The sequence below is a fragment of the Callospermophilus lateralis genome, unplaced genomic scaffold, assembly GCF_048772815.1.
Source record: "Callospermophilus lateralis isolate mCalLat2 unplaced genomic scaffold, mCalLat2.hap1 Scaffold_65, whole genome shotgun sequence".
NCBI classification, from domain to species: domain Eukaryota; kingdom Metazoa; phylum Chordata; class Mammalia; order Rodentia; family Sciuridae; genus Callospermophilus; species Callospermophilus lateralis.
The window spans coordinates 3,824,648-3,896,736 of record NW_027514826.1 but is presented as its reverse complement, the minus strand read 5'-3'; the positions used below and the strand labels follow the sequence as shown (position 1 = coordinate 3,896,736).

The window sequence follows — 72,089 nt, the reverse complement described above, 5'->3', positions numbered from 1 at the left end:
ACTTCCCATGAAGAAGATAACTCTGAGAAAGTGGAATTATCTCTGTTTTTGAAATGCAACTCTGATGTTCAGTTGACGATTCACTGAACATTTTATCTACATTTGATTGAACTGAATTTGTGTTAAGAAGAAGCAAGGAAGAAGCCAGGAGGGAAATCTGAACTCTATTTTGTTCTCTAAATTCTGAGTGACTGGATAAGACATAGGATGATTGAGAGAAAAAAATTTATTACCCAGGTTCATCGTGGCTCCTGTACCTTCCCCAAGAAACTTGTAAATGGGACTCATTTCTGTTTATTTTTTCTAGGCTCTCATGAACTATCTACCATGGTTAGCCTTCTGTAATAAGTCAGTCATTAAAGTGGGGCAGGTGGCATTCCAAGGCATGTCAGATGATCCTCTAGGGTCAAGGAAGAATATATTGGAATTTTTATTTCCTTTTCTTTTTGCTTAACCAAAAATAAATTAGCCACTATTAACCTTCAGTGCTGGCACTTCCCCTCAAACCTGTTTGCTGGAAGGCTTGCCACAACTGTCATTCCCTTTGGGCAAACAGTGCCTAGGGCAGTTTTATGGCACTAATCAAATGCATTTGCCAGTTCTATTAACTACTTTTACCTAAATTCTCCCTCAAAAAATAGATTTTGAAAAAAATCTTGCAAATAACTATAGTGAAAGTTAATACAAATAATTAAAACACAAGCAAAAGATAAAAAAGTTGTTAAGTTGACCCTTCTCCTCTTGGTATAAAGTACGTGTAAGCCATGTTGTGTGATAAAATTAATGACAGTTTGGTTAATTCTGATAAGATGTTATTCCAATAAGTTAGAAATGATCAGGATGACTATTTATTCTCATTATTGCTGACACTCCCTGCCCTAAGTATATACCCTTGAGATTTTAGATAATGATAGTAGCATACGTGTAGTATTCGCCAAATAACAAGACATTATTTAAGCTCTTCTATCACGTCTTCTTTTTCTTTCTCAGGTAGTGCCTCTAATCTTTCCAATTTTGTCTTCTAATTTTTCCCTTGTAGCCAGATTTCATTGCTTACTGTCATACAACAAATAACATCAGTGTCCCTCCCCCTACTTTCAGCTTTAAAAGTCTTAAAATCACTTAGAATCAAATTCACACTCTTACCTGTGACCTGTGAGGTCTGGGATCTGTTCCTACCTTCAGCCTCATCTCCTGCTGACCTTCCTTTCTGTTACCACTTTGTGGTCACCCTGTCTTCCTCTCCATTTATAAGACATCAAGTTTTTTCTGCATCAAGATAGTTTCACCTAATAGATAGGGCAGAGGGGTGGTGGGGGTGGGGAAAAGGTTGGGGACAGAGAGTTAGAAAGGATGGTGGAAGGTGATGGACATCATCATCCAAAGTACATATATGAAGCCACAAATTGGTGTGAAGTGAATATACTTTATATACAGCAAGATATATGAAAAATTGTGCTCTATATGTGCAAAATAAATTGAAATGCATTCCGTGGTCATATATAAAAAATCAATGAAAAAAATATTTCACTCCTGAGAATAGCTGTCATTTATTCTCCTTGAGTGTTTTTTGGAGTGTGTGTGTATGTGTGTGTGTGTGTGTGTGTGTGTGTGTGTGTGTGTGTGTGTGTTTTATATATCCTGAAGTCAGTGCTAAGTGAAACACTTTCACTTTAGATGTTATAACGTATGGTACCAAGACCACTGCTTCCATCCATAGAAACCTCACCAATGAGTCACATTTCTGTATTTCATGAGTTTTATGTTATTCTTACACTAAAGTAACTGGGCTATTTGGTATTTTCTGTTGTTATTATACAATTTAATTAACATACTAGATCAGTTGCCTAAAGTCTCTGCCAACTTTATAGGGCAGAGGAAAATACTCTTAGCCAATGGCTTTGGGTAGCCAATAAGGATGGACTGCAGTTCTAAGTGAAATGGAAAAAAAATATATATTACAAGTCAGTATTAGCATGCCAGATATAGGAAGTGTGATGATTTCTCAATAAGTACTTTCATATATTAGCTTAGGTTTATAATTATTCATAGTTGTTCTTCAAGTGACATTGCCTTTACCATTCTTTGGTCTTTAAAGTTTTTTCTGATAGCAAAAAACTCTGCAATTTTTCCAAAAAGTGTAGTATTGCTTTTGATTTACCATTTTCCCCAGAGGTGAAGCAGGCAGCTCCTGATGCTCCTACTTGGCTCTTGCTACCATGATAGTCCCTAATTATAGGTCAGGAGATCTATGGGGGAATTACGCCATTTCAAAGTATACTTAATTCATTTATGCCTGCAGAAATCAAGGGAACAACCGCAAAATGGGTCTGTGAGCCTACAAAACCCATAGTGACACAAATCTAGATCCACCATTGAGTGTCTTTCTGTAAACCCCCATTCTGTTCATTCAGCCATTGAGTCCCTGGAGTTGGTTCTAATTCAGAGATACCCTCTGAAGGCCTAGACAGCTCTTGTTCATAAAACAACCTTCTTAAGGGCTACAGTTTACTCGGGGAAATAATTGGGAAGTATTTGCAACATATCCCTGAGGTCATGCCTTAAGAGTCTTTCTCCACTTGTTTTCTGACAATCTCCTTGTTTTAGGGGCTCAGGATCCATGAATTGACTTAGGCTTAGTATCTGGCTGTGGAATCAGACCAGCACTGCATTCAGATTTTAATGCCTTTTTCATCATACATAGTGATTTTAGATATGTTAACCAAATACTTAATTGGTAGCCCATCTAATTTATTCATAGAAATACAGGAATTAGCCTGGTGTGGTTGTGCATGCCTGTATTCCCAGCAGCTTGAGAGGCTAAGGCAGGAGGATCATGAATTCAAAGCCAGCCTCAGCAAATTCACAAGGTCCTAAGCAACTCAGTGAGACCTTGTCTCTAAATAAAATATAAAAAGAAAGAAAAGGGCTGGGAATGTGGCTGAATGGTTAAGTGCCCCTGGGTTCAATTCCTGGTACTAAATAAATAAATAAACAAACAAATAAATAAATAAAATTAGAAAGTAAATAAATAAATACAGGAATAAGGCACAGATTTCTGAACGCCAGGGCACCTTGAGTGCCCCTGCACATGTGTGTCATGGTCATTGGGCAAACCTAAGCCTTACAGAGGGGTCTCTGCCACTTTGTGCTCTCATTCTTCCTACTGACATAAGGACATTCAAGTCAATGGGAACATCTCTCAGGGTCATCTCAAGGCATTGTAGGACAGTGATGCTGAGCTCTTCAGGGTGCTGGGACAGTCACCCATACATTTCTTTTTGGTTCACGGTGGATTAAATTTAGGGGTTAGCTAAGCATGCTGCACATGAGTGGTCCAGTTTCCTTTGTTATTACACAGGAAAGTTTCCATCTAAACTCTTTGTTGAAGGCCACCACTGGATTCAGGCTTCAACAATTCAAGCTATTAGAATCACTCCTAGCACTGTCGAATAAGTCCCAAGTCCTGGAGTAGTACACCCAATCAATCTCTCTGTTCGCCTGTCTCTCTCTAAATATCTTCATTTTTCTTATTCAAACTTATGTAGAGAAATATATTCTACAATTATTTTTAAGTTAATATAATATGTAAGATTTAGGAAAGATATTAATATAAATAATATGTTTTATAGATATATGAATAGATAGAGAGATATATGTCATGCTTGAGTATATATATAAAATAATATAATATATACATATTTACTATTATATATCTATATGGCTAAATATAGATGTGTGTGTGTGTATATATATATATATATATATATATATATATATATATATATATATATATAGTGATGACTGAAGTAAATTAGCAAGAACATCACTCCCTGGTGGGTAATTAGATATGCAGAATCTTGTCCTAGAGTAAACCTGACCTATTGACGACCCCATAGCAGAGGGTAGGGGATGACTGTGAGAGCTGATACCCTGGGGGAGGGGCCACGCAGAGGCAGCTTTAGTTGTGTAAGGACAGGGTCACTCCCAGAGACTTAGTACAGGAGGGGCAGCAGATAGACACCCCGACCTCTCTCCTCTGTCTTACAGTCTTTAGGTGACACTGTTTCTGGCTGAAACCAAAAGGGAGGCTGATTGATGCCCCCATGTGGATCAACTTCCTAGGTCACAGAGTGAGACAGAAAAGGTTGGAGAATGTTCTAGAAAGGGAGAACACAAATGGGCAATAATAAGTAATCCAGTTTAAAAAAAATCAGTTAATGTTCAACACCCTGAGTTTAAATTTCAGAGGCTCAGGAATTATAATTCTCAGAGATGATACTGTGATTAGTGAAACATGACATTTTGGGATTTAAGAATTGTAAAGCTGCTCTCTGATGAGAAAGAATGTTATTCCTTCAGCTCCATCATGAAGGTAGGAAGCTGTTCCCACAGCACTGAACTATCCAATTTACCCTCCTCCTCTTGATGTACTGGGGAAACATTAAACCAGGCATTTCCCCTCATTTCCACTTCCGACATACTCACTGGTATGGAGAAGTAAAGATAAAAGCTTTGAAGGAATTTCCATCTCCATGATTTGTTTCTTTTTTCTCTCTCTTCATACTCCTGAATGTGTCCAGTGTTCCTTCTTAATCCAACTATGATTAAGAAATGTAAACTTGGTGACTGACAGTGTGGATCTATCTGTGCACTGTAATGTTCATAAACACTCCTGCATGATGCTATTGAAGTATTGCAGGCCCCCTTCCCTATCTGTTCTGTAACCCCAGGCAGACCTCTGCTGACACTTCATCTATATGAGGGCTTGAGTGCAGGGCCTGCCAGAGCTCAGGCTACCTGGGCATGAAATACACATTGCTATAATAAGCAATATGCTGAGATTCAGTATTTCTTCAGCCTAAACAGGGATGTCAATCCCCTAAAAACAGAGGCTTATATTGACATAATTGTGGCCTGCAAGACTTCAATATTATATTATATGTTGGGCTGAGAGTGCAGCTCAGTGGTAGAAAGCTCACCTACACATGTGAGGCTTTGGGTTTGTTTCCCAATACCACAAAACAAAATCAGAACACAAAAAAGCATTACATTCTAAAATAAATATTTGGGGAAAATATAGAAATCTGTAGGGAAACAAAAATCCACAATTACACTATTAGACATTCACTATGAACATTTTTGTATGTATTATTCAATAGTGATTTTCCTCAATGTACCTATATTTACATTTCCACCTATATATATCTGTATGTTACTAAATTTATAAATCTTACCTACATTAATATATATATATAATATAAAATTGATATCAATTTGGAAATCTTTTTCTCATAAAATTATCTATATATTTTAGAGGGGGTTTTGTTTGTGTTGATTGGTTGGTTGGTTGGTTGGTTTTCTTTTGTGGTAGTGCTGAGGATCAAACTCAAGGCCCTGTACATGACAGATAAGTGCTCTATCACTGTGCTGAACTTCCAGTACTATATGTTTTAAATAATCTTCTAAAGTGTGATGTTTAATGATTTTGTGATTTTGCATTATTATATTTTTCTAAATAATTCTCTTTTAAAAATTGTAAACCACACTCTAAGAAGCCCATTACTTATTTATATCTTGAAGTAATTTATAAAAATATAATTACTGAGCTAAAATGGTTATAAGGATTACTTTCTTAAGTTTTCTTTTTTTCAATTAATCATTAACTAACTAATTTTCTATTTTAAGAAAAATTTAAAAAGTACTCTATCAGGGGCTGGAGTTGTGGCTCAGTGGTAGAGCACTTGCCTGGCATGTGTGAGGCCCTCGGTTTGATCCTCGGCACTACATATAAGTAAGTAAATTAATTAAATTAAATATCCATTGAGAACTAAAAAAAATTTAAAAGTACTCTATCAAAACTTGTAATTTTATTCTATGTATTTAGAATACCTAGAACTGCTATTGAGAAGTGTAATTATTGGGTTAAAAGGACTGCATGGGTAATTCATTTTTAAAATCCTGTGTATTATATGTAAAGGAAGCACTCTCAATTGTTTTGTCTGCATTCATAGCAGATACTTTGGTATGCACTGGTTATGAAAAGTGTCAGAATATTTGAAAACTTGACAGATTATTCTGGGCAGAACATTTTCTTTCTTGACAGAATGCTTGCTCCTAGCCCTATCTCTGCTTCACTGGGCAGGAGTGCCTGTTCTGTTTGACTTCATCCATTTTGAAGTTTCAAATGGTCACAACCTATAAGACAGAGTGACAAAAGGCCATCAATCAATGTAAATCGGTGCTCAGCCCATGGGTCTGGGCCTGGGTTGGGAGATGGTCAGTGGCGGTTCTTTGGATGTAAATCTGCCTCTCATATTGTTGTGGCTAATGCAAAGGCAGGTCACAGAGCATGATGAGGATTCTAATATTAAGTGCATTTTAAAAACTTGAAATGCATGTATATAAATTGAGTTTTGAGCAGATTCTATTTTCTCCCAGCAATACTATTCATTAGTTACCAGATGGATATCATTTTTGAAAGTATTGATTTTCAATGGCCATAGAAACATCTTTGTGTGTCTGCCGAGCTTGGTTATTAATTTTGTTGTTATTCTTTTGAAAATTATCACTTGTGAGCAGCTGAAGTTTGAGCTGGGAATCAGGATTAAAATCAATGCAAAAAAAATGTTTCTAGCATGACCTTAAAATTGGGAATATTGTAAGAATCTGAATAGCTTTTTATCCTGAATGAGTATAAATACATACATGCACACAAAATCTTTATTACATGTAATACTGCCACTGTTTCTGGGGACAATATCTTTAGTGTGAAATAAGAGAAGGGATGCACGGACATGTAAGAGCATTATAGGCTTTCCTAGAATTCTTTTCCAAGCTGTCTGAGAGGACGGGGGACTTTGTGACAAAGACTGAAGTCCTTTTGTGAAGAGGTAGCTTTGCGATAGTGGTTCCCACTCCTCCTTCTTATCCTCCTCTCCCACCCCCTCCTTTTTCCTCTTTCTGTTTCTACCTCCCTTCTCTCTTACTTTTTCTTCTATTCCTTTCTTTCCTTTTTTCTTCTATAACATCTTTAAATATTTTATTGCCCAGAGTAATGCATGTTAATTTTAAAAAAAAACTTAGAAAATATAAACAATCATGAAAATGAAAATGATCAGAATCACTTGTAATTCTGTTTCACAGAATGAATGCTCAATATTTGGAGTGGAAAATAGAGAGAGAGAGAGAGAGAGAGAGAGAGAGAGAGAGAGAGAGAGAGAGTGTTAAAGCATGCACACACACACACACACACAGGTATACATGTATAATTAACTAAGATGGCCAGTGTTAAATTATTTTGATTAATAAGAATAATCAGGTTATTTTGATTAGTAAATGGCTTTTAAGATATAATCAATTAAAAAGTGCTCCTTAAAAAAAAATAAGTTAGGCATAGGAAGATAAGTACTGCATCACTTATGTATTTGTAGAGACTAAAATAAATTAATATTATGAAAATTAAATACAATTGTGATTACTAGAGACTAGAATAGGCAGGAGAGAGAGGAGTTGGAGGGAAGACAGATAATGGATTCCAAAATAACAAAAAGCTGGAATAAATTCTAGTGTTCTTCAGCATAGTGGAGTGGCCACAGTTCATAACAACTTATTCTATGTTTTATAAAGAATTAGAAGAGAGGAATTCAAGGGCTCCAAACAAAGGAAAAGGCAAATTCTTAAGGAGATGGAGATGCTAATTGCCATGATTTGACCATTATACGTTGTATATATGTATTGAATTATCACACTGTACTCCATAAAAATGTACCATTATCGTATATCAATTAAAAATGAATTTTAAAAAGCTGATGCAATTTCTGAGAATATGTTTCCATAGAGTGACATAGACTGTCTCCTCTGTTTCTAGTGTCATTCTGAATACGATTTGAGGAGGAGGACAGGTAGTCTTTGAAGCTTCTCCTTCAGAGGAAGGCGTGTGTCTCTTTGAACTCCCTCCTCCATGTCCCCCAGCTCTGCAGCAGTGGGTGCAGCCAGCATGGCACTGGGAAAAGGCTCCAAAAGACCCTTGAGGAATTGGGTCGAGGTTGAGGATGTTTAAAATGTGTTCAAGAGAAAGATTTCTCTAGAGATTTCGCCTGGAACCATTTAAAATATTCTCAGTGGTAGAGGCAGGCTCTAAGTCTTGCCACACTTCAAAGTAGGATTGATGAGCAAGGAGAACGCTCCACGAATCACCAGCTTCCCTACAGGAGATGTTCATCTCTACCTATGTCCCCCTCCCTCTCCACTGGGCCCGCTCAGATGTCTGGGCCCGGGCTATCATGCTCTGTGTGCTGTCCAATGCTGATCAACACAAAGAGGCAGGGAAGGAAGGCTGTTGTGTGCAAAAAGTCACCAGACGTTGAAAGACAGAAGCTCTGATTACGCTCTTACTATGGATCCACTAAATTTTTGTTGAATTGTTCATATGAGCTGGAAAGGGACTCCTGTGCCATGAAAAACAGTGAGATTACTTTCGAAGCTATTATGATATTTTCTCAGTAGATGGCGATGTTTTGAACGAAGAGGCTTTGGGTGAGCTCATTTAGAAACGTGAAATTGAATAAGGTTTCTTTAAATAAAAAGAATCCCATTGTCACAACGTACAAAACTTTGACACAAAGAAGTGTGTAGTAATAAGAGCATGTTCCCTAGTTCCCAAATCAGCACTATCCTATAAAAATATAACAGGAGCCATGTTGCACTTTTAAAGTTTTTGGAAACAACATTGAGACAATGTTGACGTAAATAAAATAGGTGAAATTCATTTCAGCAAAGTATTTAATTTCATTAAATATACAAAATTTAAGGTTTCAACATGTAATCAATATCAAAATTACCAGGGAAATATTTTACATTCAGATAACCTGTATTTAAGTCTTCAATAGCCAGTAATTGATAGCTACCATGCTACATCAACTGATATGTTTTCCTTCTTTTATTTCTTCATAAAAGGGTAAATTTTCAGAACCACTGATTTGAACAGGGATCATGTTTTTATTTTTTAGAGTATTTTGTGTTGAATTTGATCCTTGCCAAAGTAGTGTCTGGCTAAGCAAAGACGTGTGTGTGTGTGTGTGTGTGTGTGTGTGTGTGTGTGTGTGTGTGTCAACACAAGTTTTGGTCCTCCATAGAAAAATCAATGCACATATCAGTATCCAGGAAGAATGTCAGAGAGTTTTTTGTTATCTACTAAAGCAGTGAATCTCTCCTATGTACCAGGAACTGTTCTAACAAATAAAGCTTATCTTTGCATTTCTAAACAAGACCTGTATTAAATAAATGTTGATAGAGACTCCCTATGACTTGGAACTTCTCTACCCATTTCTCACCATTCAGTCCATTAATGAACTTTTATGGGGTTCCTCACACTTACTGAAGGTGCACAATGTAGTAATAAAGCGGCTACCCCAAAGATCCCAGGTTAGTGGGGGAGTGGACCTAGCTGACAACTACATAAAATAGCATGAATTCTGCTAATTCATACTTAAGGGGCCATGAGAGTAAAGAAGAGGCACACTCATTCAGACTGCGGCTGCTCATGATGGAGGGGAGGGACTGAGGGGTTTTCTTTAAAGGTTTGCTGTCTGAGCTGGGTCATGAAGGAATGAACAGGGTTAGAAGAGTTGGGAGATCGCATCTTCAGTGGTAGGGTTGGGGGAGGGGTGAAGATGCATCCAGCAGGGGCCAGAGGCATGAGACAAGGCAGCAAGTTTGAAGAACTGCAGGTAACTGAGGCTTTCTGTTAGGTAGGAATGAAGGGTTCAGTGTTTCAAGAGGTGAACAATGCTCAGATTATTAGAACCTTTATGTTTCAAGCTATTGAGCTCAATCTTGAAAATCAAAAGAAGAATTAAAGGATCCTTATCAGGAGAATGATGTGGTTGGATTTCTGTTTTGGGAAACTCATTTTAGCTTCAGTATGGAGAATGGATTTGAGGGCTGTAAGACGAGGCAGAAAAACTCAGTTTTGAAGTTTTTTCAATGACTGTGAGAGGAACAGGAAGAGAGTGACCTGCAACAGAGGCCAGAGCTATAAATTAGCATTGGGTTTGAAAGAGATTTGGGAAGAGGATTAATAGGAATGGGTGTGCAGTTGTGAGGGAAAAAGACATAGACATCAGGAGAGATCAGACTTTTAGACCTGGATGGTTTTAGAACTGTGGAAGTTTGATACAAAATTATGAATTCACAATTGCCTGGTTGCTTCTCAGGGCCTTAGAAGTCCCAAATTTGGGGGACAGGCCTTGGAACATAAGCTTCCAAATTAAACTGAATTTTTCCTGCTCCCAGATTTATTTGGACGACAGAGATGCAATAGGGAAGGAGAGGATCTGTGGGGGAAGATGATTCTAATTTGAACTATTTTTGAGAGGCAGATGGTGCATTTACATGGTGATGCTGGACACTGACACAGAGCTCATGATGGCTGTGGATTGCAGAGGTTTCTGGAAGTCAGAACTTGAATGAAGTCACAGGAATCGATGGCACCATCCTGTGTAGAAGATAAGGTGTGCCCTGTCTCTGGGAAAGACCAACATTCTGCAGTGGGAAGAAAATTGTCTGAGAGGGAGTGAGCAGGAAGCCCTTGGGGAGTCAAGTAAAACAAGGTACCAGGAATGAGTTTCCAGGACTGCTCAGAGATACAGTTTGCAGATCTGTCACTGTTCATGACAGACAACCCACACGCTCTAGTGGTCCCAAGAGTGCTGAAGATTTAATTTGCAAGTACCTTGAGAGATGAAAAGTCTCTCCACTCCATATTGTATTACTAGTGACTGATGGTTCTTCACTTTAGAAGGTGTTCTTTCTCTGATTTGCCACGAACCACAACCTCAGGAAAGGGCTGAGTATTATTCTCTTCTCTATTGATTCTTCCAAATTGGCATTTTGTTCACTCCTTTGTAACACATCTCATTTGGACATGCAACCTTCTACCTCTTTCTTTCTAGGTACCATTTCCATACTCTTGGTCAGTGTCCTCATTCATAAATAATGTTAGCACCTTCCTTAGGGTAACCAGCCTGAATACCTGGACAACCTTTGTACTATTCCCATACTGTTACTTCTTTCTGCTCGTGACCTCACTTCTTCTCTGCAGCTGACATTAAACCCTATCTTTTTGTATCTGCGGCTCCTTAATTTTCTAATAGAAAATCCAGAAATTGATCAGACACATGGAGTCTAAGCTCATTTTTTAAGTCTAATCTGCATAGCATGTCTCTTACTTCTCTATCTAATTGGTCTGTACACTTAGTCACTCTCTGTGACACTGTCTTATTCTCCTCTCAATTCCCACATCATTAAAGTTGGGTAAGTAACTCCTTCATTGCTTAGAGAGAACTTGTGTCTTCTCTGAAGGCCTCATTTCCCATAGGAAAATAACTCTGTGCAGTGCCCAGAAGGCAATTCATGTGAAGATACACACAGGAACCAAACAAGAAATGAATAGTAGCAGTGGAGAATGGGCTTAAATGGAAAGCTATATCCTATCCATATTCATTCAAATTTGAACCTTTTAAAAAGACCATTTTGATCAAACAAAACTACTATGAATCCTACTTCTAGTCTTTGTATCCTCAGCATCTGCAAATAAAAATGTAAATCAGGTAAATATTATTAAGCACTTGGAACATTGTCTGGTAAGGCTATACAGGGGTTGGAGGCACATAAAAAATCTGGTACACAGATTTCACTTAAAAGTTTGGAAAATATGCTCTTGGCCCCTGGCCCTCTGATTTAAGGAACCGACATTATATCAGAATATCTGGAAACATAGTAACTAGAATCATAGTGATCAGGATCCAATATCCAGCCCAACTTCCTCCATGTTACAGATGAAGAAACAAGTCCAGAGAAGTTTGGCCACTACTGCACAAGGGTTCACTGCCCCCCACACATAAAAGCCAACACCACGGTACCAAAGTCTTTGCAAAAAGAGTTTTATTGAAGGTCAATGGACAAAGAGACTGGAGGAGTTCTCAAATCTGTCTTTCCATAGGCTGATAGTAAAGAAATGTAAGTAGTTTGGAGAAGGGGAGCCAGGATTGATTGGTTGTGACCAGGAGTCTTGGTGGAATAGTATGTAGCTGGTATGCAGATCCAGGTGGAACTTGTGAATAATTCTGGTCTTTTTGCAGCTGTTGACAGAAACCCTCACCTATAATCTAGGTCCATAAGGTCGTCTTATCACTCCTGAGATTCCACTTTTTGGAGATTTTTGGTTCTACCAGACTCTCATAATCATTTTAGGTCAGGTCCTAGAGTTTTGCCCCTGTATCTTAGGAAAAAGTTTGGATGGTTTTTTATGAAAGTTGCCATTCTGTGGCCCGATTTTACTACCAATCACACCTTGTCTTGGCCCCTCAAGAAACAGCTAGTACTCTAGATGTTAGGTCTAAAGCTGCTAGAGGTAGCTAGCTATTCATCCAGCACTTATTTAAAGAGAATATAATTCTGATGACTCTGCTGTACGTCTACCATTAAGGATTTTATTCTTTTGGAAATGCTCTAGGATATGGCTGAGGCAGGTATCAACCAAGAAGAGGCTGAGACAGAATTCTTAAATCCAAGATGTCATGATGCTGCTGCCCTTGTAGCATGAGTGATGTTGATAAGCAAAGACAACAAGAATTATCAAACCTGCTCATTCAGAAATGGTCCCCCACCCCGGAACCCACCTATGCTCCTGTCACTAATGAAGCTGGTCACAGGTAGCCAAGCCAGCATGCATTGGCTGTGGGTGAAATAAACTGTTTTCAGTGAGGCTGTAACTTACTGGCTGTCTATGTTGCTGCACCCAGAAGGAAGCATAAAGTGGCTGTGTTTGGAACATGGGAAATTATAGAGGGGTGCTCATTGAGAGGCAGTAGAGGTAGCAGGAGGCCAAAGCTACCCCACTACTGACTTTTCTGTATGGGATATTGTTGGGTCCCAGCCCCTAGTATAACCAGAGAGGGGTTGAATGAGCACTTATTGTCTTTGGGTGTCAAAAAGTAATGCTTATTTCATGTTTTCATATTTATATTTAATATTTATACTTAAGAACTCCTTGAGAAATATGAACACTTTTCCCATTATTCTTTCATAGCTCTCTTCTTTACTCATCTAAAGATAATTGTATTGTTGATGATAGAATGACAACTTCTCTTTCTGGATAGAGAACTAGAATATTCTATATATTTTTTGTTACCGTCTGTTAACAAAGCCAATGGCTTCTTGAAAAATAAAATGACCTCCTCTATGTCTCCTAAATTTCCCATCTTATTCTCTTTAAATCTAGGGCATAAATAAAAGGATTAAGGATTTGTAAGAAATAAAAAAAAGTTATTCCTGCTTCCCTTTCCAATTAAAAAAAAATCAAATAACTTCCTTAAAACCCTAAAAGCTAGAAACCAGTCATGGTTTCTTTTAGCCAATGTAGGTTGCACATTTAATCTACCAGGGTGTTGAATTATTGATGCTATATTTCTTTTTTCTTAATTTTGTAATACTTCTTGTAAACTTGGCTTCACCCTGGGCTTTCATCCTGATTTCACATTTTTATTTTAGCCCATGACAAGTATTAATAATTTAAAGTCTGGAGTTACATCTTATCAATCTCCTTTGGAGAGTTTGCAAGGCAAAATTGATTGAAATAAAATTCTGTGTTCAGGATGTTTACTATGGAAAGACACAGCTGCACTGTTTGATAAGTAAGGCCATAGTAATATGTTAACCAGCATGCACATATGTTAAGGTAGAGATTCAGCACAGGTTTGTTTTATTTTTTATTTTTTTAATAACTCATTAGGTTTAGTAAAGTTGTTGAAATAAAATGGCCAAAGTAATTCATAAGAAGGCATGGTGCTTGGAGACTTCAGGCCAGGATAAACACCCTCTCTAATTTAAACAAAATTGACTTAAGATGGAACTGTATGCATGGTCATCTCAAGAGCTGGGAATGGCTGACAGGGGTAATTGAACATTAGTTGTTTTTTTTTTTAACGGCTAGAGTAGGTGACAGGTAGTGGAAATGAGAAATTGGAAGTTTGATTTTTTTTCCTTCAGTTTAGTAGACTTCAGGAAAAATATATATATTTTTTTAATTTTGGAAAGGGAATTGAGATTTCTAAATTTGATGTGGCTCAATCTGATAGTTCTGTAAGAAAAAAATTAAATTATTAACATTTCTTATTTTAAATTTATAGATGCCAAAGATTTACAAATAATTATTTTCTCCTTTTCAGCATCTACTCAAATGGCCCCCATGCAGTTCTGAAAATAAATAAAAGACTCATAAGTTTCTGTGGTTGCATTATAGTGAAAAATGTGCCTACTGGAAGATTCTAGTGCTAGAAAGCTACGCTTCCAGAAGTAGGAGGTTTGCTCTGTGTGGGAAACTTGGTAGGCTTACTCAATGAATCCGACTCAGTTAGAACTGATCACTCTGCAGTAATAGTCTTTGTCTTTCTGTCCTTAAAGTGGAACCAAGTACAAGGCTCAAAACAGGGAAGAAAGCACCCTTCTATTCATTATGCTTATTATCTGTGATCAGTCACATGGCGTTTATATGGGTTTCAGCCAGGAAAAGCCCCCAGTGTTGTGAACCACAGCATTTTGATAAGAGATTCTCACCAAGTGAGAGGAAGGATCTCATTAGGGACCATGTGAGGTAAAGTGCCTATGTGTCTGCCCACTTCATGTTCCAGGACCACTGAGCCATGCCAGGAGCTGCATACATTAAGTCATTTGTTAGATGCACAAATAAATACTAGAAGCTTCCAATTCCACACAATGACTTGATCTAAATCTAATATCACAGCAGTTTCTCCCTTTACAATAGGAGTATCATCTCCAGTTCAGTCTCTTAGATTCCACAGGACTTCTAATTGCTTGCTTTTCTCCCGGTTTCACTAGCTTCATCCTCTTCAAATGCCACCTCTAACCCCGATACAGTATCATATCTTTATTTTGGAATGGTTATACCAGCTTGTGTTTTATATTCCCTCGGCTCTTATTCTCTGCCTCCAATTCAAGATCTTTTCCTCTTATCTGGAATGGTAAAGCCTCAGATTTTATTTGGTTCTAGTAGTCTCCACTCCCCATCTGTCTCTGAAATTTACAAATCTTATTGGTCTTAGAGGCTTCAGACCTTGAGATGTTAGAACTGGAAGATGCCTTTGAAATGTTCCTATTAAATCTCTCCAGTTTTCAGAAGGAAAAACTAAGGACTAAAGTCACCCAGAATGCCGCAGTCTCTGGCTGGGCACAAATCACGAGCCTCCACACAGCTTGTAGATTCAAACAGCAATTCTTTATTCCCGAACTCACACCAGCCGTCTACAAACACGTTCTGGGGGAATCCACGTTCTATGCCAAAATCCACACTCTGCCCAAATCCACTACTCTGCCCAAATCCACCACTCTGCCCAAATCCCCTCCACATGGGCTTCTGTCTCCCAAAATATACTGTCTGACCCTAAGAACTCAAGAGGAACTCAGCAGCAGGATACGCCCTATTCTAAAGGGGGAACACCCTAATCTCCTATTATGCTAAACTGCCCTATTCTAAAGGAGGAACACCCTAATCTCCTATTATGCTAAACCGCCCTGGTCCTTGAGCAAGGTCACCTTTCAGAAGTCCTTCCACTAGACAGCATGGAAGTAAGCTGGCAAGGAGATTGTCATACCTACTTGGCTGATGGCTCCCAGCACCAGAAGGCCAAGAACAGGAGGAAAAGAAATTCTCTGCTTCTCAGGCACTGCCTTGAGAGTCTGTGGAAGAACTGTGTCAGCAGGGGCATCTTCAGCACCAGCATCTGCAGGTCAGAATGGAAGGAGAAAGAGATGGGAAGGCCCTGAAAGAAAAGAAAAACACATAAATACACAACTATCCATCAGATTGCTGGTGTTTCTCGTTTGCACATGGGGTGATGCTGTGATAGTGATGGCAAGGTACCAGGTAACAGCCATCTGCAATACTATTTAGAATCAGCTTCCAAGTAAATTTGGGTCACCGTTCCATATGGCATACTATCTAAACCCTTATTTTTATCCTTCCTACGTTAATCATCTTTGTGTGATTGTAACAAAACACCTGAGATGATCAACTTATAAGAATGAAAGATTTATTCTACTTCACAGTTTTGGAGACTTAGTTGGTCCATTGAGATTAGGCCTGTACACATCATGGCAGGAGTGAATGGTAAAAGAAACCACCCACCTCATGGTACCCAAAGGGAGAGAAGGTCCCCACCACCCTTACAAGGGCATTTCCTCGATGACAGGACTCGATTCCATTAGGCCCCACATCCTAAAGTTTTTTCCACCTTCTGAAGTACCACAGACTGGGGACCAAGTCTTTAACACATGGATTTTGGGGCGGGGGGAGATATTCAAGACCCAAACTACTGCACTTCCTGTTTTTAATTTAAAAGAAAAGTTTTAACAGAAGTTATCACTTCCACTGAGTGATACTACAAGTATTTTGGAACACACCAAAAAGATTTCTGAAACTAGAAGATTTACACTTTGCTCCTTTATGGATTTGGAGTCAATGGAACACTTGAGATGAAGAAATGGCTGTGCAATTGTGCTCCTGAGATTTTCTAGGCATTAAAAAATAAACTGACCAAAAATAAAGTACCTAAAATTGAGTGTACTTTTAACACCTTAGTCCTGAAAGATTCTACCAGTCAATAATTCTGTTTCCCTAAAACTTTATATTCTGATATTTGTCTTAATCAAAAAGCATCTTTAAAATTTTATTGGTTCTTTTTTAGGTATACACAACAATAAAATGCATTTTGATGTAATATGTAGGCATGAAATATATCTTATTCTAGTTAGGACCCCATTCTTGTGGATGTACATGCTGGTGGGATTCACTGTGATATTTTAATATATGTACATAGGACAAATATGTCAGATTCATTCCATAGTCTTTCATTTTTCTATATTTCCTCCCTTTCCTTCATTTCCTATTGTCCAATCTACTGAAATTATATTTTCTCCCACTCCCATTCTTATTGTAGTATAGGTTCCATGTATCAGAGAAAACATTCCACCTTTGTCTTTTGGGGACTGGCTTAGTTCATTTAGCATGATGGTGTTCAGACTCATTCCTTCACTGCCAAATGTCGGAAGTCATTCTTCTTTATCCATTTATCAGTTGAAGGGGACTTACGTTGGTTCCATAGTTTAGCTATTATAAATTGAGCAGCTATAAACATTGATTTTAAGTCCTTTGGATATATACTGAAGAGAGGAATAACTGGGTCAAATTGTTGTTCCATTCCTAATTTTCTAAGGAATTCCATACTGCTTTCCTGAGTTGTTGCACCAATTTTCAGTCCCACCAACAATGTATGAGTGTAACTTTTCCTCCACATCCTCACCAGCATTTATTGTTACTTGTATTCTTGATAATTGTCATTCTGACTGGAGTGAGATAAAATGTCAGTGTAGTTTTAATTTTCATTTCTTTAATTGCTAGAGATGTTGAACATTTTCAAAAAGCATTTTTAAACAGGTTTCCATGTTTTGTTTTTCCAACCTAGGTATTCAGTGTGTGTTTAAATCTGTTTGTTAAGATCTTTCTTAGGAGTTTAATTCTGCTTTTATGAGAAGAAATCATAAATATTTTGCATAAATTGAGATACACTATGTAATGCACCATGCATTTTTAAAGCTCAGTCTGGACCCTTGTTTCCATTCATTTTCAGGTCTCATATGTCAGATGGTTTCATTTCTCTGGTATTGAGCAGATGTTGACACTCAAAGAAAAAGTACTGTGTATGTGGAATAATTATCCTCTGGATACCTTAAAGTACTTTAACTGGATATAAGAATCTGGCCCTCAGAGCTCAAAAGAACATACACTGGTCTTGCCATAAATTTAAAACTTTACAGAATAAAAAGTGTTAACATTTTTACTTAATAAGAGGATTTTTAGTACTCATCCCTATGAGGTTCCTGGTATCTGATGTACTTTAGAATATGTCGGACATTCTTCTTCATCTAAGGCAGACAAATGTCTTTAACCTTAAAGACAAATGAAGCTCTATCCACATCCATGTTTCACTCAATGGCATTGGATATTTTTGTCTTCAGTTAAGAAACAAATGCACATTTAAAAGAAGAAGTAGCCTAGACAAAGTAACGCTCACTGAGGTTAGATGAGCAAGTTCAAGATTCTTCTCTGCTACTTACCATCAATGTCATCTTGAAGAAGTCACAGTGTTTGTCATAGTTCAAGCTTGTTCACTATTCTCCAGAATATGTTGCTGAATTGAAAATAGGGTGGATTGTTTGATGTATATATTGAAAGAGTTCTGGAAAATAACCTACTAAGGTTATCTGAGTACTATAATCCTTCTGTTCAACAGTGAAAGCTTTAAATATAATATCCTGGGAGTTGCTTTAAACTGCTAAGTTTTTCTTTACTTGTTTTGTAGTAACAGAAGACTAATACAGTGTTCATGAAAGTTTATGTCCTAAGAATTGGGTTAAAATGTAATTGGCAGTAGGATGTACTCATTAAATGAAATTTGGATTGAATGTGAGTTGCAATTTTGCTTTTAAACCCATGGCCCTAGTTCTGCTTATTTTAAAAAAAATCAGGATTGTAGGTTTAAGCTCTAGAAAAATTGTGTAATACTAGAAAAGTTTACACTATATGCTAGGAATGGGTTCTTGTCTGTTAAAATAATTTCAAGTGACAAATGAAGACATTTTTAATGACTCTTAGAGGGTAAGAGAAGTCCAAAATAATTTCTGATCCTGTGTCAAGGCAAAGTCCTTCAGAATTTGAGTATAGTTAGACATAAAAATATGCATGAATAATTATTAAAAGCAAAGTTTGGGGTATACATGGTGGCTTTATCTGGTACTGTTGAAATCCACTGGATTGAGGTATGATGAATAAAGCAAATTATGGTGGGGAATCAAAACTACAGTGGTAGTTGATACTGAATGTTGTTCTGTTCCAGGCTTTGCTATTTTATCACATGCTGCTCTTATTTCTGAAAACATATTACTTCATCATTACTCAAAAAGTTGCTCTCCTCTCCATGAAAGTGCCATTATGCTGACTATTTTGATGTCATATATTAAATTTATAGTGCAAAGTTTAAATATGAATTTGGAGTACAAATAAGATGAATAATTTATACCCAAAGAACAAAGAAGTGTTCTTTGATAATTGTGGTTTCTGAGTATTCAAGTCTTTGATGAAATTTGACTTAGAATTTGTCAAATCTGCACATACATAAGCATAGATTGAATTTTAATTCAGTTTTGATATGCTTTTTAATATCAAAGTTGTAGCATTATAATTGGATTATAACAAACTCAATTTATATGTTGCCAAAGTAGTTGATTCTAGAATTCTAGTTATGATTATTACCATTATAATTACTCTTGAAAGACCTGGCAATCACTAAATATTAAAAGTGCTAATAAGGGAAATTAAATTCCAGAAAGCTTAAGCCTACATTTTGAATGAAATATGTCTTTCATGCCTTGTGATCACCTCACACTTGTAAATTCCATGTGTTTTCGTATTTCTTTTCATCCTCCACAATTCCAATTGTTAATCCTTTTAAAAAATGCTTCCTGGAGCTTTTCTGAGGCAGACATGTTTGTGGGTGCTGTGGAGCTACATTTTGTCAGCTTCTGTTCCTAATTCACCCCTGTTCCCTCCTGCCCAGGAGCAAGTGGTTCAGGAAGCCACACTACAGCAATGGCTTTGAAAGATACTGGAAAGACACCCATAAAACCAGAGGTGGTGGTTCTCCAAAATAGAATCACTCTTGCCAGCATGAAATCCCCAGAGAAGGTGTGGCTGACTTGATCATAGGTATGGATGCCTATAAAGACCTTGATAATTACTACAAGAAACGTTCCTTGTGTAAAAGATTCTAACACCTGATATCATTTCCAAATGGGATTTGGGCTCCTGGACTTGCAAAATCTTTTTAGGGTTGTTGAACAGATCACTACCATTAGCACTGAGCTGGGTGGAGGTTAAAGCCAACATTGCAGATGCCAAAGACAACTATTTTAATGAATTAATTATCTGTTGTTTAAAGCAAAAAGGAAATGCTTCATTCATTATGCAAATCATTGACACTCTCTCTGTCTCTGTATCTCTGCACACACACCGAAATACATTTATTTCTTAACCATTTGGGGATGATTTATATATCTGTGTCCCTCCCCCCAAGTACTTTGAGGTGCATTTTCTAAGAAAAAAATATCATCTTATTTTAAAGTAGTGCAGTTATCAACTTCAGTAAATTTTACACTAACGCCTTTTATCTAACCTGCCACTTCTATTCCAATTTCATCAGTTGATCCATTAACATCCTTGAAAAGCATTTACTGTCCTGTACAGGTTCCAGTCTGGAATTGGGTATTGCACTGAGTACCTTTGACTTTCTTTATTCTGAAACATTTCCACTGACATTCTTTGCTTTTGCATTAACATTTTTGAAGAATACCAAACCATCACCTGTCATCTTTATAAAAAATAGTATTATTATTCTTATCTTGGGTTTCTCTGATGTTTCTTTGGGATGGGATACAACTTTTGCATTGTCATTTTGTATCTTTAGAGTATCATGCCTGGAATCACATGGCATCTATGCATCCACTTCTAGATAACATTGATTTGGCTAGGCCACAGTGCCTGGTTATTCAATCAAATGCTAATCTAGGTCTTACTTTGAAGATATTCTATGAATGTTATCAAAATCTGTAAACTTTTGATTTTTAAGAGAGATTATCCCAAATAATTTTGATGGGCTTGTTTCAATTAGTTGAAAGCCTGGGTTTCCTTGTAGAAGAGAAATTCTTTGTATTTATGTGGCTGGAAACTTCTTCTCATGTGTTAAAATTCCCTCCCATCCTTCTTGATGGCCTTCCCTATGAATATCAGACTTGCTTATTCAACCACAATTGTGTAAGCCAACTTCTTGCAATAAATCTGTTAATATATGTCCCCATTGATTGGGCTTTTTTCTAATGGAACCATATCTGACAAATTTAAATTCATATTAGTTTCCTATTGCTGCTATAACATATTAACATAAATTTAAACAATAAAGTTTATCGTTTAGATTTCTAGGAATCAGAAGTCAAAAATATGTTGCAGGGCTGTATTCCTTCCAAAGCTCTATTTCCTTTCTCTTTACAGCTTGTACAGACTGCCTGTGTTCCTTGGCTTCTGGACCCTCCATAATTCTGATCTCTACTTATTTTGAAAGTCTTCTTTTCTAATTTTTTAACACAGTTGGCTCCCTCTTTTCCTTATAAAGATTCTTGTATATATATTGAGTCCATCTAAATTATCCAGCAAAATTTCTCCATCAAAATGTCCTTAATTTAATCTTGTCAGCAAAGTCCCTTTAGGTCTGTAAATTAACATATTCACAGGAGTTGAAGATTAAGAAGTCATTTTTGAGAAGAGGTCAATTTTATGTGCATCTGGGTTCAATATATTGGAGAAGCTACTAAATATTCCAAGATTATGACCACTCCCTTTAGCCAGAGGTGTGAACAATTTCTATGAACATCACTTATGCCAATTTTGATCTCAGATCTAATAGCGCAATTGGTTTTAGGATTAGTGTGTATAATGATCATGTAAAAATGTTTAAAATGAGAGATCATAACTTATTATTAATAAAAAGTGTATCTTGTGTGAGTCTTTCCTTTCTCATCATCTAAGTGAGAACATATGATTGAAGCTTTATCCCAACTTTGAAAATCCTGAGCCCTTTTCACAACCTCTCTTATTAACTTTTATGTGTGTGTGTGTGTGTGTGTGTGTGTGTGTGTGTGTGTGGTGAAAATAAATCTATTTCAAATTTAATTGAACTATGAAGCTTATCTAGAATGTCTAAGCCAATGTTTGGGTACCTTTAAATTAAATAATAAATTAGAATTAATATAGCTGGCTTAATGCTATATTAAGAGGAAAGCAAGTTAACAGCATTGCAGGAAATAATATTTAAACGTAACTGGCAACCAAACGCATAAGATCCAATAGGCTTTGTTCTAATATGGCACATCCTTAGCCTTGCAGAAGCATACAACAGTAAACTTATTATCCACAGTACCTTGTCTCCTTGAATGGTACCAGTCCCTAGGTTTGTTAATTTCTTTGCACTTATGGAGCATGTGCACCATTGCAGATGAAAGTCAAAGTGTGTTTGTCATCTTTACAGAGAGAAGCTAGGTCTTGCACCATTTTTGTGTCATTCAATAAGACAGACCGAAGACTTACCTGCTAACTCACACCTTTGCAAGTTCAAGCGCATCACACAGAAAAAAAAAAATATTCAAGGCTACCCAACATGCCATATTTTTCTTACCTCTGTTTTCAAGTGTTGCTGTACAACGACAGGTCAGTCCAGGTTGGATATTAACCCTTTTTCAATAATTATATTGTTTTTTGTTTCCAGAAAGATTAGACCAGATTTTAATCTGAAGACTGCTCCAAATTCTGCGCCCCCTCCCCAAATTAAGCTCCACGCACCTTGCCCTACCTGTTTCTAGTTGTAACCCTATGAATGGGGATCTGGGGCTGCTACCAGGATGAGTGAAGGCATTACCATTTTGGGACAATTCCTGCTTAAGTTCCAGACCTCTAAGCATAGCTCATTATTTACAATTGGATGAATTTAGAATGGGTCACATGTCAGTGACAGGAACTTAAGATGACTTTGCTTCTGAATAAGATGAAGTCTACTTGTAATAGAGTTTTACTTTTTTTTGTTTTTAGCCCTTCGCCAAACAAAAGCAACATTAAAAAAACAAAAACAAAAAAAAACCTGCTTGGCTCTTTCATATCACATACAACTGATGAAATAATCAGAAGAAATGTTCTGGAGCTGCCTGTGTCCTGGTTCTTTGCCACATGCCTGACTGGGCTGATCTCTCATTAGTGTTGATGAGCCCAGGGTGGAAAGGTACTTCTTTTTTTGTTCCTGAGAGCATTTATTCTCAGTCATCTTGCACTTTCAATCACCACTAATAGCTATTTTGGCACAAATTCAAAGCAGGCTCAGTTAGGGGCAGAAGAAATATTTTGCATTAACTGGATTATTTTAAGTTTTCAGCCCCATGATGTGGCTTCAGGACAAAATAGATGGCGCAGAGAAAGAAAGTTTGCCTCACTGAGAGCCTGCAAGGACATGGTTGCTGCAATGCTATGCCATAGTGGGTCCCATCAGCCATCACAGGCCACTGTGCTTCTGAGGTCTTTCCTTGAGTCACTGGAAATGGTGACAGTGATTGTGATGTGTTTGCTGTGTGGCTGATATAATGATCTGGTGTTTGATTACAGTGACTGGAAAAAGAATTAAAAAAGAAAAAGATGTAACATATTAAATTTGGGTGTTTGCGTACTGGGTCCCTGTAGATTCTCTGTTAGTACATTGACAAACATTTATGTTGCCAGTAAATATCGAAATGTCTGAGAATAATGGATTGGGTTTCAACTTTCCTGTATAACTTGAGTACCTCCTCCCAGGGACAGGCATATAGCTGAAATGGACATATCTGGGATTGGCAGAGATCTGGAGTCAGGCTGGTTCTTACTGGTTTGAGGGCACTGAGCATAATAGAACCCCTGAAACATCCTACAGAAGGGCCCTTTGCCTGGATGCAGTCCAGCATAATAATTCAAAGGATGACTTTTGGAAACCTGGTTTTTAATGTTGAATCCACTAGTTATGAGTATTTGAATGCTTCATTCAATAATTTGAGGTTTAGTTTTATCAGTCAACTGAATGGGGGGAATAATATTAATTACTTTAAGTGTTAAATATGACATGTGTGTGTGTGTGTGTGTGTGTGTGTGTGTGTGTGAAGCATGGTGACTGTGATGGACCAACATGCTCAATAAATGGAAGCTGATGTTATTTTCAGATTCAGACACTTTCCAAAGTATCTCAATTTCATCCAGGAGTCCTTCAGATTCTTAATGGATTCTTGTCTTTTCTTACTGACAAAATCCTTGATAAAAGTCAAGTTCCCCCAGAAAAGGACATCCTTGATGAAGGCCATGGGTCATCTCAGATTTATAAGGACTTTGGCTCTGGCTTCCAGTGTGTCCTTTCCTATTTATTACTTGAGTCATTGTCTTTTGTGACTCACCAGGCAGGGACAGCAGAGGTAGTATGAGGACCTTGAGACCTGAATATAAAACTAATTGATCCTTAAATCCTTTCTCTGAGACATGTGCAAGTGGAATATAAGAAAATAAATTTTGAAGGGGTAACAGGATGTCACTTAATGTTACTCTTTAGGTTTGAGCATGGAAGAGCCGATTGACAGAAGCTGGTATTTCCCTGCTGTGTGTGATGCCTGGAAACGTTACAGCTCCCACCAATTGGGTGCTAGCTCCATGTTAGTCTCTGTGTGCCTGACAGTAGAATTCCAAACATACAAAAATGTCCAGCTTTCTCCTGACACTTTGTCTCTTTCTTGTATCAGGAATTATTAGGTTTATGCATTTGAATTTCCATGACTCCCTGTCCATCCTACTGCCTCTGCTCTCACTTTCCACCACCATTTTGGTCTTTATCTTACTCTCAGCTCTTTAGAGTAAGATAAAGTATTAAGTATTCAGAAATACTTAATCTGCTAACAGTTTTGATTCCTCCTTATTTGGTGATTGTACACCTTTTCCCAAAGACCTGAACCTTCTCCTGCAGGTCTAAGTTTTGTTCATCTATCTGGCTACAGGTGTCTTCTGTCTTGACCAGTAATGCTCCATCCCAACCCATCAGAACCAACCCTGGCTCTAACCCCTGGCCAGTCAGACCAGCCCTGATACTGAAGAAAAGCTGAGAATAAAATGCAAAAACAGCCCCAAATTAGTTGATGGGGCATAAATAACAACCAACATGGTATATTTTAATGGAAACTTGTACTTTACTGTTTTTCTATGGCATTCAAATAAAAACTAATGGTTCAAGAATTAAGGAAAAGTAGAGTCTTTGGTAAGAACTATTCATCATTACTAAACTAAATAACTCAATGTCTGATGTGTTAAGTGTTGACTTGCCTTTGGGTTTTAGCAAATGTTTTAATATCCTTCCCCTTGGAGTGAATGCAGTACTGTGGCAGTAAGCATATTCATGTTGTCAGATAGCCATCACTTACGTCCATCTCCGAAAGTCATGTGGGCCTACTCCTATCATCAATACTGAATCTTGCTCCCCTCCCAAGGCCCAGGAAAGAACATTGTATTTTATGTTTTGATAAATCTGATTATTGGGAATCTGAGATATGTGAAATCCTACAAAATTGTCTTTCTCTGGACACCATCATTTTCAATAGGTGCAGTTCACCCCTAATCCTGGGTGTACCAGGTCCACTGCCAATTCTGCCGATGTCTCAACTGGACTGTGACTGACAGTCAGTGGTGACGGTGCACAGGAGCTGTCTTTCCATGTCAGTGGGCATCTCTGGTCCCAGGATCTAGGATCTTGGGTTCCACCCAGCCTATAGGTTCCCCCCTCCTTCAGGTCCTTGCAGGCCAGTGTGTACCAAGGCCCTGTGCCTGGTGGTTTCTGTAGCAGTTTGGAGGATGTGTCCTGAGGAGGGGGCAGGGGCCATCTGAGTAGCACAGAGGACTCTGGATTTGTGTGGCCAGGTGTTGTGGTCATGGGTCATGATGGACTACTAGTACACTGTGCACTTCAAAAATAGTTCAATTACAAAATGTATGTTTGGTGTACATTACTACAATTTAGCAATTGGGGAGATTGCTGATTTACTCCAGTTCAGATTGTTCATGTTGTGATAGAAGAATACAAGAGACTGGGTAATTTATAAAACAGATTTTATTTTTCAAATTCTGGAGGCTAGAAGTCTAAGATCAGGGACCAACTTCTGAGGACATTCTTGCTGTGTCCTCCTGGGGATGAAGGTAAAATAGGGACAAAGCCTGCTAACACATCATCTGGAACAGATAAAATAGAATGATATCCTGTGCCCCCCACAACATCCAAACTTCTTGGGATGACTCAATTTCTTCAAGATTTCCAGTTCTAGAAAGGCCTCTTTGTGACATAGGACAAGTCTCTGTGCCTCAGTTTCCTCATCTGGGCATCCTTATAGCATCTCCTTTATAGGGTTTTGTTTATATGAAATGAGATGGTTTAAAAACTTAAAACAGTACCTGATAGTGTTGTTTATTTTTATCAAAATTAAAAACTTATTTCCTTAAGTTGGAATTAAAATTCCCAGAAACTCCACCATTGAGCTCCATCAGGAGATTCACATTTGGCCTCTGTGGCCACTTGGCCAAGAGGGTGTGGGGCTGCTGTGGTAATCCATGTCTTCTCTGTTTGAGTTCACAAAAGGAAGAGGGCAGAGAAGGGAACATTTTCGATGTCTCAGCATTGGCATCTATCAACTCTTATAACTTCAAGCAACCCAGTGAAGTTGTGCCTTAATTTCCTAATTTTATAAGTTAGATAACCAAAGTGAATTTAGTCTTTGATCCCAGCTCTTTTTGATCCCCAAACTCAATCTTTATGTATGACTTTTGGCTAGCATTTTGACTAGTGGCCAAAATAGAATAAATGAGACAAATTTACCATTGGCTTGCATATTTGGTAGTGTTTCCCTTTAAATTAGAGATTTCCTACCAGCCTGAGTACTATTGTAGGCATTTCTAGTTTATCTTAGTATAAATTAACAATTCATCCCTTTTTTTTGATTTATCACTACTTTTAAGTGATATTTTGAATTAAATTCAACATCTCAGTCATTTTTAGAGCTTTCTTAAACCCTTTCCCATTGAATACTTTTTCTTAAAGAGACAAAATCATATATTAGGCATTTCCCTGTGGAAGGAAATAAAAATAGACCTAGGTGAGATGCCCCAGTGCAAGTTAGGAGCCTCACCATAATTGATGAAGGAAAATTAAACATTATATTTATTTTAAAAATTGATTCTAAATTTAATTATACTAATAATGAACACATTTTAATTTGGAAGGCAATTTATATAAATTGATGATATAGCTTGAGAATCCATCCGAATCTGAAACTTGTTAAGCTTTTGCATGAGACTACAAGTGAAAAATTCTACACTATGAAACTTTGTTTCATCTACAAAATTATTAATAATTAAGTGAATAAAGTTACACTCAGGCTGTGCATGTAAAGTGTGTGTGATACAGATATTAATTTTGTGTTTAGACCTGAGTCCCATCCCCAAGATATCTCATTACTAATATCCAAATATTCTACAATTTTAACAAAAGCCAAAATCTGAAACTCATCTGCTCTCAATTATTTTGGATAAGGGATGCTCCACAGGAAATTGACAGACATATAAGTTTATAACTGTGAATTGAAAGACCCTTTGTTTTTCCAGGATTACACCTCTAATTTTTAATATTTTGTGTATGTGTGTGTTGTGTGTGTATGTTTTCAAGCCACCAAGGATGAGATCCACTGCCATGAGCTTCCTATATTCACCATTTGTAACTCACTTTTATCTTAAATGCCTTTCTTTCCCACTTGGAAGAGTGGAAGGAGCTTGTAATGTGGGAAACTGAGTGCTTTTAGAAGGCAGAGGCATAGAGATAAGAGAATTGAAAGATCTGGAAACTAGGTTTGTCCTAACACATAACATTGCTTCTGGTCAATCTAATGAACAGGACCTATAGTTCCCAGAAAATGCCACACAATAATTGGTGGTGGAATGACTTATTGGATATTCCTATGCACCTATTTAGTAGAAATACAAATACCTATCACTGTTATTAAATCATGAGCAGTCGCTGGCCTGAAAGTATCTCACCACTGTACTTACCTTGTTGCATGGGAAAAAAAAAAGAAGACGGCTTAGGCACATGACTTCTTATAATAAAATTCTTACTTGACAAACTTTTCCTATTGTGAAAGTTTGGATTGAGTAGCTTTAAAGATGACTGTAGATTTGTAAGAACAAAATAACAAAGTACCTCATTATGTTTGCAATATTTATTCCCAATGGTAAAATAAAGAACATCTTATACCAAAACCTTAAGAGGAGTTTTGCTTCATAATATATACATACACAGAGAAATGTTCTATTTTGATCCTAAAATGAATTCTCATATTTGTTCCTCATGAAAAATATGACATTTTTCAAGAAGGCAACCCTTCAATCAAAAATTTCAGCCTACTGTATACTTAGGCCCTGCTGAGGGAGGGTTGGGTAACTTGTTAGTTATTTCTATGTGGTTCTAACTTGGAACCTGTGTAATAAGCTCAAGTCTGCAAAAAGGGATTTTTTGTTGTTGTTGTTTGTTTGTTGTTGTTGTTATTTTTTACTTAGGATAAAATTATATATATCATTTAAGATATACCTGGGTTCAGGATTGAACCCAGGTTTCATGAAAGCTAGGTAAACACCTTAACACTCTACCACTGAGTTACAATCCTAACCCTCAATAATAATATTCTTATATCTCCATGTGTTTAATATTAAAAGTAAAGAAGCAATAAATAGTAAAATTGAGAGCCAATACTTTTTCAGAGTTAATAAGCTCGTAGGCTTTATTTTATCAATAAGACCATATTTAGTGTGTATGTGTTATTTCAAATGATGCCCAATATCAATGGGAGCTGTGGCCAGAGTGACTAAATTGCCTGTGAGTCCCAAGCCACTGAAGCAAGGCTCTTTTAACAAGATGATCTGTCATCCAACTGGTGTTTGTTTTGACAGCTACAGACAATGTTAATGTCAAGTATAACACTGAAATGTTCTATTTTGATCCTAAAATGAATTCTCATATTTGTTCCTCATTAAAAATGAGACATACAAGAAGGCAGCCCTTCAATCAAAAATTTCAGTGTGCTACATACTTAGGCCCTGCTGAGGGAGGGTGGGGTAACTCTTTAGTTATTTCTATGTGAGTCCAGCTTGGAACCTGTGTAATACGCTAAAGTCTGCAAAAAGGTTTTTTTAATTATTTGTTTGTTTTTAGCTGAGGATAAAATAAAAAATGCCACACATATTTTTCCCCTTTTATAATAATTTTAAGTTATATTTCATACAATGGAAATGAGTTTATTTTATTCTGGTTTGAGAAAATTTCTTTGAGAAAACGTCATCATGATGGCTAAGAATGCCAACCCTACCATATTTAGTAAATGGAAAGTACTTTTAAATATTGAAATGGATGTGTTGGCAATAAATACTCTTTTAATTTATTTAACTCTGCCTGTACATTGGTTCAGTTAAGATCCATTTATCACAAATATATTCTGCTCTGGGACTCAGACCAAAAGCTTTGGGGAAATTAAAAAAAAGGATGACAATCATACAAAAAATGGGTGGGTCACAAACTTTCGGACCAGGCAGTAACATTCCCAGAATTCCAGATCAGATTAAAGAGATTCCCACAAGGGCCCTGCACGACTGCCATTAGTCTGTGTAAGTCACCATCCAAAGTCCTTTCTGCTCAAGGGGGGATGGATGGAAGTTCTGAGGATGCATGCACCCTGAAATTTTTAATTCTTTATTTTATTGTGCCCAATCAAGAACAGACAAAAGCAGTAGTTGCATACTTAGGACTTCCTAATTTATTCAGGATTTAGAATACAACTATCAATTTTTCAGGCAATAGCAAACTCCTGGCTTTCTCTAATACAGATTTGATCACTAGAAAATTACTTGTTGGATAACAGAATCATTTTTTTTAAAGAGAGAGTGAGAGAGGAGAGAGAGAGAGAATTTTTTAATATTTATTTTTTAGTTATCGGCGGACACAACATCTTTGTACGTGGTGCTGAGAATCGAACCCAGGGCCGCACGCATGCCAGGCGAGCGCGCTACCACTTGAGCCACATCCCCAGCCCCATAACAGAATCATTTTAATCTTGCATTTTAATTTATTTCAAATATTCGTGTAAGTCTACACCAAAAATAAGTCATACCTTATTTACTTTAAGAATGAGTCTGTAGACTTCCACATAAGATGCTCTTTTAAAAATTTTGCTTTTCTTGAGAACTTTGTGTTTTCCACTTTTCATTAAGGAGAAATGTATAACTGGTTGCTTATGTGTGGGCTCAGGTTAACAGGAAATACATAGAAAAGTTAAAAGTAGATGACTTAAGTGATTTAAAAGACACATTTAGCAGTTTTTACCTTTAGATACATTTTTTGTTATAATACTATTTCATCATGTGCATTTTTTTACAAACAGGCTATATATGTAGTTTCTGATAACTTTACATACATGAGTATGTTTTCATATGAATTAACTCTGAAACTTAGAAATAAATAAGATGCAAATATAAATATTCCAACAAAAGTAAAGTCTAACGTAGGAAAAATTCAGTGCTGAGCAGGGCATTGGACCAGAAAGCAACTGGAGGCTTCTATACTGTACATCTAAGTGTGTATAAATTACAAATCAAGCTGATAAGCATATGTATGTGCATGTGTAGATATGCATATATAGGCACATATCTAATCTTCTACCTGTACAGATATACATTCATATCAGTAAAACACAGGTCTGTTGTATCTTTCTCTCTTTTTTTGCCTCTCTCCAGGGCAGGGTTTTTCTCTTTCTGTGTAGTTGTGGCCCTGCCTTCAAGAACATCATTCTCTATGGTGGCCCAGCTTTGCCTGCTCTTGCTCAGATATGACGAAATGGTCCTTTCCTCATAGCTTGAGCTCAGTAAATTCCAGCCTCCCTGGCCCATTTCACAGCTTTGTACCTAGGACAAGGCAGTCTTTGCATTTATAAGACTTCAGAGAAATGAACTGTTCTGATTCCTTTTGTCTCCAGTCTCAAGGTGCTTCTAGAACTGAGAGAAGCAGACAGTGTTGTTCTCATTATTTAACAAAATTAAAAGCAATACATCTATGTAGACTTTGCATATATAAAACTCTCTCAAAGCACTTAACTGCTCATGCCCCAAGTATGTTCTAAATGAGTGGAAAATAAGGCCCAATATCTGTAAACATACACTAGGAATACAGGTTTTGGGTTGATGAATAATCTGACTCCTTACGTTTCAGCAAAGGCACATATCCCACCAAAGCAGACATATAAAATGAGGTTTCGAAGATATTTTCTTCTGGATAAACCCTACTAAACAAAACTCCTTTGTTTCATTCCTTTAAGAACACAAAAGACAGCCTGTCCTTGATTAATGTAGAGAGTGTCTGTTTGGTTAAGGCATAACAAAATCTCTTTCCATCAAAACAAATGTTGTTTGGAGCAAGCTGTCCACCAGATCTATCATCCATACCCAAGGGAAATGACCATTTCCAATAAAATACTCCTTTCAGAATGAAATCTACACTCACGAAACCACGTGAGCACCCAGCAGCTGCTACCCAGTGCTATTGTCTCCTGCAGCAGCCTGGCCAGACCAGGCAAATCACACACATTCTAATTACTTTGGTCATCATTTCTAGAATTTCATTCATTAAAGATATATTTACAAAGTAGAAAAAACTAACCACCCTGGTGCTGTGAGACCAGGATGCATTCTCTGTGAGGACAAACCTGTACTCCAAAATACTCTGCTGACAGGAGCCTGAGATGCATAATTTTGATCCATCTCCATTAAATACCTCTCCACTTAGTGCCATAATGTAATTAACATTGCAGGTCTCATGGCTCTTTTTAAGAGAATTTGAAGCCATGAGTCATTTGGGCATCATCGGAACAAGCTCTCCTAATGTAAAATGACTCAATCTCAGAGATTGCTATCTGGCAGCATTCCGAGGTACACAGATCTGAAAGTCAGCACTTAATCTGATTTAGGACCTCTTAAAATATTCTTCAAACTTGACTAACATTGTTCTGGTAAAAAAGATTGGGAATTATTTTAGGAACCAATTCAGTTCTGAGCTGTCATCGCTTTGTTATTGATTCCTTTTAAGTAACTTCATTTAATTTGGAAACCTATGGACAAAGAAGCCCCGGAAGAATTATGACTATGTCAAGTAAAATAAGACTTAGTATGTGGAACAAAGATAATATAAAAATAGAAATCTTTATTTAATAGATATGCTGTTTTTCTATTCCAGAGTTCTTAATGTCAGAATTTAGTCTATTAATCTATATAGGATATTTGCAGGGCTTAGTTTTTATTGGTGTATTATAATTAAGCATAGTAGTGAGATGACTTATTACATATTTGTATGTGCACAGAATATAACAGTAGGATTTGGTGAATTTTATTCCTCAGTACCTAATTCTTCTGTCCCTTTTTCCCTTCCGGTGCTACTATTCCTGTGCTCTATATGTAGTCCTTCTATTTTCATGAGATTCCCTCCTTTTTTTCCTTTATTCTCTCTAGCTTCCATATATGAGAGAAAGCATACAACCGTTGACTTTCTGGGTTTGGCTTATTTTGACTAATATAACGCTGTTAAGTGACACTCATTTTCCTTCAAATGACAATTTCATTATTCCTTATGGCTGAATAAAACTCCATTATGTTTATATTCCACATTTTCCTTATGCATCCATTCCTTGATGGACTCCTAGGCTGGTTCCATAGCTTGGCTATTGTGAATTGTGCTGCTACAAACACAGGTATGCATGTGTCACTATAGTATGGCAACTTTAATTATTTAAGAATAAACACCAAGGTGTAGTATAGCTGGGTTGTTTTGGGGCTCCATTCCTAGGCTTTTCAGTAATCTCCATACCAATTTCCATAGTGATTGTATTAATTTAAAATTTACCACCAGCGTCAAAGTTTTCCTTTATCATTCTTTGTGTTATTGATGGCTGCCACTCTAACCAGAGATGAAATTTCAGTGTAGTTTTTATTTATATTTTCTCAAGCACTAAAAATGTTGATTATTTTCATGTATTTATTAACCATTAGTGTTTCTTCTTAAAAATTATCCAATTTTATATGCCCATTTATTTTTTGAGTTGTTTTTGTGGCATGAAAGGTTTTTTAATTATTTATATAGTCTGGATATTATTCTTCTGTCAGAAGAGTAGCTGGAAATAATTCCCCCTCATTCTACAGGTTTTCTTTTCACATTCCTAATTGTTTCCTGTTATACAGAAGTTTTAATGTGATTTCATCCCATTTATTAATTCTTAATATTATTTCCTAAGTTTTAGAAGTCCTATTTAGAAAGTCCTTGCCTATACCTAAATATTGAAATGTTGACCCTACATTTTCTTTTACAAGTTGCAAAGCATCCGGTCTAATTCTCAGGTCTTTCATCCATTTTTGAGGGGTCTAGTCTCATTCTTCCACATGTGATATCCATTTTTCTCAGCACCATTTGCTAAAAAGGCTATCATTTTTCTATTGTATGTTTTTAGTCTCTTTTTAAAAAAAAATCAGATGACTATATCTATGTGAATTTGTCTCTTTATGTCTTCTACTCTTTTCCACTGGTCTATGCACCTTGTTGTGCCAGTGCCATAAAGTTTTTATAGTATAATTTGAAGTCAGGTTTTGGAATACCTTCAACATTGCTTTTTATTTTGCCTAGTATTGCTTTGATTATTCAGGATTTTTTATTCTTCCATATGAATATAAGGATTTTTTTTCTAATTCTGGGAAGAATGTCATTAGTGTTTTAATGGAGATTGCACTGAATCTGTAAATTGCTTTTGGTGATATGGCCATATAACAATTTTAATTCTTCTTACCTGTGCACACACAGGTCTTTCCTTGTTTTTGTATCTTCTTAAATTTATTTCTTCTGTCTTCTGTAATTTTCATTGTAGAAGTCTTTCTTCTTGGTTAGATTTATTCCTATGCATTTTAATTTTTGAGGTTATTGTGAATGGAATTGTTTTCCTGATTTTTTAAAAGAAAATTATTGGTATAAAAGGAAGATATTAGTTTTTGACATTGATTTTTGTTTCCTACTTCATTGCTGAAATTGTATATTAGCTTTAGAAGTCTTCTGTTGGAGTTTTTGACTCTTCTCAATATAGAATCATATATCTGCAAGTAGTGGTAATTTGAATTCTTCCTTTTCTGTTTGTATTCCTTTCATTTTCTTCTCTTGCTTAATTGCTCTGGCTAAAATTTCAATTATTACAGTGAATAGGAATGATGAGAGTGGATATCTTGTCTTCTTTCTAGTTTCACAAAAAGCAATTTCAGCTTTTTCATTATATGTGATAGATAGAACATTTTCAATGGTGGTTTATAAACACAGAATATAAAATTTTAACAGGTGTAATAATAGTGTTTTAGGAGCTTAGTAAAGTCATCCCAACAATAGTGTAAACTGTCAATGTGAAAAGTAAGTGTAAGATATAAGGAATTTCTTTTAACACTTAAATGTTGACAGTTTGTTAATGTGTCTTTTTGCTTTGGGTCACATCATCTCCTTTAACTTCTCTCCAAACTGAGGAAACAACGTGGCCACAGGGCAGCTAAAAATTAATTTTGTTATATCAGGGCATGGGCTAAAATTTATAAAACACTCAATCAGGGGCCCAGGATACTCACAATGACCAAATATCCAAGTTCCATTAGGAAATGGTGAAGGAACTCTAGATTTCTCTATTGGCATTAACAGTCCCTTTATTTCTCATTAAACATCTTAGTATAAATTTATAAATGGATTTCTTTGCATATAAACTTGTGTTTTTATGTTTACAAGATTTTTATAATTTTAGAGCCAATTCTTTAGGACCCCCTCATATAGATTTACCTCCTGGATTCCATGGACTCAGTTTTGACACCCTCTGTTTTTCCTCATGGGAGACTTTTGTCACCAGGCTGTAGAAAGAACTTGTGTCACAGAAAAACTCTATTTACTAGATATTCATAAGATAGAGGTACCATAGCAACTGTCCCCAAATGTCTTCTTTCATTACATTTAGAAATGTATTGAGAAAATAGAAACAGTTTACCATTCCAAACTAATAAGTACTTTTGCACTGGCTTGTGGGAAATGACCTCAAATACCTGAGTCAATATCAAAAGAAATAGATTTTGGGGGAAAGTGAATACCTTTGTAAAATGTAGTAGACATTTTTGTTTTGGTGAATTTTCTGAATAATTATGTCTGGTTGTCAAAATTTGTTTGATTGCTTAATCCTTAAGTTGAACAACAAAAATTGTCATTTTTTGCTTTCTGTTTATATACATTATTAACTGGGACTAGATATTCAACATATGAAATGGAACTATATACATTAAAAATTGTCACAATGATAATTCACATTAAAACTCAACACTGATATGGTGCTAATTTCCAGTTTGTGGTGGAATCATTTAAAATCACAAGTGAAATTATTTTTAAGATGATTTATTTGGTCACTATAAATTACAAACACATGCATGCACACACACACACACACACACACACACACACACACACATCAACTTTTAGCTGGAAGGGAACTTATAAGGTTAATATAAAACACTCTACTTTAAGATATTGAGATTAGAGACTTAAGTGACTTGACCAGATCACTTTGTGTACCAGCTCTTAGAAAAAACTCAGAACTTCCTGACATATTTTTATGGCTCCTTATTCTTTATCTGGCTTTTTATATTTTCTTTAACAGATAATAATATATAAAACCAACAATCCTGTTTGGAATTAACATTAATGTAAAGGCATTACAAGTCACTGGTAGAGTGGAGATTTTCAAAAGGTCTTTAGTACTTCTAGAAACATACTTGACACTTAGGAGTCAATCTTCAAGTTCTGGCTCAAGATAGTCTAGGATGATACCACAGAATCTCTATTTTTAATCAGTGGCCAGAGCATGCAAAGTTCCTAGTGTTCCATTCATTGGAAAAATTGAGTGTATATATAGAGGGTATATGTAAACATTTCTGTATAAAAATCAAGTTCGGTTACTAATGAGGTCATGGATACAATTCAATTATATTGAAAAAAATGTGTTGCACTTTAAAATTGTTGATTAAACAAATAAACATGATTTATTAAATAGGTTCACAACTGTCTCACACTACTTCTAAGTGTTGTCTGAATATATAACCTGTATAATGATCTCTGAAGGTATTCAAGGTTAAATGATTCTTAAACAATGCTCAAGCTAGCTGTCTGCAGTGCTGAAAATGACTCTATAGGGATATATTGTCTTCTCTTATGGCCTACTCCTTCTCCTTCTTTGATTTCAAAGCAGAAGTCCAGAATTTAGCTATAGACTAGATTACTGCTAAATATATAATTGAAGCTAGACAAAATAATAAAATTGCATCTTGGATCTCGGTTACTGGGTACTTGATCATTGTCTAGTAATAGTGCTGACTGTGTGTAAGAAAAGGAGGTTGGATGTATAAATTTGTCTCCCTGCAGGGTGGATTTAGATTTCAATATAGCAAGGCCCTGAGAGGAGCCATGAGAAAGAGTCCTGGAAATCTTGAGAAACAGCCAGAATGTGATCAGAAACTGTGCATTTCTTAGCAGAATATTTCAAGAATCCTTAGGGGTTTTATGATGGGAGCAATGACATTTCTAAAAAACTCACAGTTATAAAACTAGGATGGTAGATCTATGGTCTAGAACATTTTTATTCTGCATAAATGCTTTGCTCTCTCTCTTTTTTCTCATTTTCTCAACCACACCCTATCTTCTCACCACCATTATCAAAGCCTTGCAGATTAAGTATATTTTAACGACTTCCCAATAGTGCCTTCTCTCTGCCCTTTAGTGATCAGGACTCAGAATCATGTGCATTTCTCATGCAGGACTCATGATACTGTGGCCTTTCCCCTATATCATGGCCAGATAGATGTAAAAGCCGACCATGAAATATCACTTTGATGTGTGCATGGTGGGATCACGTCATCAGGAAGGCATAACATAACTGTAAGAATGAGCTCAGCTAAGGCCTAGTGGGAACATATTCTCCTTTTTGGATCATTGCAACCATCCAAATATCAAAAAGATTTCAAATAAAAGGTGATTTTCAACTTGGTGAAGAATAATAAAATTTGATTGCTCACCTGTTGCTCCTGGGCTCTGCCACTATTGGGTGGCTGCCTCCCTTCCTGGTAACAGATGCTTTTCTGAGCTATTTGAAGCAGGCTAGTTACTGCTTTTTCTTTTTTAAAATAATTGTCAGTGGGACTTCAGGATGTTCAATGGCTATAATATTAAACCCAAAGGAAAGACAAGGAGTCCAAGATCAGCATGAAATAGCAGTTGCAATAAGCGGTGTCTTGAGGAGTTGTAAATTTATTTACCAGAAGATATATTTAATCAGATCAAGCAAGTAAACCTTTGGAGTTACATAAATTCTCTCTTGTTCATTAACAAAAGGAAAAAGAACAGCAATATTTTACTTGTAACATGCTATAATGTCATCGGATAATATCAATTTTTATTTATTGGATTGCTAGTCACTCTAATCCACTTGAATTTGACTCCCTTATTTAGGAGTGGCTGAGTGACAGTTGAAGTGCTATTGTTTGAATGTGGAATGTGCCCCAGATTCTCATGTGTTAACGACTTGATCCCCAGCTTGGCACCATTGGGAGGTGAAGGGACCTTGAAGTGACGGAGCCTATTAGGAGTTCTTATGTAATGGAAAGCATGACCCCATCCCTTCTTCTTTCTCTATTTTGATTGCAATTCATGAAATAAACAGCTTTGCCATTCTGCCACCATGATGTGCTGCCTCGCCATAGGCCCTATAGCAACAGGCTAACTGATCATGGTCTGCAACCCAAAAAACTGTGAGACAATGAACTTTTCTCTTTATAAGTTAATTATTTCAGGCATTAATTTAGGAATGGAAATCTTATTAACATATGGAGTTTAAGAATTAGGGCATCTTAAAAACATTGTGGTAAAATGTAGAAAATCACTATGGCAGAGAGTTCTGTGCCTGAGGTTTTGTTGACATCTCCCGATATGTATATTAAGGGTAAGACTAAAATTGCTTTCCAAAAAAAATATAATCAAAAAGGGTACTTTTAGTTTTAAAAATTATATTCATTGACTTATTTGGAATAAATAATATATTCACATATAAAATCTTACAACCCATCTTTGTTTAATTTTGGTCTAAGGATACTGCTGACCAAAATATAGTAAGTTCCTCTTTTGTTTTTGGAACAATTTATATGAAATTGTCATTATTTTATATTTTACTATTGGTAAAATTTTCCATTGAAGATGTCTGGGGCAGGGGTTTTCTTTTATTGAATGCTTTTCAGAGCATTTCCAATGTGTTTAAAGGTTATAGGGTTGTTCAGGTTATTATTTTCTTCTTGAGCAAACTTGGTCATGTGTTTTTTTAAGGAATAATTTAATTGCATTTTAGTTGTTATTAAAGACATAAAATTATAACATTTTCTTATCTTTAATATCTACAGAATCTAATATTGGTAAATTGTCTTGTCTCTCCCTCCCCAATATTCTTTATCAAAACTGTAAGTTTTATTGCTCCTCTCAAGATTTTATTGATATTTTCCTGTTTCTCTGATGTTTAGTTCATTGATTTCCATTTTGAACTTTATTATTCCCTTTCATCTGCTAACTCTGAATTTTTTTTGCTGTTTTTCTAGTTTCTCATGGTAGGAGTTTGAGGTCATTGATTTAGATCTTCCTTCTTTTTCATAAAGATATATAGTGCTATGACATTCCCTTTAAGGATTGCTTTAGTTAGCACCTCACACATTTCTATATACCATGTGTTCCTTCTTTCTGTTATTGATTCATAATTTTATTCCATGTGGAGAAAAGCATGACTTTGTATGACTTGAATCATTTTAATGTATTCAAAATTTATGGTGCAGTATGAGGTCTATCTTGCTAAATATTCTGTATACAATTGAATGTATATTCTACATTTGATGAATCAGGTGTTTTGTAAATGTCAGTCATGAATTGTTGTGCAGATGAGGCAATTAGTGAATTTAGTCTACTTCCTGCCTTTTGGGGTCTATTTTCCTTGTGATTTTTATAATGTCTGGACAGGTAACGTACACTGCTATACTAATCCCTAATCTTCTTTTTTGTTTCAGTCTTAATGGTCATGAGCAGGACTGTTACCACAGTTGATTTAGTCAGTTTTACTTTAGTTAAAGTCAATCCTTGTAGAAGTTTTTCAAACATAGTTTATGGGAACAGTAGTGTCTCTATTGTTATTGTGTTTGTGACCTTTTTACTTTAACAGGTTAAATATGTATAAAGTCATTGTATTTGACTTCCTTTTCTTGAGGATCTTAGTAGAACTAAGAGGTAGTTTCTCTGTACTTTGGAATTGAATGATTAAAACTACAAGGCAAGTCCAGTATTTTTCATTATAAATTATTTAATCTATTTGCCTGGCCACTCAAAGATTATTCTTTATCTCTGAAATTCAAAAGCTAGATTTTATCTCCTAGTGTTTTTTTCCCAAGGATGCATGTCCCTGGTATGCTATGGGCCAACTCAACATGTACATTCAATTTTTATTTCAGTATGCTTTTTGAATAAAGAATTACATTTTTAATTTGTTATATGTTCTTACATTGAAATATATGTCTTTAAGTTTACTTTGAACAACCAACTAATTGGGATGGTAAAGGGAAAAATAATGTGGAATCTCAGCATGATAACTTCAGTGGAATTCCATTTTCAGAAAATAAATTTTATCATCAAATACAAAATCTTGTTTAGTTTTTAAAAGAGAAGCAGAAAAAATAATTACTATTTATGCAGATTAGACACAAGAAGCAAAAGTTAAGATAATCAAAATGTTTAAAAGTTAGGTTCTTCTCATTGGTGCTTAGTCACTGTGTATTTCTATTTCTCTTTCCTCATTTTTTTATTGATGCATTGTAGTTGTAGATTATGATGGAATTTGTTGTAACATATTTGTTATTGCACAGGATATAACAATATAATTTGGCCAGTTATCACTGCCCGGCTCCTAAGGCCTCTCACAACCTTGTCCCTTTTCTCTATTGTCTCCCCCTTGATTTTTATTGATCCCCTTCCCTAACTCTTTTCTTTTTCCTTTTTTATTCTAGCTCCCACAGATGAGAGAAAACATACAACCTTGGACCTTTTGAATTTGGCTTATTTTGCTTAACCTAATGGTCTTAATTCCATCTATTTTTTTTCCTGCAAATTATACATTTTATTCTTCTTTATGGCTGAATAAATATCCTCTGTGAAAACATACCACATTTTATTTATCCATTTACCTGTTGATGAACAGCCAGCTGACTCCATAGTTTGTATTATGAATTGTGCTGCCTATAAATATGGGTATATATGAATCATATATTAAAGCTTTAATGACTTTAATTCTTTGAGAAAAAGTACTGATGAGAATTGTACAACTGGGTCATACAGTGTTTCCATGCCTAGATTTTGTGGCACCATCATACTGATTCCCATAGTGGTTTTACTAATCTGCAATCACAACAACAATGTAAAAGTTTCTTCTTTTCTCAACATCATCTCCAGCATTTATTGTCGTTTGTATTTTGATTTTTTTTTTCTTGTTGGGTGTCTTTTTTGTTCTGTTTTGTTTTTTATTTTGTTTTTGGAATTGAATCCAAGGACACTTACCACTGAGGCTGTAACCCCAATCATTTTTATATTTTGAGGTGGGATTTCAATAAAGTAGTGAGACTGACCAAGAACTTGTGAATTTCTTGTCTCAGCCTCTGGAGTCAGTTGGGTTACAAGCATTCTATACTGTACCTGCCCATGACTGCCATGAGATCAAGTCTCAGTGTAGTTTTGTATTGCATTCCCTAGTTTTTAAAGGTGTTCAAAAAAATTTTTTTTCATGCACTTTGTTAGCCATTTGTACTTTTTCTTTTGAGAAGTATCTATTTACATATTAGGGGGATTATTTGGGGTTATTTTGTTAAGTTTTTGGAGTTCATATTTTAGCTATTAACACTAATTCAGGAGAATAGCAGTGATTCCCTATCAGGTGTGTACTTTCTCTCATTACATTCCTAATTGTTGCCTTTGCTGATCAGAAGCTTTTTAACTTGATATTGTCCCATTTATTAACTCTTTGTACTATTTCCTAAGGCTTTTGGGTTCTATTGAGAAAGTTATTGACTGTGTCTAAAAGCTGGAGTCTTGAAACTGTATTTTCTTCTAGGAGTTGCAGTTTCTGGTCTAATTCTTAGGATTTTGATCCATTTTGAGTTGGTTTTTGGCAGGATGAGACATAGGTCTAGTTTCATTCTTCCCACCACCAAGTGTTAAAAAGGTTATCATTTCTCTAATATATGTTTTATACCTTTTTGAAGTATCATATGCCCGTGGGTTTGTCTCTGTGTCTTCTATTCTGAACCATTGATCTATGTCTCTTTTTATGCCAGTACAATGCAGTTTTTGTTACTGTACTTCTGTAGTACAATTTGAAGTCTTTATAAAGCATTGCTTTATTGGCTAAGCATTGCTTTACCTATTCTGGGTCTTCTATTTTTCCAAATGAATTTTAGGAATTTTTTTCTAGTTCTATGAGTAATGTTATTGGTATTTTGATGGGGGTTGTATTGAACCTATATTCTGCTTGTTGGAGTAGGTTCATTTTAATAATATTTTGTCTATCCATGAACATGGGAGGTCTTTCCATCTTCTGGGGTCTTCAATTTCTTCAATATTCCATAATTTTCATTGTAGAGGTTAGATTTATTCCTAGGTTGGTCAGTTGGTGGTTTTCTTTTGTTGTTGTTGTTGTTTCTTGTTTTACAGTCTATTGTGAGTGAGATTGTTTTATGATTTTTTTCTGTGTGGATTCTTTTTTGGTATATAGGAAAGCCATTGATTTTTGTATGTAGGATTTGTATCCTGCTAATTCGATAAATTTGTTTGTTAGCTCTAACAATCTTTTGATGGAATTTTAGGATTTTCTAATTATTGACACTGTATAATTCTTGGAATATTGTGGATGCTATACACCATTGGTACTTGAGCTTATCAAGCAAATTCTAACCTCAAGGTTTTTATATTTTTTGTATCTCTGCTTAGGCCTCCTTTCTCCTAAACATTGATATCATTTTCTTATTCATACAGTTCATCAAATGGATACATGGGGCTTGGTAAGCAATTGACCCTATCCATTCTAACATTTTAGCAATATTTTCTTGTTTTGTATTTTTGAGCATGTATTTGTATCCTTATTGACTAGTAATCCGTGGGTGATGCAATCAGAGCACTAAAAGAAAGGTTTTGGCCCACAGAGAGAGCGTAGATGGGGCTAGATGGTAAAATCTCCCAGAAAGTAGGATGAGGGTCCTTTGGGTTCACTTCTTTGACACAAAGTAACTTCTTTATGTATACTTCTCTGTCTTGGTTTCCTTAATCATTCTATGTTTCTTTTTTTTATTAGAAATGATTCTTCTGATTTTAATTTATATTATGAATATGAAAACATTTATCTTCATTATAAAGTCTTGTAATTCAGATGACATATGAAAAACACATTGCTTCATGTATAACGTTTTCTTCAAGGTCAGGTAATATTTTAGAGAACAATAAAGTCTAAGAATAATATTGCCCTTATTTTATATGATTTGCTAGTGGTCAGCAAATATAGTACCATTCCTATTTTGAGTAAAGGAAGTTAATAATACTATGTTTTCAAAATTTTATGAATCACAGTTATTTCTTATTTACAGTGTTTATTAGAATAATTTTTTTCTCTTTTTTCATCATTCCTATCTCCTGTATCATGTAGCAGAAGCCTGAGTTTTGGTGAAAATTTGAACCTTTGAATCATGATCTGTTATACATCTCAGCAGTCTTAATTGACTTTTGAGATTCTCCCTGTCATCTTTTGGAGAAGATTGATATACCTGAAATAGTATTCACAAACTTAATAGAAATCTATCTTTTGATTCTGTCCTTTTACCTTTGCTGCTAGCTTAGCACTTCAAAATTGTAACTTATTATGAAAAAAATAAATACCCAACTGCTGTCTTGAAGAGTTGATGCTAGTCAAATAGCAGCTGCAATAATATTTTTTCCTTGGGTTAAAAATTTTGCCATGGGGTGGGGTTGTGGCTCAGCAATATAGCATTTCAGAGAGGTTACCAACTTTCCCATTGTCACATAAGTACACCTTGGTTTTTCTATTCTATGGTTATGCCTCCAATTTAAACATTCTTTTTCTGTTGAACATATAGATTGTCTCCATTTTTGCTAATGTACATACAATTTAACATGTTTAGTCATAGATTATTTTACTTTTGGCCAACACATATTTTACTGTTCTCAATGTCATAATGCAGTGATCACAATAGTAAATATTTTTGCATGTATTACTAACCACTAAGTTCTCTGGAGCTTTGAAAATGCACCCCAGCCCTCCGTTCCCATCTCCCCTTCAAAATGGATGCAGTTTACCAGAGTGTCATCAAAAAGATGCTAGTGAATTTACTTAGTTAATTGAGAAGATACATTAAAGACAAAACACACTTAATATTTCCTAAGTGGTAGTTTTTAATCTTGATTTTTGTATACTATTTTATGCCTGTTGGAATATTGCTTAATTGGCACCAGAATACTTTTTAGCTCAGTTTACAAACCCTGTTGAAGTAAAGTGATGTGCATGAGCCTAACAATAGTTATACTTTGAAGAACTGAGAACTGAGAAGATTGCTGCTTTTCTGCGTTATAGTTGACTAGATTTTATAGTATATACTCATGAGATTTTTTTTACTGTCAATGACTAATTTTTATAAATGTAGAAAGTACAACTGTACCAATTTATCATTTTTATGTAACTTACCTCAGTAAGAGGGAAAGAAACTAATGAATAAATTAAAGAAGATTATGAAGCATAGTGACTGTCCTCTTAAGTTTCAAGGCTTAATTTATGCTGTCAACTTAATGTATGCTATCATCCATTTATGCAAGCATTATAAACATCAAAAAGAAAGTTTATCATACAACAGTTTTTTTTTTAAAAAATGATCAAACCAAAATGAAAGAAATGGACAAATACTAGAAGGTTCTGAAAATTGAAAGCCCACAAGTATTTGTCACTAAAAACACAAGTGTGACCTAGAGACCAGACAATCATTTCTCTGTCTTCTAACATTGGAAAAGAAAATTTAAAAGTAAAGGCAACATCTGGCATTTTAACCTACCCTATGTAATAATGTCATAGCAACAGTTATATCAAAGAAACTTTTTTCTTATAAATGTTATTTGGTAAGTTTAATTTTATTTGAATCTTTTATGATAGTAGATGTCATTATATCCATCTATGTAGCTCATGTGTATTCTCATACTGACAATAAAACTAGAACATGCCTAGAAAATAAAGCACTATTTTAATCTACTTATTAGTGGCTAATATGTTCTTAAGCAGGATTTGCTTAGATTTCATTAATGTATATGTACTTGTGTATGGTGCTCAGAAAGTTATTGATCTTGGAGCACTTAAGATTTTCACATTAGAGATGCCCAATCTGTGTAACTTCTTTTCACAAGTTGGTTCTAAAGATTAAGTTGTTAAAAGATGACAATAATTTTCAATAGGATACTTAACAAAGTATAGCTGCATATTTGATTATTTTTCTTATACAATTTCCTTGGTTCTAGAAGATAAGAATCTTGTAATCCAGTGGATAGCCTGTGACAGTAATGCTTTATTGTATGTACATGCAGTAAAGATATTCTCCCAATCTCTAGGGTCTCTCTTTATATTATTAATTCTTTCTTTTGCTGAGAAGACATGTTTTAGTTGGAGTCTATCCCATTTATTGATTCTTGTTTTATTCCTTGCACTTTAGGGGTCTTTTTAATGAAGTCAGATTCTTGGTCAACATGGTGAAGACTAGGGCCTACTTTTTCTTCTAGTAAGCAGAGGGTCTCTTTTCTAATGCCTAAGTTTTTGATCCACTTTGATTTGAGTTTTGTACAGAGGAGGAGAGAGAGATTTAATTTCATTTTGTACAGAGGGAGACAGGTTTAATTTCATTTTGTCACATATATGTTACTTTTAACTTGGCTTGTGTTGTATATATTAAATAATTTTTTATTTATTTTGTGTTGGTAGTAATTGGGTAAAATGTAACACTCTTTTAGACTGTGTGTCTCGACAATGAAAGGTAATTTTACCCATAAATGTTTGCTTATGTTTACTCAAGCATAATATTCTAAAAAAAGAATGGAATGTTGACTTAAGGATCCATAGATCTTTTGCAAATTTTTTTTTCCCTAATGTTTAAAACTGTAGATACACACACACACACACACACACACACACACAGTAAATTAGTGTATCTGAATTTTCATGAAACAGCTTGGCCAGGGTTGAAAGATGAATTTCAACCAGGCAAAGTGGTGCTTGTTTTTAACTACTCCAGAGACTGAGGCAGGAAGATTGCATGCCTAAGGCCAGCATAGGCAATTTAATGATACCTTATCTCAAAATTAAAAAAAAAAACAAAAAGGGCTGAGGTTTTAGCTCAGTAGTAAGAGTGCCCCTGAGTTCAATCTGTAGTATTGGTGGTTGGAGAGAAAATGAATTTTCCACAATTGCAGTTTCTAGACTAATTATTCTAGTATTTCTTCTTTACTTTGGAATTAAATAGGGGTTCTTCATTTCCTTATCAGTTCATTAGACTACTATGACAGGATCTTACCTATGACAAAAGAGTACATCTGTTGACAAGAGGTTGAATGGGATAAGGAGTAAATCCACAGATACCAGATACATCTCTGAGAACCAGAATATTTGGGTTTTTGTCTTTGATCATAGTAATTTACACATGATCAAAGTATATGAGGTTCTTTTGTTTAATGTCACCCCTCTTGATAATGAATGACTTGTATCCATAAGAGTGTAAGTAATTAGCACATTGACTAGTTCTTTTTGAGATTATATTTGGATGTGGTTTGTGAGCTTCATTAAGAGTGACTGGTTTTAATATATATCCATATACATAAGTATAAAGACTGGGTCTATATCAAAATTCAAAAAGTGGAAATTCAATTTAAATATGTGTGTATATATTGCCCCAGTTTTATTGTCAGTGAGGGGAAGCCTATATTTATGTGTGTGTGTGTGTGTGTGTGTGTGTGTGTGTGTGCGCGCGCGCGCGCATTACCCCATTACAATTATATGCTGTACTTGGGTTACTTTTGACAAACTCATACATGCATGCAACTCGATTTTAGGTTAGGCTCCTCCTGTTTACTTCCCAGGCCCCTTCCCTCATTTTCCTTCCTGTATGATAGTGATTTTCCTTTTGCTCGTGTACTTGTTCACTTTTGAGTGGTTCTTTCTACTTATACATAAAGTTGAAATAGCCTATGTTATGTTTATGTATGTATATAGCATGACTTTAAAATTGCTTTGCATACCCCCTTTCCCTTCCCTCCATTCTCCCTCTCAATCTCCTTCTAGTCCACTGACCTTTCCTTTATTTTATGAAACCAATCTTCTCTTCCTTCATTTCCTTATTTTGCTTTAGCTTCCTCATATGAGAGAGAAAACATTAGACCCTTTAATTTTTTTTTTTGCCATGGAATTCAATTTACTATTTTATTAATAGCCAATATTAACTATCCTTGCTGCCTATAGTACAACAATAAAGACTATATTTGCAAATATACAATAATGTTTCTAGCTATTTGGCCATGCTTCACTGAATTTTCTATAACAGCTTCTCTGTAAACTTCTGCAAGCACATGGTAGTTTTTAAAAAAACAAAACAAAAGTTAAACCCAGGGGGCAGTTTCATATTTAAGACACACATAAACACATATCTATAAATCTTATTTTAAAAAAACCATTAAATATACAAAGTATTCTTAATATAAAAAGTTCTAGACATTTAATTTTTATCTGCAAAAGGAATGTCATCCCTACTTATTCTCCACTTAATAATTCTCTCATTAGTTATTTACAGATTAAATGTAGGAAACTATAGTCACATATGAATATACATTTAAAAAAACACATGATGGAAAAAGGCCACTATTTTGGATGGAAGCCAGGAAGTTCTCCCCTTGAAACTAAGTATTCTCAAATAAAGTAGCGCAATGTAACAAAATCCCTCATAAAGAATAATATTTTAAAAACTAAACTGTTAAATGAAATGTTTTTCTTCTGAGGGCTTTAATATACTATAATTTCTAAGTAGCTCAGATTATATTCATTTATTTTAGTATCTGGTAATGGTAACTGTTAAAATATTAACAGTTACTTATCTATTAACAGTTACTAACATTTAATATTAAACATATGTGACAGGATTAGTATCTGTAACTGTTAAAAATATTAGAAGTTAAATTAAAATATTAAAAGTATTAATAGATATCAGATACTAATCTGGTCACATGTTTAATATTAAGCATTTAGAAAGCAGTCTGAAAGTGTCTATACGCTGTCTATACACAACTAGTAAGATATTTTGAATTAAATTAATATTATTCCTATAATTCAGCCTAATTTGACAATTCACTCTTATCCACTAAACTCTGTGGAACTGTTTATTAAGATATACAGGGACATTGCTATGACAAGCACTGTGTCAGAGGATCCATGTATTTCCTGCATGTAAAAAAAATGGGAAAAACAAACTTAAACTGTTACCTCAAATTCTTAGTACTTCAACTTGACATGTTATAGGAACTAAAAATGATGAGGTATTCTATATTCTACATATTGAAACATGAGTGCTACTAAGACTTTCATGAAAAAAATCAAGATTAAGCAAGTGGGGTGTTTTTGCATAAATTTCAAAGCAATAAAATCATATTTCTAAAGACATACTATCAGTATGATTTTTTTTCTAGAAATCCACTACTTAAAGTGTGAATCAATAAATATATCAGAAGACGATATGATGGGATATGAAATAGGCCATATAAAAAAATCCTCCAGGGGATTAAAGTAAATAGAACTTTTCTTAAAAGTGAAAGATTTTTTTTAAAAAGTCAATTTATTTCTAAGTGATATAATGTGAAAATGTTTATATATTCATTGCTTTTTCCATATTTGTGTATATGTTTTGAAGTTCTCATCACACTGTTTCTGATTATTTTCTGATTTTAATAGTAATTAGTATAATATTATTGGAAATAAATTTGTTTTCAGTAATTATTAGTAATAAATTAAGTTCTTACTAGAACTGAGTATATGAAATTTCAAACTGTTCTCGATTTGAAAGTTTGATAAATTAAAGATGCAAAACTATATATGTATATATTAAAAGATACACTGTAGAATAAACAACATAATAATTTAATAATCCACATATCACTGAGATATATTAATGAGTTAAGAGATATGCCTATTGATAGTGCAAGAGGCATGCCTTTTAAAAATGGATAATTTCCTTTTTTCCTTTTTAATTCTTCAGTCATCTGCATCCAGAATCAACCACGAAATTTATGTAGAACATCCATTTAAGTAAAGTTCTTTTTTGGACTTTTACACCAAAATTTGTTTTTAAGCACTTAATACAGCAAATATTTTTATTACAATTTTAAAGAAAACTCTGAAATCATACAATTAAAAGTTGCCCTCTGTTCCATTTAGATGTCAAGAAGATGATTATCCTAATGTATACTATAAATACACTTGATTGCTGACAAAGATGGCGGCTCAATGGCGAGCGAGGGGAGAGGGAGAAAGAAGACAGCAGGACTGACAGATTAGCTGGGGAGGTCAGAGCTCCCCCAGCACCTCCATTTCACTTATCAGAATCAAGGCTTTTGAGAATACGGGTGATTCTTAAATAGTTGTGCTGGGACTCATTCAGATCCATTTTTATCAATCAGGTTTATTCCAAAAAATTCTAGCATCATTTTATAAGCCAGGAGGAATCTTCTAATTGCTTCTTTTGTTTTTTTGAATTCCTCAATTTCATATGTAGTTAGTTCTTTAGCATAAAAGTTCAAACCTTGTTCTCTCAGGGGAAAAAGCCATTGAATGTAAGTGTGGTTGTGCTCCAGCTTTTCATAATCTCCTTTCCATTTATTTAAAACTTCTTCAATGTAAACACCATCTGGCTTAAATGGAATTTTATTCTTATAGAAACGAAGATTGCTCAAGTCATTTTGATATCGGATATCTTTGAAGTTCTGTGGGTACTGATGTCGGTATTTGTACAAATCCCTTGCATAAAAACTTCTCTTTGGTTTGGCAGTTGCTTCAGAGGAATCACCACCCTGCTCGGCGCCTGCCGCCTCGGCGTCCTCGTCTGGCGCAGGGCTGGCGCGGGGCCGGCCCCCCAGCTCGCTCCTGAGGCTGCACGGGCTCCTAGGGTTCCTGCCCCGGGCCCTCGCCGCTGCAGCCCGGCCCTGACTCCTCCGGATCCGGCTCCAGCTCCGCCTCCGAGTCCTTCTGCCAGGTGGAGTCGCAGTCCTCCACAGTGGTGAGCTCGAGGAACCTGACCCAGCCAAGCAGGTTGCCCATTGAAGAGGCGACGGCGGGCGCCAGGCTGCTGGGCGCGGGGCTGCTGGGCGCACGGCGCGGGCTGTGGCAGGCACACTAGGGCCCGGGTATGGCCGAGGCCAGGGCGCTGGGTGGCAGCCTAGGCGCGCCTGCCGCCGCACTCAGACCCTTTAATTTTTGAGACTGGCATATTTCACTTAGCAAGATTAAATACTCATAAGGAAATGGAACTATAACTAAGCACATATGCTCAAGACACGAAGCTAGGAGCTAGGAGCTCTACATGTATTATTTTATATTCAGTATCTTCCTATAATTTGTTGCAAATATTCTTATTGAATAGATAGGGGGAAAAGACAGTTTTATTTTAATCAAATTTGTTACCATAAACATTTTTTTTGAAAATATGGGAGAGATATTATCTAATAAATTTACCAAAGTTGGCAAAATTGATAAGTAGAAGACCTAAGATAGGAATCCAGATATATGTGACTGTAAAGGAAAGATAAACATCTATGTTTCACAGTGTGATATAAGTAATGCATGGAAGAGGGTTGGGGTTGTAGCTCAGTGGCAGAGCACTTGCCTCCTAGCATGTGTGAGGCATTGGCAATGTTCGATCCTAAGTACCATATAAAAATAAAAATAAAATAAAATAAAATAAAGGCATTCTTTCCACTTACAACTACAAAATTTTTTTAAAAAAATGTGTTGAAGAGAAGTCTTCTTGTACTCTTAGTATAATCAAATATCAATATTTTGTCATAGAAGAATATCAGTTCAGCAGTTTAAGTCAGTTTTAAGAATAACATTTGTGCAATGAATCTCAATAAAACTTGTTTCTGATAAAGCAGATTAAAGACATTTTTCTTGAAATGTCATGTAAGGTTTTCTTAAGCACTGTTCTTGTGCTCACATTTTGTCTGTGTGCAAAAATAGATGCTAAGGTTAGATTTTTATTGTTTAGTGTAAAAATCAAATATTTATTAAATAGATAATTCACTTTCAATTCTATAGTTATTTTCTTCTTTCCTTTTATATTGCCATAACTGACATCTCAGGTACCAAGCCTTCATGGAGGTCAGACAGCTGAATTTTGAATGGTATTTTAAACCCACATACTCTCAGTGGGCTTTGTTTCTTTTTGCTTACATTTTTATTTAATCTAGATTGGTTTTTATCCTGTTCTGAATTCTTATTTCTTTTTTGATCTTTCAAAATTTCATTGCAGTCTATTTTCTCCATTTCTGGTTATTCTAGTATTTCTTCATTACTTTGGAATTAAATAGGGGTTCTAAAATTCTAGCAGTTATTATATGTTAGGTATGGTAGAACTGTTTGTGTATTTTGTCTCCATTATCTTCACTACAACCCATAAAGTAAGGCATTATAATTTCAAAAGTGAATAAACCATGTATTAATACATCAGTTTACCCAAACAGGAATAGTGGTGCCTACCTGCAATCTCAGCTACTCAGAAGGCTGAAGTAGAATCACAAGTTCAAGGCTAGCCTAGACAACTTAGTGAAACTCTAAGATAATTTCAAAGAAAAATGCCAAGGATATAGTTCATAGGTGGAGGAACCCTGGGTTCAATCCCCAGTACCAGAAAATAAAGAGAGAAAAGAAGAAAGAAAAATAGTTTACTCCAAATCACAAGCTATTAAATGATAAGGCAATATTGATTCAAAACTATTTGAATAACTAATAACAAACAGTATTTTTTAAATATTGGTATGCAAGTCAACAGAAAAGTTTGTTGTAATGCATATTAATTCTGTGGGAGTCAGCCCAGAGTCTCCATTTGTAACAACCTTTCAGGGGCTACTAATGTTGCTCTTCCTTGATCCAGCCTAAATAATGAGCACCTATTCTGTGTAATTTATTATTGATGACATATCAATTGTGCATTATTTTCTAAGTGCTTCCTATCTGTGCTTTATATCTCTAAAAATGTTTAATGTTCTTAAAGGCAGATATTTATTTATATTTACACACTTAGCAGTTTCTTTATGTAGTGGGAAACTAAAGTAGGGATATATGAGTTTATGTGTTTAGCAAATACTTGCTTAATAGGTACTTGTATTCCTTCAAATTTTACCATATAAAAAGGAATGTGTTATACTATATCAAGAAGTATAATCAGCTTCTGAGTTTAGTATTCCTAAAGAACCATTAAATTATTGAATAATGATTTATACTGTGACAGGAATTATGTTAATTTTTTTTACTATTTATTTTTATTTATTTATTTTTACATGCTGCTGAGGATCAAACTCAAGGTCTCACTTGTGCAAGGCAAGTATTCTACTACTGAGCTACAACTCCAGCTTAATCTTAGTACTAATGTTAATCTTAATACTAATTTAGATAGTTATATAACTAAAACTTATATAGGATTTGTTATAGTAAGTGACATAGCACTCTCAAACTAGCCACCTTGAGATACTTCTCAGTCACCCATTTGTACTTTTTGTTATAGAGTGATTTAAATAAACTAAAGCCAAACAATTCAAAAAAAAGGGAAAAAATTCCAGTTTTCTTGTGAAATCTGAAAAATCTGAGTGCACTGACTTCACAATTTCCACAAGGCAAGACAATAGCTTGCTGCAATTGAGTATTGACTATTCTGGAGAAAGTGTCACAGAATCAGCCTAACCTGTTTCTGTAGATCCTTACTTGCAAGGCCTTGAGGCATTTGTGTTTGGAATTTGCTGTTCTATTCAAATGAAGTTTTTTTTCTCAGTTCTAATTTAGATTTATGCTTGTTTTTTTTTTAACAGAGCCTTTTATGCAGTCTTGTGAAACTGAAGAGTTTGAACTTGGTTAGAAATTACTTCCAGTCATATCCAGTGGGTGGTCCAGCTCAGTTTTTCACCATCTGTTCCCTCAACATAGAATATAATCAAATCAATGAAATCCCATATGGAATTTTCTCTAGAGCAAAAGCATTAAGGGAGCTAAATATGAAGGTAAATTTTTTGTATCAAGAGGAAAGGAGGAATTACTAATGCATTGATATTCTCTCTAATGATGTGGGTTATGTTTCATTTTACTTTGTTGATGAAGTCTACTTAGGGGAGATATATATATATAGTGCTGATAATCAAACTCAGTGACTCACATATGTTAGGCAATCACTTTACAACTGAGCCACAACCCCAGCCCCTTGGGGGCAGTTTTTATCAGATAAAAAGTGTTCTATAATTGTGTATAATACCCTAGAAATTTGTCCTCAAGAATTAATAATGAGGATTTATTAAAGTATATTTGTAGGTATGCTTATTGCAAAACAGTTTTAAAGGTACCAAATTATTATTACACTTAGGGATTTAAATTTTTAAAGTGGAATACTGCAGATATTCTTTGATATCTGATGCTCAGATATCAAAGAATATTAAATACCAGTTACAATATTCTTAGTTTATTAAGAATTAGGAGGCAATAGCATATAAAAAATTCTTTGCATACATACAGTTTAAAGCTGTTTGGATTATGATTAAATTTAGTAACTACATAGGTATTTATGTGTACATATATAGTCAGTGTTTTCTAAAATGTATCTCTTTAAAGACCACCCATAAGTAATTCTGATCTCCAGTTCTTTTCATTTTTTATTTCTATACTGGCCAGTGAAAGTGAAAGGAACTCACAATTGTAATAGTTTATTGTGAAAGAGGTGAAGAAATGGTGATTTATCTAGTCCAATGATTTAATTTTCAGTAAATTTTCTACACAGAGAAAACAGTCTATTTGGCCATACAGCTATTTCTTGGCTGAGGCAGGAATTTAGCTTCCTAGATTTTTTGAATCGAGGTAGAGGGTTCTTTACATTATATCATTCAATATATTTTTGTCTTTGATGAGCCAGTCACACAATTATTGTTCTTTATAATTTAAATTTATAATTTCTTGACTCTGTCTATACTTTGTCATAAATATAGTATGTATCTTTTTGGTAATTTGGAAGCACATAATTACTGAAGTAGTATAAATTCAAAATCCTATTACAAACAGAATTTTTAATATAGTTACATAATTAATATATGCAGTAACAGTAATGTAGTGGTAAATAACATTAATTCTGTATATTCATTTTGTAATAATAGATTTAGAACACAGAGGTCACAATATTAATTAGTTTTTGTATTTGAATATACAATTTTATGAATTTGACATTATTACAATATGTTAGCTTGGAAGGGATTGTTGTTTTTAGTAAAACAACAAAACACTTCATAGCACTTTTCCTAAATTTCTATTCACACTTGATAAAGGTTACACAAAACTTTCTCTTGAAAAAAATCAAAATGAAGCTTGTTGTATTCTTCCTCATGTAAGCACCTATAGTAAATATTTCTTAATGAAAATACTTTATCATACTGTACCTATTGGTAGTCTGGGCATAGATAGATAATGTTAAATATTTTTTTAATAAATAATAAATTTCAATTTAGAAAATATAAACAGGATTTTTAAATATATATTCACTGATTGGTATTTCTTATATTGATGATTTTGTGTAAAAAGCCACAAGGATCCATGAGTGTTGCAGAAAAAATTAGAAATACACACTAACAAAAGAACATAATAGATGGAACTGAGTTTGTGGCCCGGTGTTAGAGTGCTTGCCTAATGTGGGAGGCACTGGGTTTGGTTCTCAGCACCATGTATAAATAAATTAAATAACAAAGGTCCACAAACAACTAAAATATTTTTTTAAAATAATGTAAAAGAAATCCATGACCAATTGGTTAACATATTGGCACATTGATACCCAACTGGGACAAGGGGGATATCACCCTTTTCCATTACCATTATAATAGTTTATTTAGGGTTGAATTTGATGGGCATGGTAGCACACACCTGTAATTCTAGCAGGTTGAGGGGGAGTGATATAGGAATATTGAACAACTTACTGAGGCCCTAAGCAATGCAGTGAGATCTGTCTCTAAATAAAATTCAAAAAAATAGCTGGGGATGTGGATTAGTAGTTAAGTGCCCCTGGATTCAATCCAAAATATAAAAAAAATGAACATGTAAGAGCAGGAAAAAAGGCAATTTAAAATGCTTAATTAATATCATAGCACTCCATTATGTTTTTATTATTTAGTGATGAATGTATTCTGTCTTCCTCTTTTTTGGGGGGGTATGTGCTAGGGATCAAACCCAGGGGCTTGTGCATGGGAGGCAAGCAATCTACCAACTGAGCTATATTCCCATCCCTTCCCTCTTTTTTTTCTGCTCAGCATCTCTTCCGTTCCGGAGCTCACCTGGGTTTCCTTTTCAGCCATGTATCTTCTTTCATGGTGTTTATATCTCAATTTGAACAGTCACATTTTCTCAAATGGTTCCTAAACATTGTTATAAAATAAAACATCAAATTTATGACTATTATCTTTGAACTCTGAAGTTGTTTCTCTGTGTAGTATATTTTTATATTTTTTTATAGTATATTTTATATTTTTATATTTCCATTACTCATATTCACATAGGAAACAAACTTCCTTTTCAAATTCAAAGCAAAAGCTCGGTACTATGCAAAAATCTTGGAAAATTGATGCTTTTGTTGCTGGTTGTAAATCCCTGATTTAGATATTGAGAAGTGGAATAAGGTTTAAGATTTTTTTTTTTCCAAAAGACTGTACACATGGAGCTTTGTGTTAATGGTTCCACATGAAATGCTGCATTTTGTATTTGCCAGGACAATCAGTTAACATTACTTCCATTGGACTTTAGAACTAGGACCATCATGATAGAATTGAATTTAGCCAATAATCAGCTAAGAATGATCCCTGAGGATTTGTCTGGTCTTGTTTCTATTCAGGTGAGTGAGTACTAATGAGCACTTTAAACTTCTCATTCTCTTTCTCAGTTATCTACTAATATAAAATAAGTGATTTCTCTTTGAAGGTCACAATTAAAAGTGATGATAATAAGAACTCTCTTAAACATATGACCCTGTTAGAATGATGCAGTATTGGATCAATTAGTCTAGGCTCAATACTACTGAATACTAATCATTGATATTTAATACTAATGAATATGAGTTAATCTAGGTTCAATATTACTGTTGCCCACTAAAAGGTGGCAGGTTTGAATGCTCTAATATAACTTTGAAGGAAGGGGCATTAAAATTCAGCATCTTTAGGCCATTTTTCTAAATTCTTTTAAAAAACCATATCTTGTTTACCATAATAATTATGGATACCTGAGACAGGCATTTAGAACCTTTTACTGTATGATGTTGACCTAATTTTCACCCTAAATCACTCACCTGCTATTTGTTGGAAATCTAGCGTGTTTCTAGGTCTGTATGTTTATTCCAGTTGTTTCCAGCATCTAACTCTTCTCATCCTCTTTTTTTCTTTAAAAATTCATTCACATGAATAAAGATCCATCTTATTTTCACCTTCTTAGTCAGGGATAATCACTTCTGCCTGAGTCCCTAAAGTTTTCATCTTTTTGATGAGTAAAGCTTACTAATAGTACTTCAGCTTTTTAAAAATTTTCCTATATCATGTTTTTTAAAATCTTGTTTATTTAATTTGCTAAGATGAAATAGCATTGTGTGGTTGAAAGCATGGGTGAAATAAGAAGATATAAAATTAGCTAGAAGTATCTGAACACCTTTCTTCTTAGTGCTTGTTTCAAAACCCCACTGCATTACTGACTCCTACTCCCATGGTAGTTTATAATTAATTAGAAAACAAAAACCTCTTCCTTCCCCCCCAATTTTATTTTTTAGAATGCTTGAAATGTAGTAAATACCATAAATTATAAATACTGTGGATTGTTAGTTGTGACCTTCCTTATGTGATTGTTTACAACAGGTGGTTTCATAGACATTTGCAACTTTTCAGTATCAGATAGATTAACTAACTATATGATATTCATGAAAAAATTAATGCTTTTAATTATATTTATCATTTAGTTATAGTCAAATTTTTACTTTAATTTTGACATTAAAAGATTATTTCCAATAACTCTCCTGGGTTTGAAAGTTTTTAGAGTACTAAATTAAATATTTTATGTAATTTAATTGAATGTTACCTATCCTAATACTCACTGTTTGAAAAATTATTATTTCTTATAAATTTTTAAGCCCCACAATTGTCATATATATGGCTAATATAAAAATGAAATACATATAAATATATAAAAAACAAAGGTTCAACAACAACAACAAAACAATGGTTTTGGAGATTCTTAGCTATTTAAAATCTGAATCTCTCACTTCTTAGTTTTATGTCTTTAAATAATCTACACAAACTCTTACTCAAAGACTGAAACTTCTTATGTGTAAATTAAGAATAATAATGTAAGGAAACTTTTTGAAAGACTACATGAATTTATTTTGGTTTGCCTACCAAATATGTGGTAACTTTCTTCATGAAAGGTCTATATCAAACACACACACATACTGACACACACTTGAATGACAAACTCTATCAAAAAGATCTCTAGAGTTGGAGCATTTTAAAAAAAAACTAAACTTAAAAACCAAGCATAAAGGAAGAGGTTCTAAACAAATGGTTGTGGAGTGTGACCTGGTCATCAGGGTTTTAGAAAATCTCCCCATATAAGTTATATATGTAGTGAAGTTTGAGATTGATGGTTCTAAGTGTTTTAAAATGAAGAGAAGAGTGGGAAATATGTATTATGTATTAATTCCTACTTGCACCTTTGTATAGTAACTAATTATTTTTTAAAAAATTATTGACTTAAAAAAATAAAACAGGTACACTGGAAAACCTTGAAGAACTGTATTTGAATGAAAACCCTAACCTACATTGCCTTCCTTTTGAGCTGGCTCTCTGCAGCAAGCTAACAATCATGAATTTCTGGAACTGTCCACTCAGTCACCTTCCACCTCAGATTGTTGCTAGGGGACCTTCTTTCATCATTTAGTTCTTAAAAATGCGGGGTACATATCATGCCGTGGTCTGATAAAGCTCTGCTGATCCCATACATTTTTCAAATCATTTGCCATTAATGTGCCACATCTATATCTGTATATATTTATGTAGATATTGATATACATGGCAGATTTATAAAGATTCCATTATGTGTTTCTGAAAATAGAGGAATTTAGATCTTTATAAGTCTTTTATAATTTTTCTTTGCTGAAATTGATTCATATTTTTTTTTTCTGTTTTGTATTCTGATGTGTCAGTTTCCTTAAAAAATTGCCAAAAAATTATAAATTTATTAAATTCAAGTGACAGAATAGTTATATATATTTCTCTTAGGAAAAAATAATGGGTAAACTATTTTTGTAAATTATTAATACATTTTTCTATTACTAATTGTCATATCAGGTAGAATATTTCTTTAACTTCTTTTGCAATTTGAGATTTAATTTTTTATACATTGTTTACAGTCCTGAAAGAGCAATAGGACTCATGTGCATGTACACAAACTCCATTGAAGAAATTATGTTTAGTCTCTGCTGCTTAGTATATGAGATGGTCAGAGAATTGTAAAACTGTTGATCTCAATGTTGCTCATTGTTAATCTGTAGCAGTAAAGCAGAAATAGTGATATCAAATAGCCCTCCTTTGTGTGAAGTTAGTACTTTTTAAATCCCAGATATTTATTTCATGCATAAAGAAGGGGGAGATATTAAATAATTTACAGACTTCATGAATACTCATGAAAACATTAGATGATAGAAAGTGCCAGAGGTGGGGCTGGGGATGTAGCTCAGGTGGTAGCATGCTCACCTGGCATGTGCAGGGCACTGGGTTCAATACTCAGCATCTCATAAAAATAAAAAATAAAGATGTTGTGTCCACCAAAAACTAAAAAATTAATATTAAAAAATTCTCTCTCTTTCTCTCTCTCTCTTTTTTAAAAAAGAAAGTGCCGGAGATGAAAAATGCACCAAATGTTAATTTGTTACATATATTAAAAGGTGCTCTAAAATTAATATTGCACATTTCTAATTTATCGTGTAGAATGTATCATTTTAAAAAAGTAAATTCTTCTGTGTCAGTTAATCTTGTTCTTCTGTGACAATTTTTGTTCTGATCTTTTGTTTTACATCTAAGTTATTTCTAAGCCATTAGACATGTCTCAGCAAAGTCATGATATATGGTTACTCTTATATTAGATGAAACAATTTAGTGTAACTCAAAGGAAATGGAATTAATTCCTAATATCTACCAATATTAAATATAATGAATAACACTTGAGCAAAGGTCTCCTTCTGCCTGCACCAGAAGAAAGATAGCATACTAAATATATTAAATAAACCTTTATCTTGATTTAATTTTATCGACTTGTTTAGCTTCACAAATCATTCAGACAGTTGGAAAAAGAATGACAATCTAATTTGTGAGAATTTGAATGTGTTAGAGTATTGATATTAAAGTGGGTAACATGAATGTTGATTAGAAAATATGAGAATGTTTTATAAAGTAGATACCAGTACTGCTATTAAATAAAATGCCTTCTGGTAACACTAATTCTCAGGAAACATTTCTGGGTTTATTTTTAATTTTGAAAATAACATTTAAAAAGGGTCGTTTTAGTTTTCATTTTAAAAACTGGAATTGGTTTTTAATGACCTTAAATATTTCCTTTTTGTATACACTTGGTAAATATTCCACTGACATTTGTACATTGTAGATATAAAGTGCCTTGAGTGTAAATATCTGTCTGTGATCAAGACTTTAGTTAGATAGTATTTTACTTCAGACTGGGACCATTCTCAAGTTTGGTGGGAAAAAGTCTCCACAGTTTCAGTAGTTGGGACTGAGCTGTCATGTGACAGGTTCTGTAGTTTTTGCATTATATATGAACATGATATATTGGGTAAAACGTTCATTCTTCGATTTGTATATTATGATATTATGTAAGTAGATATTACTAAAATTCCTTGTTCTAACAAAATCAGTGTGTAACATCAAATTTCTGACTGATGGAGTGAGTCTTGACAACCAAGCCCACACCACACACACACACACACACACACACACACACACACATGCATGCACACACACACAGTCTTACACAATGGTGCTGTTTGCACAAGAGTAGAGACTCAGTCTTTGTGCAAATTATTAGAGATATATTCTAACAATTCTATTAGCAATGAAATAATGTTTAAATGGAGAAGTAAGCATTTCTGATAGTATCAATACTCCTATAAATCACTTAATTGGAAAATCTGATTGAGTCTATATGTGCTTTATCAGAAACCATAAAGTTATCTGTTATCTGAGTTACATTTGATCATTACTGGTATCATTTATGTGGAGAATTTAACATTTAATATGAGAGAAAGAGGGAGTGGAACAGAGAGCCCCTCTTCCTCTCCTGACTCTGTGTTCCAAGTCAGCACTTGGGTCCCCAGGATCCATGTTGCAGTCAGCTGCAGTCAGACCTCATATATGTGTACATACACTTGTAACTTGCACAACCAGGATAAGCTTGTGATTGTAATCCTCTGCCCTTGGTCTGGCTAGGAGCTCCTTCTGTGTCCTCCTGGTCCTCACAGCCAGCAAGGGGTGACTTGTGCTCCCTGTACTTTCCACTGAGACCCACGTATGGCAAGAAGGAGGGAGCATGTTGCTTTTGCTTATTGCGGTGGACCTGGCTCTCCTCACAGCCCTTCTTCTTGAACGACTTGCTGAATAAGTATTTGTTTTAAAAGAAGATACTGTGTGGAATGGAGGAACCCAGACTCACTTATGTGCCCCACAGATACTGGGTGGGCAGGTCTTGAATGAGCCATGTGATCAAGGCTGTACTGTGGTCCTGTGAGCAGGCATGACTGTCTGAGGTGTCAGCCCAGGTGGCAGGAAGCAGAGTGAGTGGCAAGTGGACTGGAGGCACTGATGAAGGAACTCACTCCAGGTGTCAGGGCAGGGTTAAGGGAACCATTGCTTGGAGGGTTGAGACAGACCCTGTGAGGGTGGCCCAGGCTGAGAAGGCTACCATTCCAAGCTGCGGCTGGGCTGGGGAGGCCAGGCCAGTCTCCCGATGAGCTCATCTGAAATTTCAGGGGTAGCAACCCCAGCAGGTGCAGGAGGAGGCCAGCCTCCCAGGACAGAAGGAGGCACAGAAGGGGAGAGAAGAAATGCACAGAGATTGTTCTGAATTGCTTCCTAAAGGGACTGGGAAATCCTAGGTTTCCTGCCATTGCCCAGCATTTTCATGTGGGCTTCCATATTTCTGTGAGGTCCTTCGTTGGGAGCAGGGTACCGCCTCTCTGAGCTGGGCAGGCAGGAGGGATCCAGGCATCCCAGCCCCACCCTCCATCAGTCTCTGGCCCATCCTGCAGGCATCCAGCTCTGCTCCCCCATCTGTTCTCCCCCTGCTCTGAGGAAGAATTCCTGGGAGAGTTCTGCTCACCTTCTGGCAGGTGGGATGCTGTATTTCCAAAGCTGACAATTTCCTCTACTGGCCTGGTTTGGGTAACTATATTTTGAGCACCTGGAGTGACAGCAGTCAGGTTTTTAAGCAACCTAAATTCTCTGGTATTTTGATTTTCTGTTTCTTTTCCTGGAATCAAGGAGTCCCCATTTCATTTGTTACTATGTTCTTAGTGACGGCATGATCCTTACCCCCTAACCGGCCTCAGGAATCATTGAATGAATCAGTGATTAGTTGTGTTGTCTTGATAATAAGAAACTTTTTAATAAATGAGCTTCTGCATGCGAGGGGAGAAGCAGGAACCTTCCCGTCTTTTTCACTTGATGAATATTTATCGCACTCCCCTGGGTATTCACTAGGAGACTGCTGGTGACATGGGGAAGTTTGTGGGATGATGGGGGAAAGCTGAGGGATTCCCTTCTGTGGTTTCTGTTCCCTCTGAAGTAGGAGGTGAGTCATCTCCTAGGAGAGGAGCTTGCCATGAGTCAGGTGGCTTCAGACCATAAAAAGTTCAAAATTTTCCACTTGCTTGGTGGGTAGTCAACCAGGAAGCACAGGAGTGGGCCAAGCCAAGCAGCCCCTCAAGCTCATGTACCAGGGACTTCTACCACCTCACCTGCTTTGGGTAGAGACTCCATTGCCGGCTATGAGGACCCAGAGCCTGGGGCCGGGGTGGAGCTGAAGCACAAGAGCTGCAGCCTGTCCACTCATTTGGTTAGAAGCACGTTGAATCAACCACTTCTCTCCCTCCTCCTGCCCTCCTGGTCTGTCCACCATCCTCTGCCTCCTGTGTGTGCCTACCCCAGCATCCTGGTGACCTCCTGCCACAGGATAGCACTGGATAATGGGATGGATAGGATCCTAACCAGGAAGTGGCTGGGAATCCTTGTCCCTGCTTTGCACTCTTTTGGAATGGCCCTGAGCTCATTCTCCTATTTTTAAAAACAGATTTTAGATTTTAGAACACTTTAGACTTAGAGAAAAACTGCAAATTGTACAAAGAATTCCTGTGAATCTTGGACCCAGTTTTCTCTGTTGCTCCGATTTGCATTAGTGTAACGCTGTTGACCAAGGACTGAGCCTATGGCCATGTGTTGTTATTAATGAAAGTCCACTCTTTATTTGGATTTCCCCCAGATTTTTCTGTCCCGGGTTCCCATAGAGTATGTGGTCATCATGTCCAGGAGCCTCAGATGTTCCATTTTTGATGTGTGTCTGTGTCCACCAGAGGGAGGTTTTAGGCTCCAGCCCGGGTGCCATGGTTGACAGGGTGGCTGGCATGAGGAAGATAGGAGCCAGTGAGTGCATCCACAGGGTCTGGTATTCTGTTCTCATGATACTGAAGCTGGTGCCAGGACCTGGGGGAGGCCTGGGCCACCGCAGGGAAGCAGGGTTTTCGGGGAAGCAGGGTTTTCGGGGAAGCTGGCAGCCTCCAGCCCACTCAGCTCTCTCAGTCTGCAGGAAGAGTCTCATTTCTGTCCCACCTCAGGAGAATAATGGCCTCATCTCCTCTCCCCCCCACACGGTGCCATCCATTGGAGGCCTCGGTCCTGAAATTGGAGAGTCTAACCCTGGGGGTCCTGGCTCCTCCAAGGCTGAGGGTTTCCTTGGGGTGGGGAAGATGCTGAGTTAACCAGAGGAGTGCAGGGAAGTGTCCATGAGGTCCAAGCTTATGGCCCTGACGTGGAGCTAGGTGTAACAGCATTGGAGTGACCTGGGAGGCTGCAGATGGCTGACTGTTGGTATGTAAGGACGGAAGTGGCTGCACACCCAGCACTGCCCCAGGGCTCTGCAAGAGGGACTTGGGCAGAGTGCTCACATTCCCAAGGGAATGCTCACCATCACCTGCAGGGGCCAGGAAGGGGCAGGCAGCTGAGGGGGTTGGCTAGCCAGGGCCAGGGACAAAGGCGCTGGAAGAGGGCCTGTTTCCCACTTGGTGTGGTTGGTCCTTGGACAGTGAGAAAGGGTCCTCTATGTCAGTAGTTCTCAACCCAGGTGATTTTACCCACTCCTGTTCCCACCCTATCAGTGGACAGGTGGCAATGTCTGGGCCCATATTTTGTGGCCACAGTTGGGGCAGGAGTTGGGGGTTCATTGCTGCTGGCACTTCGTGGGTCAAGACCAGGTGCTGCTAGCTGTTCTTCAGTGCCCAGGACTGCTGCACCCCAGAGTGATCCAACCCAGTGCCAGGATGCTGTAGGGAATCAAGGTGTGTATGTGGTCGGGGTATGTGTGTGGTTGGGGGAGTCCAGCACAGAAAGACTGAGGGGGTTGGCTTTCCTTGGGCTTGGGTGGCAGACCCAGGAGCCACCTTGTGGCTCAGGAAGCTCTACTTGAGACAGCGTTTTCTAGGGGTGGATGCTTGAACTATTGCTTTTTGCACAATGGTCTCCTTACTCACCCTTACTGAGAGCACCTTGGGCTTTTTGAGAGTATCTCTAGCAATAAGCAGAAAATTGGATCCGTTTTTTGGAGGAGCAAGATGAGGAAGGGGAGAAATCTATACTCCCTAATGAGTTTCCTGAAGCTTCTCAGCTGCTCAGGGTTGTGGCTGAGGCATCCTCCTTGTGATCATGTGTGAGTGGGGGGTGGGGAGGGAGGGAGGGAGAGACACACACTCTCTTCTGAGTGGCAGCAGAGGTGTGAGCATGAGCTGGTGTTATCTCTTTGCTTTGATGATGAGCTTTTCCTCCCTCATGCTCCAGAGCACTTGGAAATGCTTCAGAGTCTCATTCCTGACTTAGCTTCTGTCTGCCCCCATGGCTCCAGCTGGGAGCTGCCAGCGCCCACCTGTGATGACACTATTGTCCCTGACCAGCCTCCTCTGCAGCACAGTGGGACCCTGCACCACTAAGGTGGGTGGCTGAAGGGCCCTGAGTGAACCTGAGACATTCATGTGGCCAGGATAGTGGCCTCTGCCTCCTACTGCTTCCTCCAGAAGAATTGTCTGGGGATCAAAGAGAAAAACCTGCAGAGCAGGAAGCTGCCCAGGACCTGGCTTCCTCCTGTGCCACCTCCTAACACACCCCGGTCCCTCTGGAGGCCTCTTGTGAGTGAGACCCACATGTGTACCGTTCTCTTTCATAGCTCACCACCATCACCAACTACCTGTTGAACTATTTCCCTCGTCTTGACCTTGAAAGGAGGAACATGTTTGGCTTTGCTGCCCTGATAAAAGCAGCTATGCAGGGCTGGATGGAGTGTGTCAGAGCCCTGATGCTCGCAGGTACGTGCCTCTTGTCCCTCGCACCTGTGGGCCCTGGAAATAACTGACTCCTTTAAAGAACGTCCCTCAAAGAGATGAAACATCCCCACGGAAACAGCCTGGCAGATGTCTCGAACAATGGGTTTTTTTTTGAGGTGATGACAGTCTTCAGGGTTGCAGAAGAGGTCACAGCTAGCTGCTGGCAGGTCAGTGCTGAGCTCTAAGAAGTGACACCTTCCCTTGCCCTTGGCTTCCTCCACCCCCCCCCCACATCTGCTCCCAACCCTGTGCATATCTGCTCTTCAGAAATGTGCATTCTAGTCTTGGCCCTGGATGGACCAATGGCTGTTGGAGTGGGCACAGGAGAGGGTGGTCCAATACGCTGTTGAAGTGGGCACAGAAGGGGGTGGTCCAATGTGCTGTTGGAGTGAGCACAGGAGGGGGTGGTCCCAGCCAGGCTGCCTCCTGCTTGCTAGCAGTTGGAGCTGAAGGATGATGTGTTGTGTGGCAGTTTCCAGAGTCAGTGGAAAGTTCCAGGCTTCAGCTTGGGATCACTAGGGCAGCCCCCTTTGTCCCTTAGGTCTTTATCAGCCTGGAGAAGACACTCACTGGTCCCCATCTGCAAAATGGGGGTAATGACCTCTTTCTGTCCCTCCTGCCTGAGGATGAAATAGTTTACTTTATAAACTCTCAAGGACTATGCAGTTTTAATGAGTTACTAAACGAAATTCCTTCTGATGAACCTCTAATTCTTTTCTTGACTTGAAACTGGGGTCAAGGATAGTCTTTAGTGCCGCCTCAAGAGGTTATTTTGAGAATTAAGGGAGAAGATGTGTCTAAGTACATGTAATACACTCAATATCCAATAGCTGTTGCTCGTATTTGTTTGCTGCCTTAATTTATCTTTATTTTTGGCTGTGACACTGGGGTCAGCCAATTCTGCTTAGTGCTACAAGTTCCTGAAGAGCTGACATTTTCCCTCTCTTAGTCCATTCTTGCTGCTATAGCAAAATACCAGACGGGATGATTTATAAACAATATGTTTATTGCTCACAGTTCAGAGGCAGGGAAGACAAGATCAAGGCACCAGCAGACTGATGTCCAGTGGGGGCCTGTTCCCTCTTGTCATGTCCTCCCTGTTGGAAGGGCTGGGGGCACCCTCTGGCCTCTTGCATGAGGGAACCAATCCCATTCCTGAGGCCCATCCTGTGATCAAGCACCTCCTAAAACCCCTACCTCTTTATACCATCCCCTTGGGTATGGAGTGCCACACATATGAAGTCTGGGGGAACCAACATTCAGATAGTGGTTCTCCTGGGAATTCCATCAGAGCTCTTCCAGATCCCATGCCTCTGTTAATGCTCCTTCTCTTTCCCAGGACCCCAGCTGGCTCCCCGTTTAGTTGTCATGTGTTCCCAGTTGCCTCTGGCCTGTGACAGTTTGTCTTCATGTATTGTTTATGACTCGGCATTGTGTAAGACTGTTTTTCTTTCATCCATCTGGGATTTGGGGATTTACAACTTTTAATTTTTTTCTTCCTGCTTTAAACTCCATGTCTTACAGGATGCTATAGGACATATAAACTCAAAGAACAAGGGTGGAGGTTTTGAAGATTGCAGATCTACTTAGAAATATAAAAGGATCATAATTAAAATTAATCCCATTGGTTGTGCTTTTGATTCAGTGGCAGTTTTAGTTTTGAAAAGCAAGATCTCAGTTTCAGCAGAGTTTAACCCCTGCCTGTCCTGTATCAGTGAGAAGTGGTCCCTCCTAATTAAATGGTGATTGTAGAATGCTCTTGTGAGTGGCAGAAGCTTCATCTGCTTTTATTACTTTTGGATTGAGTTTTAATTGAGTGCAGATTTTTAGTAATTTACTTTTTCAACTGACAGTGTATGGTGTCAATCACATCACATGAATTTTTACCAAGAAGTTAATTTGAATTACCAACTATTTTTCCCTTTTGGTGGGGGTCAATTGCCTTCTAATCACCCTGGAAAACATGAGGGGCTCAGTCTCACTCTTATTGTCATTTTTTCTTCTTTGCATCTCTTAGAAGTTTCCGGCATTTTCTGCAGTAGTTATAGGATTACAGAAATGCCCTCCACATCTCTTGGGGGGAGATGGTTCTGGGGGCGATGGGCTGGGTATAAGGTCACCTGTACCTCCAGTTGTGGTTACAGATTAGACATTGGGTCTGTAGATGCTCTTCCCTGTTGCCCTTGGGAGTTCTCCCCCAGTGAAGTCTGGAGCCCTTGTGGGCACAGGCCCTCACCTGTCCGTGCCTCTGGCTTCCCTCTGCACTGTGGTGAGAGTAAGTGACCCAGAAAGCCAGGCCCAGGCTTCAACCCAACTCCATACCTGAGGCAGTCACTTGCCTTTCTGGACTGTGGTTTCTTCTTCTCTGGGATGGAAGCCATGATGATGCTGAGGGAAGGAGCTCTCTCCTGCCAGGGCCACCCTAGATGCCTGCCATCAGGGCATGTCACTTAGGATTGTGTTGTTACCATTATTAGAGAGTTTATGTATTCTGTAGTTATTAATTAAGTGAATAAAAGAACAAGGCATATTTTGTCTTTGAAAAATATCCTGTGATGAGATCTTTAATTTACTAGGGTAGTAAGCATGTAACTCAGGGGTTTCTTAACCTTGGCATGATTTTGAGATTTGGGGACAGATAAGTTCATATTGTGGAGGTGGTGGGAGGGTTCAAACAACTGATGTCCCTAGCCTCTACCCTCTATATGGCTGAAGTATCCCCAGTCATGGCATCCAGAAATGTCCCAGGCACTGCCAAACATCCTCTGTGTGTGTGTGTGTGGGGGGGGTGAACAGGGACTACTGATATAGTTAATAAGTGAGAAAGGATGAAAAAAGAGAAGATATTTTTGTTCTTAGATATGTTTCTCCCTCCCAGCTGGTTCTATGTTGTCTAAAATAAAGATGAGACATTTTCCAGGGATCATTCAAGCTGCCCCCTTAGGATTTAGTTGGGAGTGGTCATTTGCTATTGTCACTACTAAGTTAGATTACAATTCTCAACTATTTTTATGTCTCTTATTTCCATATAAACATATCCATATCAGGAGAACTTAAAGCATTGGAAGTTCCCAACAGCCTGAGCATTTCTTTCAAATTGACAGACCCTTCAACATGGAGTGAGTCTATGTATAGCTTAGAATGGTTACCCAGGAGTTAACTGCAAAACAGTCATCCTGTGATAATTTGAAAAGAAAAGTGTGCAACCATTACTACATATAAAAACATGCCTTTCTAAGTTTTTCAAATGAGGTAATCTTCATTTCCTGAATGTTTTTATGCACCTTAGTTTCTGAGTTGCAGTTTATTTTCAATAGCAAACATTTCAGCTTATACATTATGAATGATCAAATTGGATGAAACCCTTAACTGTTTAGATTTTCTCACCATCTGTAATGTACAGGTACAGATCAGCTTGGGTCTGCATTGTGCAGTAGAACAAAACAATGTTAGAAATATCAGAAATTTTAATTTAAATAAAAAATATAACCGGATTCTGGAAACCTGATTCAGTGGGTCTTCGGGTTTGGCTTCCTAATACTGTCATCTGTGCTGATGACAATCCCAAGAGAGGCAGCAGGACCTTGTTGATTCAGTGGAATATTAATGTCCCAGAGTGACAAGTCTATTTAAATCGGTTGGCTCTGAGAAGCCACATGGAGGACAGGATTTTTTTATGGAGATTGCCAGGTTCCAGGTTGCTTTTGAGAGTCCCTGTTCATACTGAAGTGAGGTGTAAAGTAGGGCTGCTGCCTTGGGAATAGAAACAATCAAAGGCCCGCATCTTACACAATTCCAGAGAGCACATAGATTAAAAGGAAGATGAAGAGCCAGAAAAGACACCATGTTCTTGCTCCACAGTCCTGCTCATCTCCAGCAAGCCCTGACTAGATTTGTGGTAAACCAGGGACTTATATTAAGACGTTGTTTTCTGTTTATGAGGAAAATGGAAATTTTTTGTGAACTCAGAATTTGCCACACTGGAGTGGTTTCACGTTATTAGAGAAAAATTAACTCAGGAAATTCATACCACACCCCTTCATCCCCAAAACAAACCCTGAGACAAGGACTTGAGGACAAATAGATTTTTTCAAAGGTTGCTTTTGGGAAGCAGCCTGGCAGAGTGCAGGTGGGGGGAGGGAGTTGGGAAGAGACAATGCTAATCCAGTGACCTCGGGGTCCTGAGCAGTTACTGGTCAGTGATTTATCTTCCAATTCTGGCCCCTCATGGGGGCAGGGTACACTTTTCCCACTTGCCATGCCATGGAGGTAGCTCCTCAGTCCCACTGGGCTGGACAGCAGGCTCTCCCCCGTGACCCTGCAATCCTGACTTGCTGCACTTATTACACATCCAGTGCCCCAGACACAGGGTAGAGGTGGCCCAGCAGGAAGCTGGCAAGGGCTGGCCCACCCTTGTGGTGTGTCACCTCCTGTGGCAGGAGGGCGGCCTGGGCTGGGCTGCCCAGGAAGGCTGCTGTCAGGGTGGGGGCTGGTGGAGAAGAAAAAAGAAAGTGGTTACTGTGCCCGCCTCCCACTGTCCTAGGGGGCCTGGCCTGACTCCAAGGGGAAAGTGAACTGAGAGGGCGGGAACATCATTTTTTCCCCTTTGACACTAGTTTGGGATGTTTTCCACTGCAGTAGCAGAAGTCCTGACTTGAGAGTGGATGAGACAGGTGTCTTTTCCTCATATCTCACTAGGAGTCTTAAGGTTGGTGGTCACTGTCCAAAGCCTTGGTTCAGAGCAGACAACATGGACCTGATTTTCTTCTCCTATTCATCAATTCCCTTAGCTTCTTGCTTTGTCACCTCTTGATTCCAAGAGAGTCACCAGACCTCTGGTAGGAGGCAGTGGCGACAGCAGCAAATACACTTGTCCCTGTTCTCAGAAGGTGAATACCCCATAGGGCTCTGGCCAGCACAAGGTTGTTTGGACACAGGCAGCCAGATAAATGGGAAACAGACTTCAGTCATTAGGTTAGACCAATGGTTCATAGTCAGGGACGATATTGCCCTCCAGATGACTTTTGGCAACAGTTGGATACATTTCTGGTTGTCACAGCTGGTAGAGTGCTACTGATATCACTTGAGTAGACACCAGAGATGCTGGTAAATGTCCTTCACTGCACAGGAAAGCCCTCACCACAAGCATGGCCAAAAATGCCAATAATGCTGAGGTTGGGCAGTCTTAGGCTAGACCATTATGATCCATTGCCTAGAACTGAGTATGTTGCTTTGAATAAAATAAAGGATGATTTTGTGCAGACAACTCTTAGCTGTCAGCAAGGTGGCAAGGGGACCCATTGGCAAGAGCCCACCCTTGGTTCACAGCTTTGAATACTGTTGGGTAGGAGGCAAGGATGCTGATGGTGTCCTGGGAGAAGATGGACACAGTGGCATTTTGGAATTTCTCTATATCCGTTTAAAGGTATTCAAGTAAAATGTTAATCATCAGTACAGTTGATCCTCCCATGTCCTGGGTTCTGTTTCATGGATTCAGGATAAAATATCTCTAAAAAATGCATTTGTATGCAACCAGTACAGACCTGTTACCTTGTCACTGGTCACTAGACAATACAGCGTAGCAACTGTTTACAAAGCATTTACCTTGCCTTAGGTTTTATAAGTAATCTAGAAATTGTTTGGTGTCTATGGAAGTTCATGGGTTATATGAAAAGATCATACAATTTTCTATAAGGGATTTGAGCATCCTTGGAATTTGGTGTCCATGGGGGTCTTGGAAGCAATCCCCTGTGGACACTGAAGCGTAACTGTGCTTGTTGTTCATAATTTACTTGCTATGTCCTGGCCATCAATGTCACTCTTAGAAGTGGTTTCTTAGGAAGTGAATCCCTAATTAAGCACCACTCAGATCCTAGAACTGCATGGCAGTCACAAAAGCTCTTGTTCTTTGGGGTGTTTGTATTTTCTGAGCATTTTGAAAAGATGGGGACAACAGGAAGAAGAACGCTGCGCTTTGGACATCTGTTCCTTTCTTTTTCCATTAGTATTTGAAAAATGTCTCTTTCATGCATTGTTCATTAAGATTTTAATTTTGCAGTTTCTTTCCTTTTTTAAGTGACATGCAATTAATTAAGGTTTAATGGGTAATCTATTTTCTGCAATGACATTTTTTACTGCCCCCTTTTCATTTTAGTCAGTTTATAAATTGTACTCTAACTAATGAGTTCTCCTGATTTCTGGTTCCAAATAATTACCACTGTTGTAAGATGGTTATTCTTTAATGTGTCACAGAATTAAGACCAATAGCAGGTGAGCCAGGTCTGCCTGGCTATGAGGCTACTGTGGGCTGGCAGGGCAGGAAAGCGGCAGCGCCCCCCCCACACACACACCCCGCACTGCCTCTCTCAGTTCAGCACGTATTGATCAGCCACCACATGTCAACACCTGGGTCTGTGTGGGATATAAATGAAGCTGCCTCTGCAGGCCTGTCTCCAGGGAGCTCACAGACTAGATAATTGCCCTAGTTTTTCACATTGCTTTGCCAGTAAAGATATGACTAATGGGACTTGAAATCCTGAATGATTTCTAATTGTATGTGGGGCTGAGTTTGGACCAAGATTAACAGCAACTTTGTAATAATTTCTACATTGCCAAGTTGAAATTTATGCATATTTCACCAGGATGATTTGGAGTTTAATGTTGGAATGTTTCTATGTGTGGGGGGGTAGTGGGTAGAATGGAGAGACACTCAGGAATACATTGGGAATACATCATTAAATATTCTCTAGACAATCAGAACTGATAGGGTGTATAAATTAAGAGATTTATTTTAAGGAATTGGCTCATGCAGTTGTGGGGGTTGGTAAGTCTAAAATTTGTAGGCTAGGCCCAGAGGTAGGAGTTAATACTGAAGTCTAGAAGCAGAACTTTTCATTTTATTCCATGTTTTCTTTGTTGGTGCATTATATCTTTTATGTTTTATTTATTCTACTTAGTTATACATGACGGCAGAATATATTTCAATTCATTGTATTCAATGGAGCATAAGTTTTCAATTCTCTGGTTGTACATGATGTAGAGTTGTACCATTCATGCCATTATACATGTATCTAGGGTAATGATGTCTGTCTCATTCCACCATCTATCCTGCCCCACGCCCCCTTTTCTCCCCCACTCTCCTCTTTGCCTAATCCAAAGTTTCTCCATTCTTCCATTGCACTCCCACCCCCACCATTATGAATCAGCACCCACTAATCTGAGAAAACGTTCCGCCTTTGGTTTTATGGGACTGGCTTACTTTACATAGCATGATATTCTCCAGCTCTATCCATTTATGTGCAAATGCCATAATTTTATTCTTTTTAATGCTGAGAAATAGTCCATTGTGTATACATACCAGTCTCTTTATCTATCCACCTACTGATGGGCATCTAGGTTGGTTCCACAGATAAGCTATTGTGAATTGAGCTGCTATAAACATTGATGTGGCTGCATCACTGTAGTATGGTGTATTATAATTATATATAACGATGGTATTTGCTGTTGCATATTCTTATATGAATGCAACAAGAACTTTTTCTTCTCTAGGAATTTTGAGTCTTTGCTCTTAAGGCATTCAATGATTGGATGAGGCCTAGCCACTTCTTTGGGGTTCATCTCCTTGACTTAAAGTTAACTGATTAGAAGGTGTTAGCCAGAGCTACAAGATTCCTTCAGGCCACACCTAGATTAGTGTTTGATTAAAGCACTGGATGTTCTAGTGTAGCCAAGCTGACACAGAATACTTACCATCACACCTGCCCTGCTGGGTGGTTGTTAGCACACAGAGCTGAGTGCAGGGGACCCAAGGCGCTCCCTGGAGTTCTCTACTCCATGGAGCTTGCCAGCTTTGCAGCCCAGGCAGGCCCCCAGCCACTGTGACCATCATTCATTCTGTAATGAACCTTTGTTATAGGCATGCCTCCCACCTGCCAGGATTAGATGTGTTGCAGAAGAAAAATGCATAAAATATGGCCTCTGTTTTGGAATAGCCCACTGTCTGGTCTATAGGAATATGGGCTGCAGTACCCCAGCAAGTTAACTACCCAGTGGGAGAGGTGAAAGACCACCATCTCCCACAAAAGAGGACCCACAGCAGCCCACCAAGTGACAGGACAGAAGAGATGGTACCGAGTGCCTTCCAAGTGAC

At 37.0% G+C, this 72,089-nt stretch overlaps 2 pseudogenes; one reads left to right on the top strand and one right to left on the bottom strand.

Annotated features, from left to right (window-relative positions):
- Positions 1 to 48,549: 48,549 nt before the first annotated feature.
- Positions 48,550 to 49,335, bottom strand: LOC143390140 (opioid growth factor receptor-like protein 1 pseudogene; annotated as a pseudogene).
- A 12,619-nt stretch (positions 49,336 to 61,954) lies between these two features.
- The window catches only part of LOC143390141 (ankyrin repeat domain-containing protein 33B-like), an 11,546-nt pseudogene continuing 1,411 nt past the window's right edge, over positions 61,955 to 72,089 (top strand).